This window comes from Pistacia vera, unplaced genomic scaffold (assembly GCF_008641045.1).
Source record: "Pistacia vera cultivar Batoury unplaced genomic scaffold, PisVer_v2 Contig587, whole genome shotgun sequence".
Taxonomy (NCBI): domain Eukaryota; kingdom Viridiplantae; phylum Streptophyta; class Magnoliopsida; order Sapindales; family Anacardiaceae; genus Pistacia; species Pistacia vera.
In genome coordinates, this window is record NW_022196431.1 from 149,501 (window position 1) to 221,589 (window position 72,089).

Genomic DNA, 72,089 nt, shown 5'->3' on the forward strand with positions numbered 1-72,089 from the left:
TCGATCCATCCAACAGTGTAGAGAGGGGAGCCATTGTTGATGACATTTGGTCGAAAAAGTGGTGAATGTTTCCTGCTTTTTCGATCAAACGTCATCGACAACGGCTTCAACATAATAAAAAATCAACCACATCACCTGCCTCTCCCTTAGTCTAAATCATGGCCATGCCCTCACGGATCCGCCTCAACGTCGATGGTTGTTGAGATACTGCAAAAACGAGTTCCAATCTCGCTTTTTTGTGTCTCGTATCAATTGAAAGAGATTAAGATTAGCAACGAAGAAGGAGAGAGGAGTGGATGTGAAGATAAAACTAAATGGTGGTGGTGGGTACTAGTTTTGACGAAAAAAAACTTGAAAGAAATGAGAGGTATTTGGGTAGAATTTGGGAAGAGGAAGAGGAGGGAGAGATGCAATGGAAAATGAGTGATATATATGAAGAAGGGGAGGTAAGATGAAGAAGAATGGTATTGAAATTGAATAGAAAGAAACAAAGGAGACACGAGATGTAGAAAAATTCACGTCCATAAAAAGTTTTGAGAAGAAGGAGAAAGAAGAAGGTTAAAAAGAGAAGAAAAAAATTGGTTTTTGTTTTTCGACTTTCTATAGGGGTTAAATGACATAATTGTCCTTTAATTGTTTTTTAAAATTACCATTATGTTCTTACACCATTAAAAATAACTGAAAAATTGGATAGATGGGTGGAAAAATGTCATTTTGAAACTTTTTGGGTGGCAAAGGACTTCGGCCAAGCCTTGTGTAACTAATACGGGATTGTGTCTGCAGAAAAAAGACTTGAACATGGTGGATGCATAGATATTACGCAAATCCAAAACAAACAATCAAAACATCACACACTCACACACAGACACACTTCACAACACAACAACGCCACCCTACAAATCCCTAGCTCCATTTCCATTTCTCTCTTTTTTTTTTTTTTGGCTAAGTCCCCATTTCCATTTCCATTTCATTCCAAACGAAAAACGAAAAACGAAAAACACAAAAACAAAAACGATTTCATTTTTTTTAACGATTATTTAATTCAACTCTCGCATTCTCAACTTCTCGGAGCTCGGTACGCCAACTTTAAACGAAGTATAAATCTCTCTCGCGTTCTCTCTGTTTTTATTAGTTTTCTGTGTATTTATTTGGCTTTCTGTTTTGTGGCGATTGTTTTTTGGTTGTTTTGATTGATAGTGTGAGGGTTTTTGTGGATTGGCTTTTGGTTTAGGAGGATTGAATGCAGTCTACGGAGTCATCCTACGTNGGTACTCATTTTGAGGGTATAGAATTATTTCATCTTAAGACGTAGATTTATGATTACCATGTGATTAAATTTGATCGGTGATAATATTAATAAATATTAACTGTTGTATTGGTTCCAACAGTCTAAATAAAATAACTATCTATATCTATATATTTATATTAATCCTAAGCCTAGGCTATTTAAATGCCATGTAAGACTCTAGAATTGTTACAAGTTTCTGTATGTTGTTAGTTTAGGTTATTTTAGATTATTAATGTTAATGACATATATTAATATAATAATAAGATTCAATGTTTGTTGGATGTTTTTAATTATGTTGTACATCGCGATTCCAAAGTCTAAATTCCAAAGGTCTAAATAAAGTTAGTCCCTTCATATTCAATATCCTGCAACTGCAATATATATATATATATTTTGCAGTTGCTTTTCAATTTATCCATCGTCTCCTTAATTTCATCTTCTTAAATTTTCCATTTTTTCGTCTACTTGGTTGCAGAACGAAGATAATTCCGCAACTGATTCGAGAATCGAACTTGCTCTTTCAGTTTCTAGAAATTGAATTATCAATTATTTAATTTTATCAGCGGCAAATAGAGCGTTTGGTAATTGCTCTGGATTCTTTTTGTTATTCCCTTTCAAATTTTGATATTGGGGTTTCGTTATTTTTTAGATTAATCTGATTTGACATATTTTTGCTCTGTTTTGTTGTTGATTGAAACTTTGTCACTTTTTATTAAGATAGTGTTATGCCTGAGAATGTAGGGCTGACGCCGAGCCTTGTCAACATGAGTGGTCAAGGCTTGAGAAGGTTCTACAAACACTCATGAGATGCAGCCATGTTGCGTGATGACGTGAGCGGCATGCCCTTGCCAGTGCAATGGGTATGCACTAGGTTGGCAAAAGGCTAGAAAAGGTCCACATGTCCAATCCCTGCACAAATCGAGGAAATTACTCGGGCAGGTGAGCAATGGGACGCAGAGAAGGATTTGCACAGCATCTACCCCACTCACAAATTTAGTAATCATTACCTTGGTTCATCCCATTATAAATAGAGGGTTCCTCTCCCGTTTGTGGAATTGGCTAATTTTTCTCTGAAATAGCATACTCTCTTTCTCTCCCTATTGTATTTTCTAAGCTATAAATCAGCTCGTTGAATGCGACTTGACTTCCTGCATTAATACAAATACCAGTGGACGTAGGATTCGCCTTGTGAGCATCCGAACCACTTTAAACATTGTTCTTTACCTTTTTATTAGCTAAATACTTCCATAATCACATGTGACTTCTAAGCCCACTCAGCATTTCTCACATGCGAATAGTTGGTGTCAAAATCGAGCATCAACATATAGTTTCATAGTTGTTCTGCAGTTCAATTGGCAAAGATCACTAAGTTCCTTCAAGATAGAGGATGATTTTCGTAAGTTGTTGATGATTATTTTTCTATTACAATAATCTTCTAATGGATTGGTTAATAATTTTTGATCGCTTGTGTAACTAATATGGATTGTGTTTGCAGAAAAAAGGCGTGTTGAGGCTAAAAGAGTTAGAGAGAAATATCCAGATAGAATTCCTGTGAGAACTTAGCTTTAGCTTTTATTTTTTATTTTTTGTCTCAATTATATTTTAGTGCAATCCTATGTCAATATGTTAATTGTTGTTGATGCGTGATTTTGACACCAATCAAACGCACGTGTGAAATGCTGAGTTGGTCTAAAAGACACACGTGAATGGGAGAATGAGAGTGAAAGGAATGGAGAATAGTGTTTAAAGTGGTTCGGGTTCTCAAGAGAGCAAGTCCTACGTCCAATAGTATTATATTAATTATAGTGGTCAGGTCGCGCTCTGCGAGCAGATTTTACAAATGATTACAAGTGAGAGAGAGCATGTATGCTATTTTAGAGAGAGATCAGCTAATTCCCCAAATGAGAGAGTAGCTCTCAATTTATAGTGGGATGAGTTAAGATAATGATTACTAAATCTGTGATTTGGTGAGATTATCCATGCAAATCCTTCTTTAGGTCCCATTGCCCACCTTCTAGAGCGATTTACGCGATTTGGAGTAGGGATTAGACATGTGGAATCTCTCTAGCTCCTGGCTAGTTTGGCGCACACCCACTGCACTGATAGAAGCATGCTGCTCATGTCATCACACGACGTGGCTGCGTCTGCATGGCTGCGGGTCTACCTAAGCTCTGACTATTTGTACTGACCAGGCTCTGCGTCAGCCCTATTTTTTCAGGCATAACAGAAGTCCCCTAGTTTTTAAGGTTTGAGAATCGAACCTTAGAAACTACATATTATGCCGTGATTTGATATGCTTTCCGAGATTCTGGCAGGCCCGACCTGGTTACATGGAGGTCGTGGAAATGCTCTCGTGCAAGCGACTTAAAATGGCCTTTCCCTTATGCGTCAGCGACCTAATCTTGACCGTATCAGTGCCATAACGATGATTTTGGCCTTCTTTCGAAGTTCACGACCTTATTGCACTTGGAACTTCTCACCAAAGGCAAGGGATCGTGTTGCTTCGAAGTCGGCATATATTGAAGTCGAAGAGACACATCGCTATGCAACTGACATGACAGAATCGAAGAGTCACGTCGCTTCGCGACTAACGTGGGATGAGATCAAGGAGTCACATTGCTTTGCGACTTGCAAGATGAAGTGTTCTTCATAACGACCTCTTCGTATACTATCCGTTGCACTTTTATAGCAGATACATTTAATGAAGTGTCTTTTCCTCTGACAGATGTGTCTTGTACGCAACAGGTGCCAGCCATGCATATTAAATGCATGACATGCTGAAATGACATTCCCTATCAAAGCATTAAATGCGGACGTGGGGGCATTTAATGTGGAGGAGGGAGAACGTGCCGTTGCTTGGGTTTTCAATAGAAGAGAACAACGATTTGGTTTCTTAAAGCGTGACGGTCACTCTTCTTCGTTGATCTGTGACACATGGTCGCGATCAATGGTGAGATACGTTTTTCTGCCCAAACGTCGTTTGACTTCGGGAAACCAAAGTGTCATTTCTTTCACTATAAAAACCCAGGTTCACTTCAGGCAATATCACAATCTTCATTTTCTCAGAGAGCAAGAGATTCTCATGAGCTTTGATTCTTTGCCTTTCAATACCAGTGCGCACTCGACACTTGAGGCAAGAGGATTCATTCTTCTCATCCCAAAAGGTAAGCATTATTCTTTATGTTTTTATTTCTCATTTCCAGCAGTTGATAAATGATGTCAGTCTACCGATAGTTGATTAGAGATGAAATGTTCTTGCTGGGTTCGAGCCATGAATGGTGGCTCGAAACATATTTTGTTAGGGATTTTCAAGGGTTAAAAGGGGGAAATATTTACTTTTCCCTCCATGTCATCGTACAAAATAATGTACGAAGACTAAATGGTTCCTACATGTCGCTTTTGCAGACCACAGTAGGATGGGACCCCTAGTGACCAGAGCTGAAGAAGGGACCGGTTTGCCTACGTAGGGTGCTCCTACGGGTCCCCCCGAAGAGATCATGTTTGTACGTACTGACGATGAGCTCCAAAGGGTGGTAAACCAATACGCTATTGATAAAAGCTTGAAAACACATATTTTGTTAGTGATTCAATTAGATTATTTGTGGAAAAATGTGTTTAAGCTGTGAAATTTAACTTAATTATTTCATAAATGTCTTTTATGGGATCACGGGGATGTTTCGAGTGTTTTCAGGTTCTTAAAGATGATACTCAGATGAAGGTTATATCGACGATGGAATGTCGGACAACAAGAATCAAATGGTTCGTGATTCGGAGCTGAAACGAAGAAGTTAGGGCGAATTGAAGTTAAAGTGAAAATCCTGGAAAACGCTCCAGTTTTGAACATGCGACAGTAATTCGACAATAACTTGAGCTATAGATCTTGGATTGAGATGATTCTTGAACCGTTGGAAAGCTAATTCAAAGGGGTACAATTCATATGTTTACCACTTGACCAGATTCGAACGTTATCGTGCACAAAAACCACCGTCCTGTCAAGATTTCGAGTTCTGGGACAGAATCAACTATGCCTAGGCACAATGCTGCAGCACAACTGCGATTCTGGACTTTTTTACATTAAATTTATGACGTGTATTTCCTGTTTTAAGGGTTCTAATGTGATTAGGATAGTGTGAATCATAACCCTAAAACCCTAGGAGTATAAATAGATGTCTTTAGCTTATTTTTACGGAGGAGAAAGGGAGAGAAGTTGGGCGGCTCATTGGAGATTGGAAATTCCTGCAATTTTGAGTCATCAATTAGAGAAGTTTTTCTACTCTTTCTTATACTCATGTTTATGAATACAATGACTTTGATTACTGAAAGTATGAACTAATTTTATTTTCTAGGGCTAAGATGTAGCCCAATTTATGAATATGTGTTGACTTGGATTGTTGTTAATTCTTATTGAGCTTTTAATTCTAAGTTTTATTATTGTTTATAATGCTTTCAATTCTTAAGGGCCCGAGAGTTGAATGATATCATGGGTTAGGTTGAGATCGAGAGATGAAACCTGATTTGTCTTAGGTAATAAAACCATAGATTGAGTGAACGCCAGAGATAGGTTACCACGATCTGTGAGGCTCTGGTAAATTCCATAGAGCTTAATGATCTCTTAGCTCCTAAATCCAACTTAGAGATATCTTGGGTTGTTGCTTAAGGGTTAATTTGCTAATTGCTCGAGAGAGACAGTTAGTGGAATAATAGGGGATTTGACTTTTAGAATACGCTTGATTAGGTTAACAATAGATGTCAATGCATAGGATTAAATTGGTGCGAAATCTATGCCTTAGGTTTAGCCATATTGATCTTTATATCAAAGTGTTTATAAATTCTGCATTTATTTAGTTTTTAGTTTGTTAGTTTTTCATTAAAGTCATTCTTAAAATTTTGTTTTATCAAATAGCAATAGAATATACTAGTTTGGTACTTGGTAGGTAGTTCCCTTGGGATTCGACACTCATTTACTTGAGCTTTATTACTTGCATGATTTCGTACACTTGCGAATAGCCTGTTAGCTATCAACGTGGAGGTCGTCCGAGACACGGTACACACAACTCGGAATCCACCACGGGGACTGGCCGTGATCTTCGAGAACATTTTCAAGGATGGGGGGTTGATACCTTTCCACCCCTTTATCAGGTCAGTCCTCGACCATTTTGGGATCGCACCCTTGCAGCTCACACCGAACATGTACATGATAGCCGTGGCCATGTACATCGCATGCTGTAAAAACGAACTGGGCGAGCTAACCGCGCTAGAGCTCGGTTGCTCGTACATCCTAAAAAAGAGCAAGGACAAGGATTCCTACTACCTTTCTAGGCAAACCACCATTGAAGCGGGTATACATAGTTACCCGAGCAATGTGGAGGCGTATAAGACGAAGTTCTTTTTCTTTTGTTATGACAACATTTGCCGTTTTCAGGAGCCAAATATGTTTTCTTTTCCTTTGATTCTACGAGCTTATTTTTGTTCCTCGCTAACAAACCCTATATTCCTTCGTAGTTAACAAACTGAATAGGTTAGAGCTCCTCGAGGATACAGACAGGATCGTAATTTCGGCTTTCTGCCGGAAGAGAGTCGTGACGCAAGACTGCTTGTGACAACCGCAAATTTGCGGAAGTACGGTTTCTTCAATTCTGAAGCAACCCTTGACACCACATCAAGTAAGCTTCTTAACCTTAGCCCTTTTGATTCTTCATGCAGCGAACTATTTTACTAACAACGTGCGTATGCAGCGACCATGCCTCCCAAGGTGTCCAGATCGCCACGACCAAGACAATTCTCCTTTCCCCAGATGCATGCCACCGACCAAGCTAGAGTTGCTCCCAATGGTCCCCTTGTCGAAGGGACACTGATGAGCACTCTAGTCCGACCTGCGGGCATTCCCCCATCTTTGGCTACTTGCCCGAAGCAGAAGACCACGGCCTAGAGTCCTAAAAAGAGGCGACAAATTCGAACCAAGGAATCAGAGTCCGAAATGGAAGGCTTGGGCGTTCAGCCGGGGAGGTCATAGCCTTACCAAGAGTTTCGCTTGGGAGGGCCACCTAGAGGCGTGACCAGTATTTCCATCAATCTGCAGACACGACTAGCGACCACAGTCCTTGGAAGGAGGTCAGGCAAAGAGCCCATGGGGGAGGCTTTGGTACCGGCATAATCGTGCTGGACTCGATGAGCCAACTCCTAGACCATCTGCAGCTGGTGGTCTTAACATTGTTGGAATGTGGGCTCGTGGAGGCGTTCGAGCAGTTTATGGCCTCCAACCCCATGGACTTGCTGTCCACATCATTCCAGCTCTTGAGCCAGGTAAATGAATTGTCCCCAACGAAGACTTTGGTTTGCTTTTTAGAGGGAAGCAAACTAACTCTTGACTCTGTCGTGCAAGCCTTGCTTTGCCTACATATGTCCCAGCAGAAGGTTCAACTAAGGACTGCCGAGGGATTAGTCGAGTTGCGGAAGGAGAATGCAAGGCTTAAGTAGGAACTGGAGGCCTAGCGAGCAGACAGAGACTCATCCGTTGCTCAAGCAATCCAACACTGGTCTGAGAAGGATGTTGCCCGCCGCACGGTGGACTTTTAGAGGAACGAGCTGGACAAACGCAGCGAGGAGGTGAAGGAGCTCTAGCGGACCATGGCCAGACTCTCCAGGGAGGCTGGCGAGAAAGACCAAGCGCTGCAAAATACCTCTGAGTGGGCCATGCGAGTTGAGTGGGAAAGGGTCGATCTGTGGGAGGCTACTGAGAAGCAACGATCAGAGCTTGAGGTTGAGCTCTACTTCACTCAGGGTCGCGTCACTTCGTTGACTGTGAAAATGTAGCAGCAGGAAGCGGAGATCGAGAGAAGGGCTGCGGAGTGGACGATTCAGTCTACTTTGCCCTTTAATCGAAGAACCCTAAGATGGATCTGTCCTATCTTCCTGGCGAGTACCAGGATGAGCTCGCTTCCCTAGCGCGGACTGAGGCTGAGGAAGCAACTCGGGGACCTAACCTGGAAGGAGAGCATCCAGAGTACGTCCTAGAGGAGATCGCAGGTCGGCGACCAACCTGGGGATGAGAATCAGTGATCCGCTTTTGTAGCCTTTTTCCTGCTCGATTATGTACTCCCTTTTATTACAAATAAGTAAAGACATCGCTTTTGTTAATCTTTCAAGAGTAATTGAACTTTCGTACCCTTCATTACATATGAGATCGCATGTTAACTGTTTACAATTACATTGGAATAAGTCTATGCGAACAGAATTATATATGTAAAAATGATTACAAAAAGGACAGAATCACACTTGTTATTTACAAAGATTGCGAAAAGTAAAATCTTTACAAGGAGAAACTGGGTTCAGAATTACTGATAATATGGTTGGAGATGTTCAACATTCCAAGCCCACGGTACTTCGGAACCATTCAGCCTTTTGAGATGATAAGTCCCCAGTCTTATCACTTTGGTGATGCAGTATGGGCCTTCCCAGTTCGGTCCCAAAACTCCCACACTTGGTTCTCTAGTACCGAGAAGAACTTCCTTCAAAACGAGGTCGCCGACCTGGAAGTCTCTTCTTCTGACCTTGGAGTCGAAGAACCTTTTTCGCGTGTTGTTGATAGGCTGCCATTCTTAGTTGAGCCTTGCTGCGATGTTCTCCAACTAGATCAAGACTTGCGCGCATAAGCACCTCATTGTCGGCTTCGTTGAACAGGTCCCTCCGAAGTGAACCGGTCCCTACCTCTATGGGGATCATTGCTTCGCAGCCATATGCTAGTGAAAAAGGGGTTTCTGAGGTGGAGGTTCTCAGAGTTGTCCTGTATACCCATAGGACTTCGGGGAGGTCGTCAGCCCAATTTCCCTTGGCTACGCCAAGTTTGGCCTTTAGAGTGTGCTTGATGGTTTTGTTGATGGCTTCAACTTGACCATTTGCTTATGGCCTTGCGACTAAGGCAAATTTTTTATGAATACCCAGCTCGTCGCAGAACTGCTTGAATTCCTCGTTGTCGAACTGCTTTCCATTATTGGATATGAGGGTATGAGGAATCCCATAGCGGCGCACAATGTTCCTGAAGACGAAGTCTTTGAGATTTTTGGTGGTGATCACGGCTATTGGCTCTGCTTCGACCCATTTGGTGAAGTAGTCTATCGCGACCACCGCATACTTAACTCCCCCTTTACCAACTGGCATGGGACCGATGAGATCGATTCCCCACATGGAGAATGGCCAGGGGCTAGTCATGGTTATCAGCTGGTGGGAAGAAGCTCGCGGTATGTTCGCAAACCGCTAGCACTTGTCACACTTCTTAACAAAGTTGTAAGCGTCCTCTTGAATCAAGGGCCAGTAGTACCTTTGACAAAAAACTTTGTTAGTGAGAGATCGAGCGGCAGTGTAATCCCCCAAATGAGAGAGTAGCTCTCAATTTATAGTGGGATGGGTTAAGATAATAATTACTAAATCTATGATATGGTGAGATTATCCATGCAAATCCTTCTTTATGTCCCATTGCCCACCTTCTAGAGCGATTTACACGATTTGGAGCAGGGATTGGACACGTGGAATCTCTCTAGCTCCTGGCTAGTCTGGCGCACACCCACTGCACTGACAGAAGCATGCCGGTCATGTCATCACGCGACGTGGCTGCGTCTGCAAGGTTGCTGGTCTACCTAAGCTCTAACTATTTGTGCTGACCGGGCTCTGCGTCAGCCCTACTTTTTTAAGCATAACAATTGTCATTGTACTAAATTGCAGTATCAAGCTCAGATCTTCAGAAAAGATTCATAGGATTGGTAGAACATCAAATATTATATGAAAATAACTCTTATGTTTGATTAAGAAGTTTTTGAATGAGGATGTATCCATAGTGTTGTTTGGTTCATTAAGGATTCTGGGTGTTTTCCTTTTTATTTATATTTTTGTTTATTCATCTGTACCGATGGCATGGTAGATGAAGCTTTTTTTTTTTTTTGGGGTAAGAGATATATTTTGGGTTAATTGTTGGTGTTAGAGAACTTGGTTTTAATAGTGTTACTTTTTCTGAGTCTGCAGGGTGAAGCAGAGGTAATAACGCTGCATGCTTTGTTCTGAAATGTGTTATAGTACATTCTTCTTTGCATTTTTTGAGATCAATTGAGAGTTTGCAATATCACTGTTAAATGGGGGGAATTTGATCAAGGAAAAGAGATCAACAGGTAGTTGGGGATGGTGTACAAAAAGGGGTCTCTAGATTGTATTTCAGAAGTTGCAATTACAGATAGTACTCTCTTATGTTCTGTGAATTTTATTTGGTTAATTATGTTTGTGCTTTTATGGGTTAAATTAAATAAATCCCTTTTTCAACAAAGATATATTAATTAGGTATCTAATATGCAAACAAAATGTTTCAACATGACGAATTTTAATAAACTAATTAATTAGGTAATCCTTACCATCACCTACAGAAGATAACGTGACTCATTATTGAACTGGTCCACTCTTTAATTTTTTGGATAAGTTATAATAGGTTTTTTGAAAATAGTAAAATAATATTATTAATTAAGGTATAAAAATTTTTAAAAACAAACTATTCAAGAAAAATTATACTGCCAATTTATTAATATAATATTTGATTAATTTGATCAATATATTTTTCAATAATTGAGATTTAATCTAATATGTATGATTAATACTCCTTTAAAATTACACGAATTATATTTAATCACAATATATTTTAAGGAAGTCATTGACGAAACATGAAATGTAAGGAGGGAGGATTACGAATGTGTGAGAGTGGAAAAACCGGGAAATTACATCTGGGGGCAAAATGTAATGTTCAATGAACGAGGAAACCAAATTAAGTATAAAAAACGGATTTAGGAAATTGCATATAAGGGGGTTAAATGGAAAGTTAAATGAAAAAGAGGGGCCACAGTGTTAAAAATACGAAATTGAAGGGATAACGATATTCGTAAACATTCTAAAAAATTTCTTTGGTTTGGGGTGGCCGTGGGCCATGACCCCATGGGTAAAGAAATTTCTTTAATATTAGGGGGTAAAAAAGTGCAAATATAACGCCATATAAGAGTTATTGGACCATATGGTCAAAGGACTTATCGTCGCTAATCCCGTTGAATCCATCACATTAATACATTGAAATGTTGGGTTGTCTTCTCCAAATTCAGAAGGAGATTAGTCAACTTGATTATTATGGACTAAAGATTTAATCATCCATCACGATCCATGCACTGAAATGTTGGATATATCAATTTGCTTATTATAGTACGATTTGTTAGATTTAGCAAATTTATTGCTGGTGGGACTTTTCGGATTATTTATTTTGAAAATTATCCTAAATACCATATATCCCATCAACTATGAAAAATGAAAACAAAAACTAGAGGTGAAAAAAATGGGTTCTATTTCAGCCCTAACCCGGCTCGACTTAAGGGTGGGCCAAGTTGGTATCCCTAGCTGGGCAAGTTGGGCCTTCATAGGCCAACCCAATAGGTCATATATATTAAAATAAAAAAAACAAAAAAAAAACCTGTCCAACTCACCAGGTTAGCGATTGGAAACTCTTGTTGACCCATGGGTTGGCGACAAAAAAATAATTAAATAAAAAAATTATCTTTTTTTCAAAAAACTCATTTTACCCTTCAACCGTATTATAGCAGTTTTTTTTTTTTTTTTTTTTGGCGGGTGGTGGGGGTAGGTGTGGGGAGGGGAGGGTTGGTTGTTTATTTTCTTTTCCTATTTTTCTCTATAAATAGGACCTAAACTTCTCATATCCAAAATTCTGTCATTTTCTTCAATTGCTTTATTTGCTCTTGCTTTAAAAATCTCTCAAATCTCTTTGTTGTCAATTTGCTCTCATTTTGCTTTTATTTTAATTTTTATTACTTTTTGCAATTTTCAATTCATATTTCCAATTTCCTTCTTTAATTCTTTTATATCCTTTTTTTTTTTTTTTTTTTTTTAACTAGAATAGATAGATATTTCTATCCCACCATCAATTTCGATGATGAAGAAAATTATTCTAGTCCCCCTGAATTTACTAACATAAACGCAATAGATTCAAACAGTTCTGCTTTCCTATTCTCAGAATATGATACACCTCATAATATTTCCCCCCTTCCTCCCCGTGCTACTATAGCTCCCAGTGGTTCTAGAGATCGTTCTCATAATCGTCATCCTCGTCCAACTCCATCTAAAGTAGAAGCGGGTTCATCAACTGTAGCTACTAGAACTAACGACAGGCACACATCAGGTGCATTTTGAAAATTTTTACGAGACTAAATATAGAGTTCAAGTGAAGAAAGCAAAAGATGTAAGTACTGTGGATATATTTATAAAGCTAATGCAAGTAATGGTACTATTACTCCAAGAAAGCATGCTGTTAAACAAATAAATTATCATGGAAATAGAGAAACCAATCAAACTCAAATAACTAGTATGCGTAATACTTGGCATTATAATTTAGATGTATATAAGGAACAATTAGCTTTATATATTACTGCAACTGATCAACCTATTAATATGGCTGAAGATAAATATTTTGAAAGATTTATTAAAAATTCATTTTTACAAGAATTTAAAACTTATTCTAAAACTTCAATTAGGAATTATTTAATAAATTTGTTTAAAAAAATGAAATTAGAATTAAGAAATAAAATACATAGTTGTTATGTTAGTGTGGCTCTAACCACTGATATTTAGAGCGGTAGAGCTAAACAAGATTATATTTGTGTGACTAGTCATTATTTTGATAATGAATGTAAATTAAATAATTTTTTATTAGAATTTAAATTAATGAATTTGGATCATAGTGGTCAACAAATTTATTATAAAATTGTTGAAGTTTTAAAAGAATATGATATTGTTCACAAAATAATAAGTCTAACTTTATATAATACAAGTGCTAACAGTAAAGTTGTAGAATTTTTTTTTAAAAATTTTATTTTTTACGACAATTTAAAGTTTTTTCACTAATGTTGTGCATGTCACATCATTAATTTACTTGTAAAAAGTGGTATGAAAAAAATTAGAAATAATATTGATAGAATCAGAGATTGTTTAACTTGGATTACTAGTGGTAATAGAAGAAATTCTGAATTTTAAGATGCTTGTAAAAAACAAATTTGTCTCCTAGAACTTTTGCATTAGACATGTTAGTTAGGTGAGATATTATTTATTCAATACTTGATTCATGTTTATCTTATGCAAATTTAATTAATTATTTTGTAGCAAATAAGAGGGGTTCTCATTTTTTGGTTGAGACTGATTGGCATATAGCTCAAAATTTTCATTTTTTTTCTTAAAACTTTTTATCTTGCCACTTTAAAACTTTTTGGTGTGTACAATCCTACTAGTCCATTGATAATACATACAATTTTAGAAATTTCAAATTTATTTGCTCGAAAAGAAAACAATGAAATTTTAGTAGGACCAATAGAAGCAATGGAATTTAAATTTAAAAATATTATAAACTCTTTCATTTTCTTTATTGTTTAGCTGTCATATTTGATCTTAGGCTTAAATTAGCGGGTTAAGAAAATGTTTTAGACATGTTAAGTGGAAATTTACAAGAAGAAGAGTATGTCAATCAACTAGGATAAAAGAGTGTCTTGGAGAGGTATATTTACAATATGAAAGCAGGCGAAGAGGCGCAATACCTGAGGAAGAACCAACAAAAGACACAAATGAAGACTTCTACTCCTAGAGTGCAATTAATAGGCAGAAGAAGATTAGAACTCAAAGTACAACCTCCTCTTCAAAAGCATCAATGAAGAATATAATGTCCTTCATGCAGCTACAAAGTAATGAGCTTCACCAATATTTGGAAACCTCTGACTTTCTACCAGCAGATCCATAATAAAGAGCCAACTTTGATGTCTTAGAATTATGGAAAATTAGAAAATGTATTTTTCCGGTACTATCAAGACTTGCCCTAGATGTTTTCTCTGTTCTTGTCTCTACCATCTCATCCGAACAAACATTTAGTGCAAGTGGAAGAATTTTAAATGAAATGAGGACTAAACTTTCACCAAAATTGATTGAAGTTCTCACATGTCTTCAAGATTGGGAACGATCGCGCCATCAAGATCAATACGAGGTTGTCGACGATACTTTAATAGAATCATTTCAATTTTATAATTTAAATGATACAAGTAAGGGAGGTCCTAGTCAACCCTCAAATTAGTTGTTTTGTAAATTATAACTTTGTAATTTTTAAATTAATTGTCAATTATTGCACTCTTTTTTCCTTACCAAATTTTTGTCCCAATTAGGTTTTTCTTGGTAAGGTTTTTAACGAAACAATAATTATTATAATTTCTTATTTCTTATTTTATTTTTTGATAAATGCATACATCTAATTTTTTCTTATATTAAAATATGATTGTAGTAAAATTGAATTAATATTTGAAATGTTAATTAAAAAAATTATTTTAATTTGATTGATATTTGAAAAGTTAACCAAAAAAAATTCACAAAAAAAAAAAAAAAAAAAAACCAAAACAAAAACATTAAAAAATTAAAAATTAATTTTTTGGCTGGCCCGGTCATGACAAAAATCCGCCAAGTTAAGGTTATCGAACCAGGCTAAGCTGACCCGTTTAAACAAGGGTGGGCCGGGTTAGAACCAACCCGCAATTTGCCCTGGCTCGTTGTGGGTCAGGGCACTTTTCCACCTCTAACAAAAACCAAACTGGCATTAGTCTTTGAAAATTATATTAGGATTTGAAAATTTTAGCAAAATTGGGTGGAAAGTTGGGACTAATTTTATTATTATTATTTGTTTTGTTTTTATTTTTATTTTTATTTTTATTTTTTGTCAAAACAAAACAAGAACAAAGGATTAGTCTTTGAAATATCTTTTAATGACTAATTTCATGAATAAACAGATCTAATTTAATTCTTTATTTTCAAATTTTCAGAAAGTGAAATAAATTACTTATAATAGTTAACATTGAATAATAAAAAAATCTAACATAATAAAGAAGCCTTAAATTAGTAAACAAGATTTAATTTAATCATGTAAAATAAATTAATGATCCTTTCCGGTGAGATCATTGGTAATTGCGTACACCATTAATGTTAAATTCTCATATATAAAGCTGAGAGTATATGTTAACTAGCTTAATATAAATACTAAATTAATAAAAAATAAAAAGTGTTAATAACAATTCCTTGAGGTATAATCAAATAACAAACATTGCTTTGTGGTTATAGAAAAAAATCCGCCAGCCATTGATTTTTTTGGCATTAAAACAAACGGTAAAAGACAATTAAGTAAATATTCATTCATCTATCATTTTATAAATTTTAGCAGTATATTAACAATGATTGTCAAATCGTGTATTGTATCATATATCAAAAACTTAATTTTTCAAATGGTATAACGCATATCATATCATATCTGTCTTTTTCAAAAAAATAATAAAATAATAAGTAAAAAAATTAATATCAACCCCAAGATTAATTAACAAATTTTGTGATATTATTGACTTTAAATTATGGTATTACATAATCAAAATTAAGAACTTATATGATTTCCTCTCAATTATTCATATCATTTTCAAGATCAATGTCAATATTTATATCTCTACTTGTATTATTATTGTCATGCAAATTGGGCAACACATCTTCCTCTTCACTTTCTCCATACAAAATAGGTAAATTTAGACAGTTTTTAGTGAATCGGGTTGCTTGACCCAGATCCTACCCAAAAAAATTTTTGGGCCTTCAACCCAAATTAAAAAAGTAGTATCGATATTTTTAAGAATACGAACCAATACGTATTGTAGATAGGATACATATCAACGTATCAAAAAATTTAAGATACATTTTCTGATACATATCGTTAGCGACACGCATCGAATCATATCGTAGAATATGTATCACGTATCGTAGGATACTAATAACCATGATGCTAACGACTAACTAATGACACACAAGTTTTTATTATTTCTAAAATTTTAAGGAATCACTTATATATATATATATCTATATATATATATATAAGTGATAAAGAAAATAATTTTTCTAAACATTGTTTTGGTTAAATGAATAGAAGTATATTCATAATTAAAAATTTAAAGTCAAATTCAAATTTTGTTAATGTTTGATTTTGACACCAACGACTTCACACGTGTAAAGTGCTAAGAAATTACACGTGAAATGGTTATGAGATCAGTTGATTATGGTGCAATGGTGATATATGTTTGAAGAAACATATATAAAAGATTGACAAGAGAGACTTTTAGAGTGGTTTGGATACTGTGAACAAATCCTACGTCCACTGTTATTTTATTATTCTCTGACTATTATTTGATATTGCCTGTAAGGTATACAAGGATGGAGTAATGTTTTGTTTATAGAGAAAAATAATGGTTGAAGCTCGAATGTATGTCTAGCTCTCATATGCCCAACCTCCTCTTTCATGAAGAAAGCAGCTCATTTATACCTTTAGGGGACATTTGGCTGGGGGTTATATAGGATTACTAAGATTATGTCATCTTATATTACATGATTACTACGTTTGGTTGTCAAGTAATATAAAATTCTGGTAATCTTCTAATATCAATAGTGGTTACCATTGGTAATATATGAGGTAATCTGATTACCTCCATTTTCTTAGGACTTTTAAGATTACCAAGGTAATCTTATTTTTGTTACAATTCTGTCCCTTATTAATAATTTTTTAGGATAATAATGCCCTTGTTTTTAAATTTAATTTACATGAATCTTGCTTTTACAATTTTACCCCAATTAATTTATTTTTTGAACAAAATTACCTTTGAATTCAAAACAAATTGCAGCCTACCCCTATCCACCAACCGCCGCCTGTAGCCCATCATCGTCATTGGAACAGCGCATGAACAGTCGAAAATGGCCGTTGTGCGCCGATTTGGCCATTGCCGGCCAAATCGTAATAGATCTGGTCAAAAAAACAAATCTGTTGATCTGGCCATCAACAACTAAATCAATGGCCATTAATGGCCATGTCTGAGGCCGTTAATAGCCATCGATTTGGCTGTTAATGGATCTGGCCAAAAACGACCTAATTAGATCTAATCGTTTTCCAGCCAAATCTGTCATGATCTGGCCACTTTCGATCGTCCATGCATCGTTAAATTGCCAGCTACCGACGGTTGGCAGTGGTTGTTGGGGGCAAGCAACGGCTAGGTTGGTGGGGGTGCATTGTTGATTTTTCAAACTTTTATTATGGGGTTGTTTTAGCTAAGTTTTTCAATATAGGGGGGTTATAACTAAAAATATAATAATTCAGTAATTTAAATAACATACTTACCAATTTATTTCAACCAACCAAACACATTTCCCCAAACATTCACAGTAATCTTCTAGGTAATCTTTTTTTTTCCATTAATATAACATTCCCAGTAATACTACATTTCCTAAACCAAACGCCCTTTTAAGGTCTGTAATGAGGGTTTTTTGCAAGTTGTCTTGACATGTGGGGACCCCTCCTTAATCCTGATCTTAAAATGGGATATGACTGATATAATGCTCTTAATAACAGCATAGGTTGGTTTAGTTTTGATAGCTAATGTTATTTTGTCCTTTAGCTCTTGTTGAATTTCATTGGAGGAGAAATTTGATGAGTTTTGATTGGTGGTACAAATATCAATGTATATTTTTGGCATAACAAATTTAAAAATTTTAATATATTATGTAGGAATTAGGGGTGGGATATTCCGATTAATCAAACTGGACAGGGTAGTTTATAAACCGAACCGGTTTTTCGATTCAAGTAAAAACTTAAACCGAAACTGAACCGTTTATATGATTAAACTGGTTATGAACCGAACTGAATATATGGTTCGGTTCACCGGTTAATCTGTTTTGAACCGATTTTTAAAATCAGAATGACTAAGACAGAATAACTGAGAAAGTTTGGCTGATCACCAAAACTTCTACTCTAAAATTGTAGTTAAATGTAGTATCCATTACTAGAACAAAGAGAAATTTAGGTATTCACCTGCAAGTTTTGATATAAATAATAAATATATATTATTCTTCACTGAAGAAGTCAAATTAAGCCATCCAAATTTCTTACATCTTCACAAATCAAATAAACTTGAATATTGGAGAAAAAGACGAAAGAGAAAGAGAAAAATGGAAGATAAGATAAGATAAGATGGAAAAGAAAGATAAAATCATAAAACTGAAGGAGAAGTGACAGAGAAAAAGATGAAAAAGAAAGAGAAAACCCAAGGAGAAGAGATGGAGAAAAAGACGAAAAAAGTGAAAAGTGAAAAGAAGAAATGGAGGAGAAGAAGATGAAGATGAAGATGAAAGAGAAAGTGGAGGAGAAGATGATGATGAAAAAGGAAGATGAAAGAGAAAAGTGGAGGAGAAGACTGAAAATGATGGAAAAGGTAGATGAAAGAGAAAAGTGGTGGTGGGCTCTAGGAATTTTAATTATAATTAATATGTAAGGTTTTTGTTTATTTATTTTTTGACAGCGATTTTAGAATTCGGTTTCGGTTAACCGGTTTAAAAAAACTTGTAAACCGAAAACCAAACCAATTAATCAGTTTATGAATTTTCAAACTGAATCAGATTTCAGAAAAATCGAATTTTCGATTCCGTTTTCAATCCGATTTTTCGGTTCAATTCGGTTTGGTCTTTTTTTCCCACCCCTAGTAGGAATAGTTGAATCTTGACCAAAGGAACACTTTATTAAGTAGTTACATATTTTTGCATTGAAATGGATTCACCATTACATTAAAAAAAAAATTGGTTTTGTTGTGATGTGGCAATTGACCTATGCCCGCGTGGAAGTCAAAATAGAACTTGGGTAGTCAAAGTTATATTGCTAAAGACTAAGGGGCAATTTGTCATATCCAGTCTATAATAAACCTAAACCAAATTAGGTTTTGCTCATTCTGTTTCTCTCCAGCTTTCTCTCTTGGTTAACAGAGAGAGAAAGTTTGTTATGAACTCTGGATGCGCTGTAAATCTGAAGAGCGTTGATGGAATCAAACGGTGGTGGTAGGTCTTACCTGGATTATTCTTCCTGTTACACTTTCTGTATAAATTTGTCACTAATGTTTGGTTATTGTATGATGTGTATGAGAGGTGAAGAGATCTAGGTATTACAGAGGGGTTTTGTGCACTGTGTTAAGGGTAAGCGTAAATCTCTGTAAGGTTCTCTATTCTCATAGTAAAATCTGCTTATTGCCTTGGAGAGTGGATGTAGGTAATCTGTAAGATTATCGAACCACTATAAATCATTGTGTCCTTTACTTTTCAGCTTATTATCTGTTTATTGTTTGTGATTTATATGTTGTATTCAAAGTTGGGTTGCTTTGGATTTTCGTTTTGGTCTCTTTAATTGCAACAAGTGGTATCAAAGATAGGTTCTCATTCTAGCACCTAGGGTTTATTCTAGGTTGAGAGATCTTTTGCGAATCTGAAGCATTTAGGCTTAGATCTGGTTTTCTGTTTACTGCTACAATTTTAGGGTTTCTGTTTAGTCTCTAGTAAATTGGGGCTTTTATACTCTGGGCATCTATGAAGGGTAGAAACCTAGAAAATGTCTAAGTTTGAGGTGGAGAAATTCACAGGGGATAATGATTACGGATTGTGGAAGATGAAAATGAGGGCTATCTTAGTTAAGGATGGATTGTTTGATACTTTAAAGGGTGAGGATAGTTTACCAAACTCCCTATCTAAGAAGGAGAAGAAAGACCTGTTAGATAAAGCCTACAATACCTTAATCTTAGGATTAGGGGATAAGGTCTTAAGAGAAGTTAAGAAAATGACCACACCAGCTGAAATTTGGGAAAAACTAGACTCTCTATACTTGTCAAAGTCTTCTCCTAATAGGTTAGTTTTAAAATGGATGAAAACAAAATATTAGGAGAAAATATGAATGACTTTATGAAACTTGTTCATGATCTAGAAGGGCTTAGTGTTAAGGTTGAAGATGAAGATCAAGTAGTGATTCTTATTAACTCCCTCCCTAACTCTTTTCTAATTTTGTGGGCACCGTTAAGTATGGCAAACAAATCCTTAAACTAGATGAAGTAGTGGTAGCAATTACTGCTAAGGATGCTGAATTTAAAAAGGAAGGTAAACTAGATGGTGAGGGGCTTTATGTGAGAGGAAGACCTGAAAAGAAAGGCTACAAAAAGGGGAATTTCAGGGGTAGATCAAAATCTAAGTCCAAATTTATTACGAAATGTTTTCACTGTCATAAGGAAGGTCATTTCAAGAGGGATTGTCCTGATAGGAAGAAAAAGTCAAGGGAAAAGGATGTTAGTGGGAGTGTAGATATAGCTTCTAATGGTTATGAGAGTTCTGATGTGTTAGTAGTTTCTAAAAATGAAACTGATACTGAATAGGTACTTGATTCTGGTTGTTCTTTCCACATGATTCCAAATAGGAGTTTTCTATCAAACTTTAAGAAAATAGAGTCTGGAAAGGTGTTGATGGGAAATAATGCAGTTTGTAGAGTCTTGTGAATAGGAGACGTAAGGCTAAATTTGCATGATGGAAGTTCAAAATGGCTCACTGATTTAGATACATACCAGAGCTAAGAAGAAATTTAGTTTCTTTAGGAAGTCTAGACTCAATTGGCTATAGTTATAAAAGCTCAAGGTGGAGTCTTTAAAGTAACTAAAGGGTCCTTAGTTGTAATGAAGGGTGAGATGAGGAATGGGCTGTATATTCTAAATGGTTCAACCATCACTGGAACAGCAACAATATCCTTATCTCAGAAGTCTAATAGGAAAACTTTATGGCATAGGAGGTTAGGGCATATTAGTGAAAAAGGATTAGTTGAGCTAAGCAAGCAAAAGGTTCTAGGAGGAGATAAAGTAGAGAAGCTGGTTTTCTGTGATCACTGCATTTATGGGAAGATGAAAAGAATCAGGTTTAGTATGGGAAATCACTATTCTAATTAGACTATATCTATTCAGATGTGTGGGGACCAACTAAATATCCATCTTTGGGAGGTTGTAGATATTTCATTAGCATCATAGATGATTATTCTAGGAGGGTCTGGATTTTTTTCTTGAAAACTAAGGGAGAGACCTTTAGGAAATTCAGAGATTGGAAGGTCATGATAGAAAACCAATCTGGGAAGAAAATTAGGAAACTTATAATGGGTTAGAATTCATAAATGAAGAGTTTGATAATCTGTGTAGGGAAAATGGAATTATGAGGCATAGAATAGTAAAACACACATCCCAGTAGAATGGTTTAGCAAAAAGGATGAATAGGATCATTCTAAAAAAGGTTAGAACCCTAATCCTATTCTAAGTTACCCACCAGGTTTTGGGCAGAGGTTGCCCACACAACTGTTTATTTAATAAACAGAATGCCTTCCTCAGCTATTAGTTTAAAAACACCCATGGAAAAATGGTATGGGTATTCTGCAAACTATAGTAACCTTAGGGTTTTTGGCTGCACTGTTTTTGTTCATGAGAAAACAGATAAGTTACAACCAAGGGCTATTAGGTGCATTTTCTTAGGATATCCTGATGGCATTAAGGGTTACAAATGTTGGGATATTGGAGGGAAAAAGTGTATTATTAGCAGAGATGTGAGGTTTAATGAGGATGAGTTGGGTGGTTTGAGTCAGGAAGTGAGTGATAATACAGATAGGACAGAGGTGTTTAATCTGGATCTAGGTGGAGATATTCCAAATCTGAACAATCCTGTTTCAGACTCTGTTTTAGATTCCCATACCCAAGAGGATGAACCGAGCTTAGATGATAATGATGATGGAAATGACTTACAAAATTATCAACTAGCTAGAGATAGCGAAAGAAGGGAAATTAGACTACCTAGGAGGTACTCATATGCTGACATGGTAGCATTTGCTCTTCAAGTTGCTGAAGAGATTGATGATGAACCCAGAACTGTTAAGGAAGCCATGTTTAGTAAAGATTCTAGGGAATGGAAACTTGCCATGTAGGAAGAGTATAATTCTCTAATAAAAAATCAGAATTGGATTCTTGTTAACAAACCTGAGGGCAGTAGGGTGGTTAAGTGTAAATGGGTTTTCAAAAGGAAAGAGGGTATACCAGGGGTAAAAGTACCTAGGTTTAAATCTAGGTTGGTAGCTAAAGGTTTCACATAGGTTGAAGGAGTTGATTACAATGAAATTTTCTCACCAGTTGTGAGACATACCACTATCAGAATTCTCTTAGCCTTAGTTGCTCAGTTTGATTTAGAATTAGAGCAATTAGACATCAAAACTGCCTTCTTGAATGGTGATTTAGAAGAAAGAATTATGATGGAACAGCCTGAGTTGTTTGAAAAGGGATCTAAAAACCAAGTTTGTTTTTTGAAAAAATCTTTGTATGGATTAAAGTAGTCACCTAGGCAGTTGTATAGAAAATTTGATTGTTTTATGGTGAATGCTGGGTTTATTCGAAGTAGCTTTGATGGTTGCTTTTACTTTAAGTGTTTGTATGGTGAGTACTACCTTTATTTGACTTTTTATGTGGATGATATGCTTTTAGCTTGTAAAGATCTTTCTGAAATTGCTAGATTTAAGGAACAGATGAGTAGACAATTTGAAATGAAAGACTTAGGGCAAGCTAAGAAGATCCTAGGAATGAATATTGAAAGGTATAGAAAAAATGGAAAACTAACCTTGTCACAGAAAGAATATGTTGGAAAAGTCATAAGGAAGTTTAACATGAGTAATTCCAAACCTATCAAAACACCCTTAGGATAGCACTTTAAATTCAGTTCAGTACAATGCCCAGAAACAGAAGAAGAAAGGAAGGAAATGGCTTGCATCCCTTATGCAAATGCAATAGGGAGCTTGATGTATTTGATGGTTTGTACCAGACCAGATTTAGCCTTTGCAGTTAGTTCTATAAGTAGGTTTATGAGTAATCCTGGGAAGAATCATTGGGAAGCTGTAAAATGGGTGCTTAGGTATGTGAGGGGTACACTAACTACTGGTATTGTTTACAGCAAGGGGCAAAATCAGGGGAATATCATTGTAGGATATGTGGATGCTGATTATGCAGGAAATGTAGACAATAGGAAATTCATGACTAGTTTCTGTTTCTCTTTTTGGAATAATCTGGTTTCTTGGAAGGCTAATTTGTAGGTAATAGTTACTTTGTCAACTACAGAAGCAGAATACATTCCCATTACAGAGGCCGTCAAAGAAGAAATGTGGCTCAAGGGAATGCTTGAGGAAATGGGTTTGAACCAGTAGCAGGTTCCAATCAAAAGTGATAGCCAAAGTGCAATTTTTCTGTGCAAAAATCAAGTTTTTCATGATAGATCAAAACACATTGATGTCAGGTTGCATTTTATAAGGAATCTGATTGAAGATAAAGCCATTAAAGTGGAGAAGGTTCTGGGGAGAGAAAACCCAGCAAACATGTTCACTAGGTCTGTTGTTTTGGACAAGTTAAGGCTCGTTAAGAGCCTTCTACACATTGAAGAAAATTAGAAGAAGTTCGAGGGCAGTAAGGAAGGGCAATGATCAAGTGCCAAGGTGGAGATTTGTTGTGATGTGTCAATTGACCTATGCCCGCGTGGAAGTCAAAATAGAACTTGGGTAGTCAAAGTTATATTGCTAAAGACTAAGGGGCAATTCTGTCATATCTAGTCTTCAATAAACCTAATCCAAATTAGGTTTTGCTCATTTTGTTTCTCTCGAGCTTTCTTTCTTCGTTAACAGAGAGAGAAAGTTTGTTACGAACTCTGGATGCGCTGGAAATCTGAAGAGCGTTGATGGAATCAAACGGTGGTGGTAGGTCTTAGTTGGATTATTCTTTCTGTTACACTTTCTATATAAATCTGTCACTAATATTTGGTTATTGTATGATGTGTATGAGAGGTGAGGATTGAGGAGATCTGGGTATTATAGAGGGGTTTTGTGCACTGTGTTAAGGGTAAGCATAAATCTCTGTAAGGTTCTCTATTCTCATAGTAAAATCAGCTTATTGCCCTGGAGAGTGGATGTAGGTAATCTGTAAGATTACCGAACCACTATAAATCATTGTGTCCTTTACTTTTCAGCTTATTATCTGTTTATTGTTTGTGATTTATCTACTGTATTCAAAGTTGGGTTGCTTTGGATTTTCGTTTTGGTCTCTTTAATTGTAACAGGTTTATTATAAAAGGACAATGAATACAAAATAATTAAACATATCTTAACGTAGCCAACTTGATTTTAATATTAGATTTGCTTGATTATATGATTAAGATAATAAATTTAAACATACAATATTCCTGTGGCTTGGAAAATTAAAGTTAGTCCCTGTGTTTTCGAAATCATCCAATTACCTCACCTGCCGGCTGTCGCTAGTTTTTATTTTTGATCGATTTTGACCAAAATGACACTATTATCCTTAAAAATAAGTTTTTATTTTTAAATTTAAAAGAAAATCCTAAAAATTTCAAGAAAAGATTCTTTAAAATTCTTTAAATAACTTAAAGAAGCCAAAATCATTAAAAAAAAAATAGAAAAAAAAACCAATTTAAAATATTTCTTATGGGTTTTTTAATTGTTTTAAATTTCTTATATTTTAAGTAATTTCTTATGAAATTTTTATGTTAAATTAAATTTTTTTTTTTATCTGTAGATATTTTTCTTAATTCCGTAGTAACTTATTTTCAGGGGTGATTTGGTCATTCCACAAGTCAAAAATGGCTTAAAATAATTTTTACGGAAAAAACTAACGACAGGGGAGGTTGTGGATAATTTGGATAATGTAGGGACTATGTTGAATTTTACTAACCATAGGCGTACTGCATGGTCTTAGTCCCAATAAAATATTTTATGCAATGTCTGAATTCATGGATGGTTGATTTCAAGATTTTTGTCTACAAAGAACTGTAGCTTCTGAGTTCTGAAGTCATCCGCATGTAGTTACATATTTCTTAAATTCTGCATTTATACTGAAAGATAAGTAATTAAAAAAGATAAAAATTATAATAACATACTAATATTATAACAAAGTGATATCATTTATGATTTCTCAAAAATACATAAAAATTATAATAAAATACTAATATTATATCATATCAATTTGTAAATAAAAGCTTGTGCACATGAATCAAATATTTAATCTAAAATGGTTTCTCCATTTTAATATTCAAACAATTTTTTGAAAAATTTAGTCCTTAAAAAGATTCGACAAAATGTATCAAGTTCTAAAACGTGATACTTTGAATTTAAAACTTTTAGAACAGTGAATTTACTTCCTTATAGTTAAAATTTCCAATAAAATTTACTTTATAGTGTCAAAAAGACCCAAATATCTTTTTTCCTATTATCATGACAATAAATGATAGAAATATTCTTATAAATAATCATCTTTAATATTCTAAAAATTCTTAAAACTTTAAGGTTTTGTTTGAATGATAGATTTAATCATAAAATCGTATAACTTAACTCAATTACCCTTAATGAAAATAAAAATGACAAAAGTAACCAAAATACAAGACTACCAAGTTTAACATGATCTAACATGTTTTAATTAGATTGTTAAATTATATAATTAAATAATAGACACAGTTTTAGACTATCAATTATAACATAGTTTAATAGTATATATTAAAAGTATACCATTTGTTGTTTCATTAAGAGTATAGTTAATAATTTACTAAATTTTCCGGTTAGATTTGTCCTTTAAATAAATTTTATATATTTCGAGGAAGTATGATTATTAAGTTAAACTATATATATCCAAACCCCTAAATGATAATCCGTATTATTAATAAATCATGATAAAAGCGAAAGTATATTATGCATATAAATACATATGGAATTATTACATTGAATGATTTTATCAAATATGTATGACATGATTTCAATTTTTACTGAACAATCTCATAAAGTAACTGGTGTAAGTAAACTATCTCATATAAATTTATATTAATTGTCATCTTGTTTAAGTTTCGTAATTTTTTTGCGTGAATTAAGGCGTGAAGCCACTAAGACTTTTTGAGAAAATAAATAAATACAAATCAACTAAACTCCTCTTCTCAAAAACCTCCCTTGAAATCAACCGTCTCCGTCTCTCACTAAGAGCTTCAAGTCTTCAACAAAATGTCCCAGAAACCAAGAACTACACCAGATCTCCCATGGAAGATCCGCCTATTTTACTCCACCCTCACCTTCGCCGTTGACATCACTCGCCGCTCCAACATCACTGTCAGCCGCCGTCTCTTCAACCTCGTTGACTTCAAATCCCCACCTTCAAAAAAACCCATCAATGGCGTCACCACCACAGACATCACAGTAGACCTCTCTCGCAACCTTTGGTTCCGCCTCTACACGCCCACAATCACCGACAGCGACAGCACAAAGCTCCCCGTCATAGTCTACTTTCACGGTGGAGGCTTCGTCTTCCTTGCAGCCAACTCAAAACCGTACGACGATTATTGCAAAACTCTCGCCAAAGAACTCCCAGCGGTTATCGTTTCTGTCAACTACCGTCTCGCTCCGGAGCATCGCTATCCCTCTCAATATGAAGATGGCTTCGATGTGCTCAAGTTTATCGAAACAAATTCCATTGAAAGCTTCCCTTCCTACGCTGATCTTAATCAGTGTTTTATTGCCGGAGACAGTGCAGGAGGCAACTTAGCTCATCACGTAGTTCTCAAAGCTGTTAAGAGCAATTTAAACAAAGTAAGAATCATTGGAGTTTTAGCGGTTCAGCCATATTTTGGCGGAGAAGAGAGGACTGAATCGGAAATAAGGCTTGAGGGAGCTCCACTGGTGTCAATGGAGATGACTGATTGGATGTGGAAGGCGTTTTTGCCAGAAGAGTCGGATCGGGACCATCCGGCGGCCAATGTTTTCGGGCCGAATGGGGAAGATATTTCCAGCGTGAATTTTCCGGCGACTATTGTTTTTGTTGGAGGGTTCGATCCATTGCAAGATTGGCAAAAGAGGTACTATGAAGGGCTGAAGAAAAGTGGAAAAGAAGCTTATTTGGTTGAGTTTCCTAATGCTTGTCACTCTTTTTATGCTTTTCCCGAGCTGCCTGAGTTTGGTTTGTTCGTTAAAGAGATTAAGGATTTCATCAAAAAAAAAGACAAATTGCCAAGTAAATAATTGAATTTATTTGTCAATTTAGTTGATAATTATCATAATTATGATGATAATAAGAATAAATTTTGATGTAAATTAAGAAAATATTTTGGTTTTTGAGTGTCGGTTCTTATGACTTCACGTGTTTGTCAGATTGAAAACTTTCTATGAAGTGTATTATTTGCGCTTCTATTATTGATTTCTTTTTGAGGATTGATGAATGAGAACGTGATGTAACATAATAATTTAGAATAAAGGTAAAGTGATAAATATTTCTCATAACTTTGTCTCATAAACATTGATGTGGTAATTTATAATTTATTAATTCACATTTGGTTGGATAGATTCATCCTTGGATAAACATGACCCATTACAAATTCACTAATTGTAAATTGGCACGTCACATTTGTAAAAGAAAATTAATTAGTATATTATTACTGGATAATTTAATGGGATTTGGGATGATCCTCTTATAATATGATTTTCTTTTTATTAAAATATAAAACTTTTATTATTATTATTATTATTATTATTATTATTTATGAAGGTTGATGAATGAGAATGTGCTGTAAGATGATGGTCCTAGGCTGATTTATTCCATCTAATATTTTCTAAAGTGTGAATTATTAATTTTTATTTGTCTTATTCTTTGGTTTTATCTTGTCATGAAGTTGGTAATTGCTCGTTTAAATAATAATTAAAACTCATCTTACTATATGCAGTAAACATTTTTATAAATTATTGTCATAAACAGACAAATGATTTGTGTATTCAAGAGCTTGTTCCCTTTGCCTTCTTATTTTATATATATAAACATTAAAAAAATCAGAATTGACCGAAACATTCTAAACAATTGACACAACACTTGATCACTTAACGGAAAAGTAAAGCACTGACTAATCGACACATTCCTTGATCCCTGCAACGAAATTACATCAACCTACCAAGGTCGAAGAAAAGACAATAATCTCTAAACCCTTTTAGAAATTAATAATACAGTGAATACACTACCAAGATGAAATAATAGTATATGTTAAAATAAGAGAAAACGATTTTTTTTTTTTTTCAAGTAAACTTTTATTAGAAAAGAGAAAAATAACATACAAAAGGCTTATAAAAAGGGTCAGTCTACCTTAGGACAATCTCTTGAGTTAAAACCCAAAAAATAGCTTATACAAAACTAGGGCTGTTCAACGAGACGAGCCGCTCGTGAGCCGACTCAGCTCGTTAACAGCTCGCCTCGTCTGGAATCGAGTTGGCTCGACTCGATTCGTGAGAGAGCACGAGCCGAGTTCGAGCCAGACTTAAATTATTAGGGGCGTTTTAGCAGTTTTATTAAGTATAGGGGATATAAAATTTTTAAAACAAAAAGTTTGTAAAAATGACAAAAAAAACCCCGATGTTAAAATCCCTAAAAACACGACTAAAATCCTTTCCCTTAAAACCAAACCAAACCAAACTATTTTAGGCAAGTTTTCGGCATCAAATTTGGTGGAGAGTGCAGGGAAACAAAGAGAGAGAAGGAAAGAAATCAAAGTTGGTGGAGAGTGTAGGGGAAACAAGGAGAAAGAAAGAAAGAAAGAAGAAAGGAAAATAGGAGAAACATGCGTCATTAGATTGAGAGAAAAGAAGAGAAGCAAAGAGTAATAAGTACCAAACAAGAAGAGGAAGAGAATAACTTTAGAATTGGTGGAGACTGGAAAACGGGGGAAAGAAAGAAAGAAAAAAAAAAAACGTGAGCAGTGAGTTGAAGAAGAGAAGAAAGAGAAAGCAAATCAAATAATAAATTAGAGGGGGAAAGAAGTGAAAGAGAAAGAGTATAAATGAGAGAGAGAAATTTGCACTTAATTTAAAAAAAAAAAAAATTTGAATGTTTTTGTTGGCTCGTGAGCCAGCTCTAGCTCGACTCGTTAAGCTGGCTCGCGAGCCAAGTACGAAATCTTTTTCTCTCTTACAAGTCGAGCCGAGTCAGGAAATTAGAGGCTCGGACTCAGCTCGAATTCTTCTTCCTTTTCACGAGTTGAGATCGTTAAGCCAAAAACTCAGCTCGGCTCAACTCGTTATCAACCCTATACAAAAAACTATGTTTTAACACAAAAACCTCTTCCTATCTCGGAAAATATCCTGGATTAGAAATAAAACCAAAAAAGCCAGAAGAAAATGCCCAAATAGGCATCAAAGACCAAATAGGCAAAGACTCCACCTACAACACTAATAGCCCAAGGCATCGATTATATATATATATATTAAAAAAATTAGAAATGATTGAAAAAGCGACCAAAGAACTAGAAACGGCCACCTAAAAAGCCCCTGTTGGGGATGCGTGTAGCATGGCAAGCTCAGCACTGTGTGCATAGTTTGAGTAAACAACTTTTCCCACCCAAGATTAGCCTTAATGACACTTTTTTCACCCAAATAGTTTCAAAAACGACTTCCTCATGCAAAATTTATATTTACTTAATACCCAAAATACACTTCACTTTCTCAGCTGGCATTTGGCCAGTTACTAAGAGCAAGGATAAGAGAGTTTCCGTAGAGTGGAGGCTAGTGGATCGAATAGTGATGATCAATTGAATATTCTCCGTCAGAATCAGTCATAATTTAGCTAAGAATAAGAAACTCTAGCTTTACAATTGTTAGCAATCGGCAGAAAATCAGGTGTCGGAGTAAGAGAGGTTTTCTGTGAAAAGACTGTAGATTTAAATGGTGGTGACGAAGAGGATTTTCCCCATCGGAAACGACTTTGGATACTAACGAAATATTAACTTTGGGTGAGAAAATGGTATTTTGAAACTTTTTCGGTGGGAAAGTGTCACTAAGGCAAACGTTTGGTGGAAAAAGTCATTTACTCGTTAAAATAACTAATAGAAAAGTAACTTGAGCATTTATTCCTTTTTCATTTTTTTTAATATAAACATCCGAAATGATTGTTCCTTTATACAATAGGGCAAAATGAACTGATATAATATTGCCAATACCACACACCCCCCAGTCCTGAAGTTGGAGGGTGATAGAGATCAAGGACTCCCAACTTGGTCAATAACTTGGAATGCAGTTTATGGCCAAGTGCTTTAGTTAACAAATTAGTCGACTGTTCTGAAGAAGGTACATATGCAGTCTTGATAATACTAATTTTGAGCCGCCCTCGTACAATATGACAATCAATATCAATGTGCTTGGTCCTCTCATGAAACATTAGATTAGGGCAATATGATTTGCGGCTTGATTATCACTATGGAGGGGAACATGAAGAAGAAGCCTTAGGAAACCAAGTTCTTAAATAGTTGAACCAGTCAAATTATCTCACAAACAGTGGATGCCATAGCTCGAATTCTGCCTCAGATGAGGACTTAGATATTTTTGCTGATGCGCTGGATTTCCAAGAGAGAGAGAGGTTCCTAGGAAAATGCAATAACCTGTGACTGATTTCCTTGTCATGAGACAGATCCCTAATGGAATCACAATAAGCAGCGTCAATTTCATAGGATTATCAGCTGGGAAGAACAATCCCAAACCTGGAGTTGATTTAATATATTTGATCACCTTAAAGGCAACAACCAAATGTGTCTGCTTTGGTTATGCATAAGCTGACTTGAAAATTATAGAGTAGCTTAAATCTAGTCTGGTCATGCATAGATACAATAACTTTCCAACCAATTTTTAGATAAATAGTGGATCAGGAGAAAGATAATCAATACTAGGATAAAACAATTCATCATATGCAGAAGAGGTGACTTTAAATTTGCATCCATTGGAATTATAAAAGGTTAGAACCTGACAACCAACTCCAAAATGAGCTCAAGGGCATATTTTCTTTGGCATAAACTAATCTTTTTAGAAGACCTAACAACTTCAACACCCAAAATACCTTAACAACCCAAATCCTTCAACTTGAAATTGGAATGCAAAGTTGTTTAGTTTGATGAATCAAATCAACATTATCTCCGGTTATACAATATCATCCACATACACCAAAATCATCACAATATGAGAATTCTCGTTTCTAACAAACAAAGAGTAATCAGATTTGGATTGACTAAAACCTCCAGCAAGAAACCCTAGTAACTTATAATTCCAAGCTCTGAAGCTTGCTTCAAACCATAAAGGAATTTGTGAAGCCTACAACCAGATTCTGCCTCCTCCTTGTAAAACCTTGAGGTAAAGTCATATAAATCTCCTCTTGTAAATCACCTGGAGAAAAGCGTTATCCACATCCATGTGGTAAAGAGGCCAAGAATGCATAGAGGTTAAAGTCAAGATTGATCTAACAGTAACCATCTTGATAACAAGAGAAAGTCTTGTCAAAATCAACACTAGCTTACTGAGTATACCCTTTGCCACTAGGTGAGCCTTTATCTTTCCAAAGAACCATTAGATTATATTTCTTATACACCCACCTAAAACCAATTGGAGATTTACCAAAAGGTAAAGGACCAAAGACCATGTATTATTTGTTCTAGGGCGTGATTCCTTCTGCATAGTAGCCACCCAGTTAGGGTCCTTAGAGGCTTGAGAAAAGCCTTAGGTTCAAATAAAGTAGGTGGGATAAGTAAGCCTTATAAGGAGAAGAAGTTGGTCGTATGAAGCAAAATTAGAATAGGTTAAAGGGTAGAGCAAGCTAAAGAGGATTGGAAGAAAAGGACAACAAAATCTGAGTCCAAATATGAGGTTTAGAATGCGGTGGATTTTCTAATAAGAGGTGTAGAAAAAGGCTGATTTGATGAAGAGGATAATATAGGTATTGAAGATGTTGATTTGGTGAAGGGAAATAATAGGATCTGTAGTCTAGATAGAAGATAATTCATCCCAAAAGAAAAGAACTGGACAAAAATAACCAAGGAATAATTGTCAGGAAGAAAGGGGGCTAAGAAGATGTGGACTAGGTAAAAGGGAAAATGTTTTCATGGAAAATGACACCTTGGTTACAGTAATACAATGAGAGAGATTATAAAGAAATGACCCTTTTGAGTTAAAGAATAACCCAAGAAAACACAAGGGGCAGACCTAAGGACAATTTCCTTAGAAGTAAGAATGGTGGAATATGCCCAGGAACCAAATATCCTCAAGTGACCAAAGGAGGAGGTTTACCAATTTTTTTCTCAAAAGAGATAGATTTAAGGATAGAAGTAGAAATCTATTGATAAGGTAGACAACCGTTTATACAGTATCCAAAGATGAGTAGTATATTAGATTGAAATTTTAAGGCTCTAGCTACTTTAAGAATGTGTATGCTTCCTCTCAACAATACCATTTTGTTGAGGGAGTAGCATAGAACTTTGATGAATAATAACTAGCTATGAAACAAAGAGATAATTTGAAGAATTGAGAGAGAAAGGAAGTGATTCTGTTAATAGAATCGATTGAAGATATAAGAAAGAGATCCCTTGCTTTATATATTAGCAAAGGTAAAGTAGTCAGGCTACTTAGCTCAAGAGATAAAATAACTCGTTGATTTTCATTTACAAAGTCAAAACGTATAGCATTAACTCTAATTAAAACGACATCATTTTGAGTTTATTTAGCCATTGAATGAAGTCAACAAGCTTTGAATCTTGACACTTTGATCCACATTCCCCCTTAAACTGAACTAGCTTCATTTCTTGACACTTTGATCCACATTCCCCCTAAATTGAACCAAGCTCATTTCTTTACACTCTGATCCATATTCCCCCTTGAACAAGACTGGAGAATGTGAACCTTTCCTTGAATTCCATAGGCAGATCATAGACTTTTGGAAATGAGACACAGTCAACAAATGATCAAGAGCCACTATAAACTAGATCAGAGCATTAGGGAATCAAGTAGAGGAACCAAAAGATATTCAGGTTGATTTCAAGTGAATTGACAAACATAATATTACTAGAGAGTACTGAGTGAGCAACATTAAGCTTGGTTGTAAGTTCTGAAACATAAATTATTGCTAAAGAGAATTGAGTGCAACAACATTGAGCTTGGGTTTTAAGTTCTAATCTGAGTGATAGGGAGAGCCTTGGTGAGAATGTTAGCAATTTGGAGCTGTGAAGGGATATATTGAACAACCAGCTTTTTGCAACAACTTGATCTCTAACATAGTGAGTATCCAACTCAATATGCTTAGTTCTAGCATGAAAACTAGGGTTTGATGCCAATGCCCCTACACTAATATTGTCACACCAAATGACAAGAGAGTAGCAGTTCAACCCCAATTTGGAGAACATGCTTTGAAGCCAAGCCACTACAGTTGTTGTGTAATATTGTCACGCACCAAATGACAAGAGAGTTATGCAGTTTCAACCCCAATTTAGAGAACATGCTTTGAAACCAAGCCACTTCAGTTGTTATGTGTGCCAAGGCTCAGTATTCTACTTTGTGGAAGAGAGAACAACAACAGTTTGTTTTTTAGAGCTTTATTATGAGATTTGGTCCCAAATATACACAATAACCAGTTGTGAGCATCTATCATCCAAATTGCTACCCAGTTAGCATCGGAATAACATTCAACACCATAGAGGATGCTGGTTAAAAAGGATACCATGATCAAGTGTCCTTTGAGATATCTAAGTACCCTTTTACAAGCTTGCCACTGAAGCTCAGTTGGGGCTTGAAGAAACTGACTAAGCTTATTGACAGTGAAGCTTATGTTATCTTGTTAAAGTCAAGTATTACAAGGTCCCTATGGTGCTTCGATAAAGAGTAAGATCTTAAAAAATAGCACTATTAGTGGAAAAGAGCTTCGTCCCAACTATCATAAGTGTGGGATAGGAGTGAGCCTCTGACATTTTAGTCTTGGCAAGTAAATCTGAAATGTATTTAGTTTGCTTAGATGAAGACCTTGAGTTGTTTGAGTAGCCTCAATATGGAGGGAATACCTGACTATTCCAAAACCCTTCAAAGAGAACTACTTATTCATTCTTCAATCAATTGATGGATAAATGATAGTGTGACTACCTAATCAATATATCATCAACATAGATGAGAAAATAGATCATTTCACCATATGGAGCAGTGTAAACAAGCTAGTATCAGAGATAGAATTCTGAAATCCTTTACTTAAAGTGCTTGTTCAATTGATCAACCAGGCCCTTGGTGCTGTTTGAGGCCATAAAGAGCTTTATTGAGCTTGCAAAAAAATTAAGAGTATGAGGATTGACAAAACCTTCTGGTTACTTCATAAAACAGTCTCACTAAGAGTGCCATTGAGGAACGCATTGTTGATGTCAATTTGTTGAATATCTCAGCCAATGGAGACAGCAAGAGTAATGACAATCCGACGGTAGTCTGTCTTGACTACAAGACTAAAGGTTTCAAAGCAGTCAAGTCCAGGGGTTTGTGAAACCCTTTGCCACAAGTCGGGCTTTATACTTTTGAAGTGAACTATTAGCATTAAACTTAGTTCAAAAAGCCCACTTATTACCAACAGTTCATATTACAGTAGCTAGAACTAATGTCCAGGTATGGTTCTTCTCAAGAGCAACATATTTAGCTTGCATAGCCTCTCTCCACTCATCATAGGCTAAGGCTTCTCGGACTAAAAAAGGCATAGAGTGTACAAGTGTTTGATTGGAAGCAAGGTAGTTTTGGTTGCAGTGGTTTTTGAAGTGTTTTAGCTCAGGTCATCATTGGAAGAGTGTTTGGGAAGGTTGAGAAGGTTTGGTATAAGGAAACTGTGATGGATAAGTCAACGTCAAGATGGCAGGTTGGTAGAGAAGTGTTGGTAATAGGAGAGGAGAAGTAGAAATTTGTGGTGTTGTTAAGTCTTTTCAAGAGAGTAACTTTCGGGTAATTTGAAAGGTTTGGAATAGAAGAAGGATAAGCAATAGGATTAGGTGAGGAATAGGATATTGATGGTATGGATGGGAAGAGGGTGTAAAGAGGAAGAGGAAGGAGTAACGATGCAGTGGAGAAAGTATGCTACCAATAGTTGGAGTGGGACTAATTACTGAACAGGATATTGCAGGAAGCTTTGCCAAGATTTGATTCTAACGAGTGAGCATTAGGTGTAGGTGGTTGCATTTGAGGAAAAGAAATAAAAGGAATTTGACTGGTGGCTACACTAGGTTCCAAAAGATGAATCGGGTGGGAAGAAGAGACTTGAGAACTAAAACCATTGGCATAAGGAAACTCAGTTTGATTGAACCTCACATTTGGGGGTAAACCTTCCCATTAGAAGACAAACACTTATAGCCCTTATGGATCAAACTATAACCATGAATACACACTTAGAGGACTGAAAACTAAACTTATGATGATTAAAGTCCTTAAGTAGGGAAAAAAAGCACATCCAAACATTTTTAATGAAGAATAAAGAGGAGATCTAGCAAATAATACTCGTAAACGAGAGAGAAAATTTAGCATAGAGGATGGCATCCTATAATTAAGAAAACTATTGTGTCAAAAGCACACACACCAAGATGCATAGACATTGAAGCATGAGCTAATAAAGTCCTCCTATTCCAACAACATGTCTATGCTTCTCTCATCCTACCATTTTGTTGATGAACATAAGCACAAGAGCGTCGAAATTGTATTCACATTGGTTAGATGGAATGCAAGCCTTTATACTCCCTCCTTAGTAAGATTGTAAACATTTAAGTTTATAATTAAACTGTCTTCAACCAAGTGATGAAATTTAATAAAAATAGAAGAAACTTTAGCTTTGGTTCTTTAAGGGGAAAGCCAAGTAAATCGACTAAAGTCATCTATGAATTGGACATAGTATCTAAAGCCTTCCAAAGACACTATAGGTGTGGGCCCCAAACATCAATGTGAATGAGTTCAAGGGGATTTCTAGCACAAGAATGTGAAAGGGAAAGTGATTTTTGTGAAGTTTACCAAATTGACAAGCATCACAAAAGGTTAAAGGTGATTTGGATTTAGATAGTGGGAAATTAGGGATTGAACTAAAATTTTGTGACAAACTTCAACATGGGATGCCTAGTTGTTTGTGCCAAGTCATAAGAACATGTCATATTATGACTAGCTTGAGACACTAGAGCGAAGAGGGTGTTATAGAAGTAGGATGTGCTAGGGCAGACTTGAAATAGCTGAAACTGATGAACCTGAGGTGTTGTATCAGAAATTGGTTTAATACTATTGTCCATATGAAAATATCAAGTTTGATGCATTATGAATTATTATGCAGGGAGGAAAAGCATCATGAGAAACAAACAAAACGAATGGTGATTACAATCACTAGAGTCAACCTTAGTATTAACACTGCTAGAATTGTTATAAGCATCAAAACAACTAGAGTTTGCATCAATACAATCTGAATTATCAGCAACTGGCTTATTTAAAGTAGTATAGACTAGTTGTGAACTAGACTGTGGACATTTGGACTCAGCCGTATGAACTTAATTTGCGTCAATACAATTTGAATTATCAGCAACTGACTTATTTAAAGTAGTATGTACTAATTGTGAATTAGATTGTGGACATTTGGACTCAGCTATATGAACATAAGACTTGGGAATAAAGGAAAGAAGCAACAGAGGAGAGACAAACGATGAATGAACTGGTGAGGACTGAGATGGCAGAATAGAGAAAAGGTTCAATGGGTACAATCTAGCTTTAAACTCTCCCTGCAATAACACAGTATTTGTAACTCTGTCCTTAACCAAGCAATAGTCAAAAGAAAACTCAACCACAAAATTATTATCCTTAGTAAACTTGGAAATACTAAGCAAATTTTTTGTATTTCTAGGGACACACAAAACATTATTTAAGTAAAGGCATTTAGACTTAAGTGAACTAGTCAAAAATGTAAGAAAAACATGAGAAATGTGGAGGAACTCATCACTGCCTACTTGAAGTTACTCAACTCCATCATAGTTGTGACTAATATTGAGTTGATTTAGGTCAGCAGTAACATGGTCAGTAGCTCCTGAATCCATGTACCAAGCAGAGTCTTGCAATATGGCTAGTGTAACAATTATGGAGGCTGTGGAACTAAATTACCACCTGATGTTATAGTAGCAGAATGTTGTTGTTGGTGGTGACCACTCTTAAGGTCGTGTGGTTGATTAACACCATAAAAAGAACTGTAGTGATGAGGAGCTGAATATTGAACTTGTTGAGGATGAGGCCCTGACTGAGTGAACACAACAAAGAGAGCAAAATGAGCATTGGTTTGCTGAAAATGATTAGCAAAGCTGTGTTGCTAGCACAGTTTAGCAAAACTGTTTGGCTAGACATTTGGACTTACTGAAGAAGGAGGAATGCCATTGTATGTTGAGTTGTAACAATGGTAACACTGTACTGCAGTGTGTCCAACCTTGTTACACACTTGACATATTGGTTTTCCTTTATTATTGTTTCCTTTACCTCTATCTCTTTCGAAAGAGTTAAATCTAGGTAAATAATTTGGTGAAAAAGGAGCTCTATATTGATCAATATGAGCTGAGTAATGATATTGATTAGTAGGTATAGGAAGATGAGTAACTCCTGGATGAGGTACTGGATTTTGTGAGAGATAGTTTTGCTGTAAGAGTGGACTATTTAAAAAGGTGGTTCCAGAGGGATAAGTGTGTGGTATATTGAGTGGAGATGGTAAATTAGGTGAAGGTATTGAATTATAGGAGGCATTCGAGAAATTCAACTGTTGTGCTAGATTACTGACAGAAGTAATGTGAACTCAATTGTTTTGAAAATCCACCGAATTAAATTTTTCAATCCTCATCTCATATTTTTGAAGTAGGTATTGAGCTTCTTGTAAAGTTACTGAATCGAATTTGGACTCAGTCCTAGATGTCAAATTAACAACTACAGCATCAAACTTTGGACCGAGACCATCAAGAATCAGTTGAAGCAAATCCTTATCAGAGATTAATTGACCACTTGTTGACAAATTTTCAGCTATTCCCTTCATCTTCTTAATATATTCACCAACACTCAAATTTCCTTTTTGAGTGTTTTGCAATAGACTTTTCAAATGAAGAGCTCTTACCTTCGAATCATTCAAAAACTCAAGTTCAAGAGTTAACCAAATAGCAGTTGAAGACTAACATTTCGACACATTTCCAAGCATGCATTCAGAAATAGAAGCTAACAGCCAAATAATTAGGAACTTATCTGTTCATTTCCATGCAACATAATCTGGATTCACTATTTCTTTAATTGAACTATCCTTTGAACTAACTTCTCCAGATTTAGTAACTACATTATTTTCAGAGCTAATTAAAGGAACAGGGCAAGGAGTTAGACCTACTAGATGGTCTTGTAACTCATGAGCTCCAACAGCTGAAAGTACTTGAGATTTCCAAAAACGGTAGTTATCTCTGTAATTGTTTCGAGTCAATTTGGGAGTAATGACTTGCAGACTTGACAGGAAAGCTAAAGCGAAATTGTTGCAAGGGCTACGGAGCATCTTCTCCATATTATTGTCGGACTGATTTAATCTAGAAGATTTAGCCATTAGACATGAGTTTAGGGCTCTGATACCATGTGACAAAACAAAAAGATAATTTGAAGAATTTGAGAGAGAAAGGAAGTGATTCTGTTATTAGAATTTGATTGAAGATACAAGAAAGAGAATCCTTTGCTTTATATAGTAACAAAGATAAAGTAGTTCAAGCTACTCAGCTCAAGCAAATAACATAACTACTTTTGATTTTCATTTACAAATTCAAAATGGCAACACTTAACTTCTTAATCAAAACGACATCATTTGAGTTTATTTAGCTCAATTTTAATGAAGTCAAAAAGCTTTGAATCTTGACAATCTGGTCCACATAGGCTACTAAACAAGTCATGACAATTTTTGTTGAAAAATTCAAGTCCATTAGTAGTCCTAATGCACTTTGGAAAGATGATATTGGGTGTGAACCATTTTGAGAAATTGTTGTATGGTGGTAAAAGAATCAGATTTAAATTGCATGAGGAATAACCATGTAATCCGAGAACAATCATCTACTATGGTAAGAAAATACCTAGCATTGCCATGAGTAGGTGTTTTATAGGGACCTCAAACATCCATGTGGAGAAGATAAAAAATGTTTTGGGAATAAGAACTACTATGAGGAAAAGGTATCCTAGTCTGTTTGGCTAATGGACAAACATGACAATGTGGAGGATTAGACACAGTCAAATCATGAAGCATAAGTTGCAAAATTGGGTAAGGAACATGGCCTAATCTTTGATGCCACAACTCAGAATTAAGAGACAAATTTTTAGACATAAAAGTAACAGTAGAAATAGGACTTTTATCGAATTGTAAAACAGGAGAACAAGGAGTAGTACAAACAACTTTATTGAGCATTTCTACAATAGACAAATGCCATAAAATTTTTGATTTTGGATCAAGATAATACAGGCCTTGGCAATGCCTACCAATCCCCTTCAATTTGCCATTGCAAAGATCCTAAAGTAAGCAAAAATCAGGATAAAAAACAATAGAACAATTGTTAGAGATAGTGAGTTTGGAAATAGAAAGCAAATTATGCTGAAAATCTAGGACATGTAAGACCTTAGATAGATGAATACCATTGTCCAGATCAACAGAACCTATATGTTTAATGTAAGTTTGTGTGCCATTCGGTAATCCTACAAGGGAATGTGAAGATGTTTCTATGGTAGTAAGAGATTTTAGAATTGTGTAATTAGAAGTCATGTAGTTAGTGGCTCTTGTATCTATGATCCAGCTATTGTTATTCAAGCAAGAAAATAAAGCAAAATTACTTGCTGGATTAGCAGCTGTTGGAGTCACGTTTTTCTTTCCCAACAACTAGAGAATCTGGTTGTATTACTCGGTGGTCAATACTGGACCAATTGTTGTGCCCGAATTTCCAGCATCCATCAGAACTTCAAAAGTTGAGCTTTGAACTCGCACTTGATTAGCAGATACTCTGTTCTTAGAATTTGCCTTGCCCTTTGTGAATTGATAATCTGGTGGATATCCATTCAACTTGTAGCAAGTTTCAATTTTATGGCTAGGTACATGACAAAAATCACACTTAATGTATGGCTTATTCCCTTGGTATTTCTATACTTGATTCTGATTTTTACCATTGTTGTGAGCATAAAGAGCAGTAGTCACTTCAGAGTTGGTATTCATCCCCATCAGTATCCTTTTGACTCTCATTTTGATTAACCACTGAATATGCTTGCTTAACAGTTGGTAGAGGACTCGTTATCAATATTTGGCTTCGCATCATTGAATATGAGTCATTCAATCCAATTAGAAACTGCAACAACTTTTGTTAATTAAGATGCTCCAAGTAAGCTTTTGCTGATGTGCTATCTGGAACAAGCAAGCTGACTAAAGAATCCAACTCATCCCACAGTGACTTGAGCTTGTTATAATGGTTTGCCATCGTATTTGTTCCTTGTGCGAGATTGACGATTTCTCGGTGGATTCCAAACACTCGAGTTCCATTTACCTTGTGATATTGTTCCTTAATATTTTGCCGTACTTGTGAAGCACTGTAGAGTAAACAATACCATTGAAAATCTCTTTCAAAACAGAGTTGATAATCCATGCAAAAACTAACGAATTGCACCTCTCCCATTGTGGAACCAAACGAGAATGAACCGATGACTTTGTGCATGTTCCTTCCACAAAACCTAATTTGTTTTTCACACAGAGAGAAACCGTCATTGCTTGACTCCAAATTCCATAATTCTCGGTCCCTATCAGCTGCTCAGACACTAAAACTGAACCTTGTGTGTTTGAAGGATGAACGTAAAGTGGTGAGTTAGAATCAATGGAAGGAGCAACGAATTCTTCTGTTTAGGTTGTCGTAACAATCAATTTGGGTTTTCAAAGAAAAAAAATTGAGCTGAGAAAATCTAAAATTGAAGCTGAAATTGAAGAAATCAGCAAGATTTGAGCTTCGTTGAGCTTAACAAGAAGAAAAGTAAGGGTTTAATTGATCTGATATCAGATCAAATTTGTGAATTTCCCGTGCTTTGATACCATGTTGAAGACGATGAAGCAGGGAGAGTGGCAGTAGATTTGGGAAAAATGAGTTCAGTGCTCTTTCATTAATGAGCAAGTATTTTATATTACAATAACTCAACTAATCAACTAAACTAACTAACTAACCAGCTCATTAATCTGTATAAAATGAACTGATATAATATTGCCAATACTTTTGTATAATCCATAATTTTATGTTTCATTTCAGTTTGATCCCTAATTGTATTATTTAATTTTAATACATGTTAAATTTTTAGTGGCTTGTGGTACCAATTTAGCATTTTGAGCTTATACTACCATTGTTCAACTTATGAACATAAGAAACAATTTTTACACTGTTTTAACTTGAAGTGTTAAGCTTTTTTGTTTTTTAAAGTATGAGAAACTATTTTTTAATACAAGATAAACTATTGTGAAGACCAATATTATAAGAGTAATGCTACATTTACACCACTGTTTTTACACTATTTTCATTATATCATGATGTGGTATATGTTATCATCATATAAATTTTTAATTATTTTAAATTTTTAATATTATAATAGAATTTATGTGGTTGTGGCATATACCACGTCATAGTGTAATGAAAATGGTATAAAAAAATGAATAATAAGATATTATTTCTCATTTCATATTAAATGCACTTCTAATCCAAGCCTACCGACTGGCGCAACGATAAAGATGTTGTGTCTCACTGCACATCTCTTTAATATAATACAATATTTTTTATTTTTATAATTCCATAAAAACTAAATGTATTATTAGTTTTAAATAATACTTCATTAATTTTTAGTGGAGCTCAATTAAATTATGTGTTGTACACGTCCATTTAAGACTTCTTCAATATTTATGTATATACGAGTATGCCAAGAGTAAAGAAATCAATATCTCTTACTGCAACAACAACATGTTGCAAAACCCTACAATAACTTATCCAGACCTCCCATGGAGGACGAGGCTCTTGATGGCCTTCCTCGCCTCCTTGGGACATGGTTGACGCCTCTCGCCGCCCCAAACATACCATCAACCGCCATCTCTTTAACCTCTTTGACACAAAATCTTGCCCTTCAAATAAGCCCATCAATGGCGTTACAACCTTAGATATCATGATTGACCCCTCTCGCAACCTTTGGCTCCACCTCTATACACCCGAAAAAGGTGGTGGCGGAAATAATAGTATGATGGTGATTTTCTACTTCTATGGTGGAGGATTTTGCTACTTAGCCACCATTTGGAAGGAAATAATACACTAACAAAATATTAAATGAATTTGTAAGGAGTAAAACCTTGAGTAAATATGTCTGAAACAACAATCAATCCATAAGAGACAAATAATTTTACGTAAAAAAACCTCTTCGATGTGAAGAAATTAAAAAACCACTGGATCGAATGATCCACTCAAATCCACTATAATAAAAGGTATTTACAATAACCACAAATCACCAATAATATTTCACATGAAGCTTAGAGATTTATCACAACTCTAATAAAGTTAAATACACAAAAGAGTTACGAAAAAATAAAGAAAAATCACTAGCAAAATACCTGAAATGCAGGTTATATAACTTCAAACTCAGCCGTTAAAATAAAAAACCAATCATGCAAGATTCACCGTTGGATCATTGCTGAAATAACTTGGTGTGGTTGCTCCTCTCTCCCACTTCTGTAGATTTTTGTTGCTGTGAACAGTACCTCGTTTTTATTGTTCACCCTCTCAAAAGTCAAATAAAAAAACTCCACCTTTTTTCTTCATGTTTTCTTTTAACTTTTGGGCTTTAGGATTTTGGGTCATCTTCCACGAGAGGAAACCCAAGCCCAACACCACCAATTCATTTTTCTTTGATAGGCTTTGCAAAAGGCTGGCCGAAGAACTTCATGCTGTTGTAGTTTCTGTCAACTACCGTCTGGCGTCTGAGCATGATATCCGTGTCAACTTGAAGATGGTGTTGATTTACACCTGTGTTGATGTTACGCTTGAGTATTCTCTAAAAAAAAAATAAATAAATAAATAATTGGCCGGTGTTACAGCTGTGTAGCTCAATCTATTTACAGTCATTTCAAATAAAGAAATAGACATAACTAAATGTCAGCTAATGGACCACTCGCACTTGCCGCTCAACGGCCAGAATGGAAATAAATGATGGACCGACAAAATGACAGGTTGAGTTCTGAGACAATTTGCTCGACAAACTTTTAATGCCTCCAACAATGCTACGAACATGGGAATTATACACCGAATTCTTTTATCAAACTACGTGTTTTATGACTTAGGCCAATCATATATAGATTTATTAAATATTTTATGAGTAATCAGTGGTTCATTAACTATAGATGATCGATCACTTACGATAGATTCTCATCCATATTATATGAATGGGAGTCATTCATTAGTAAATAAAAAAAATATATTAACAAAAATAATAGACGGTCGTTCATATGTTATGGACTGCCGTCCCTAAATAATGGACGGGCGTCCACATACAATAGATGCTTATCCATACTTAAAATAAAATACCAAAATACAGGGACACTGGTTCATCAGTTATGGACGACTATCCCTTCCTAGCAGTATATTATTTCAAGTATGGAGCAAAGATTGAGCTTCGTTGAGCTTAACAAGAAGAAAAGTAAGGGTTTAATTGATCTGATATCAGATCAAATTTGTGAATTTCCCGTGCTTTGATACCAGTTGAAGACGATGAAGCAGGGAGAGTGGCAGTAGATTTGGGAAAAATGAGTTCAGTGCTTTTCATTAATGAGCAAGTATTTTATATTATGTTCCTTAAGATTTTGCCACACTTGTGAAGCACTGGTAGAGTAAACAATACCATTGAAAATCTCTTTCGAAACACAGTTGAAAATCCATGCAAAAACTAATGAATTGCACCTCTCCCACTATGGAGCCAAATGAGAATGAACCGATGACTTTGTGCATGTTCTATCTACAAAACCTAATTTGTTTTTTGCACAGAGAGAAACTACCATTGCTCGACTCCAAATTCCATAATTCTCGGTCCCTATCTATTGCTTAGACACTAAAACAGAACCTCGTGTGTCTGAAGGATGAACGTAAAATGGTGAGTTAGAATCAATGGAAGAAGCAACAGATTCTTCTGTTGAGGTTGTCATAACAATCAATTTAGGTTTTCAAAGAAAAAAAATTGAGCTGAGAAAGATCTAAAATTAAAGCTGAAATTGAAGAAATCAACAAGATTTGAGCTTCGTTTTGGGCCTTCAAAATTTGTGGATTACCAAAGGCAGTTGGCGAAACTTACTCAAATAGGTTTTGTAGTCACTTATCAAACAGAATTTGAGGAACTCTCTAATCAAGTTTCTGGCCTTCTAGGTACGTTCCTTCTAAGTTGCTTTGTATCAGGGCTCAAACTAGAAATTCGAAGGGAGGTGTAGTCCTTCCGGCCTCACACCCTCAACCATGCCATGAGTCTTCCTGCTTGCTAGGGGACAAGCTGCAGGATCTACACCTATACTTGCAATCTATCGGCCCCCCAATCTTGCAATCCTAATAAATTAACTCCTAATGTTCCTTTAGCGCAGCAAGCCCTTTTGTTGACTCCAAACCAATCAAATTCCTTGTCTATTAAGTGACTCACAATAGTGCAGATGCAATAACGGCGCAACAAAGGTTTGTGCTATAATTGCGATGAGCACTTTCAACTTGGGCATCGCTACAGGGCCAAGTTCTTTCTCTTGCCAATGGAGGATGATGATGATGAGCATGAGGATGTGTTAGAGTAGATGCCCTAGAGCCAATCAATTATTGTAGAATTGACTTTTTATAATAATGTTCATTAATCAATAAAAGGCGATTTATTCTATATCGCGTAAATCATTATTATTGCAATATGTATTGTTATATGTCCTTAGAAGGGTAGAACCGTGACGAGGGTATCAAGTGTTTCAAATATTGNGATTTTTTTTTTTTTTTTCCCAACAAGTAACATATTGTATCTTGAGTGTTTTGCAGATGTAGATTGATACGTGCTTGAAAATACACTTATACTTAGTGGCTAATCATGATTATTTGTGGGAAATTAGGCTTAATTTGTGTGATTTGACTTAATTATTTCATAAATGTATTTTATAGGATAATGGGTATGTTTTGTTTGTTTTCATGTCATAAATGCTTAAAAATACTATTTAAGTGAAGATGTTGGTGACAAAATTTGAGATGACTGGGAACAAACGGTTCAGGAATCGGAGTTGAAATGAGGAAGTTATGCCATGTTGAGTACGAATTGCAAATCTTTGAACATGCTTGAGTCTAGAACATGCTTCAGTATTGTGATGATAACTTGAGATATAGACCTTAGATTCGGATGATTCTTGGCCAATTGGAAATCTTACTCGAAGGGCTACAACTCATATGCTTACTACTTTGCCAAATTCAGACTTTATCATTCTCAAATTTAGACATCTTCATCATGGCATTCAAATTCTTTAGCCATGACCTTGGAGTCTCGGGTCAAACTAGAAGTAATGCAATTTTGAGCACGCCATGGCATAATAAATTCTCTACCACAACACAATTCCTAAAGTCCAAATTCTAGATGAACTTTTTTAAGTTTTTAGCCTAATTTTCTTATCCTAGTTTGAATAGGATTATTTTAATTATGCTCCTAAAACCCTAGCACTATAAGATGTTGTAAAACCTAAATATGGATAACATTCCTAAGGGGGGTGAACATGAATTAATAAAAATTATCGTGAAACAAAAACTATCACCACAAGCATGACTAATGATGAGTTTAACAAATCAATGTTCAATAAATAAACTCAACAACCAAAGAACATAGACACTCTCAAAGATTTACACTATGAGTGTAAGTGACAGTATTTGATTTGGATTTTGAGCTCTAGGGATTATATGAGAATGTTCTCTAATTTTTTTTATAAGCCTCTTCTCTCTCTTTTACATAAAGAATTTGAGCTTTTATATCCCTTCAAATTTAAGTCGTTGCTTCATTTAATGTAATTCTGAAAAGTCTATAGAACTTAAAGGAATGGTCGTTCCATAATTGCAAACGGTCGTTCTTGACACAATAGATACTTTTTCTCAGATCTAGGGTTCATGGAATGATCATTCTATCACACCGTATGATCGTGCAAAAGCATCGCATGATCATTCTACCACGTGGAACGATCTGACCAAAGGCTTTTCCAAATCCATTAAATTTCTAGAGGCATGCATGGCTTCCTAGAATGTTGTCGTGCGATTAGACAAAAATATGTAGATAGGAATGGTTGTTCCACTTTTGATATTTGAGTTTTGACTTGATCTGCAAGATTGACTTTTGAAGAATAGTTAAGAGCGCAAAGGATTCTGAATTTGAAATATCTTGACTTTTGACTTGAGTGGAAAGGTCGTACCAGAGTGAGCAATGTAACTCATTTTGGCAGAGCATTGAACGACTACATGGAATGATGTCATGCAAAATGTTATGTTCATTTGGGCAGTTTTTATGATACTGAATGGTCGTGTCTTGATCGTGCATAGTCATACTACTTGAAAAATTTGCTCACGCACGGTCATGCCGCCTGACAAGTCTGGTTTGGTTATGACTTGTGTCATACCTTAGCATGTTTTGGTTAGTGATCAATCAACTTTTTGGTTAGTTTTGGCACATCAAAACACATGAGAGGCCAACAAATTTCTTTTGGTAGTTTTAATGGTGGGAGAGAGGAGAGAAAAGAGAGAAAATGAGCCATAATTTGGAAGATCAAAGCAACTATTGTTGTAGCTTTGGTTCATCAACTAGAGAAGTTTTCTTTATTTCTTTTCTTGAACCGATGTCTGTTATTTTTACAATGGTTGTTTCTTTTAATACAATTATGAACTAATTAAATTTTTTAGAGCTAAGGTGTAGCCTGATTTATGAATATGTGCTGATGGATATATGTTAGATTTTGTTACGCATATTTTTTCTAAGTTTTATTATTGTTCTTAATGTGTTCAATTCTTCTGGTACTAGTTAGTCTAAGTAATAAAAACATAGATTGAGCGAAAACTAGAGATAGGTAAACATGACTTATGTGACTCTAGTAAATTCCAAATGGCTTAATGATCCCTTAAGACCTAAATTCAATTTAGAGATATCTTGGGTTAGTAATAAATGGTTAATCCGATATTTGTTTAAGAGAAATTTATTGGAATTTCAGGGAATTTGGTCTTTAGAAAATATTTAACAATGTTAGTATAATTTGTTGAGACATAGGAGTAAATTGGTGTGAAATCTATGCCCTAGGTATAGTCATATTGTTTTACAACTAGTGTTTTATTTGATTTGCGATCTTATTTCTTTAGTTCTTAGTTTGTTTTCAATTTGATAGTTTAGTTATTTCATCCCATAAAGTTTTGTTAATCAAATAGTAATAGGATTAATTTATTTTGGTAATTGGTAGTAGTAATTCTCTAGGGTTCGATATCCGTTTACTCATACTACATTATTTGCATGATTTCTTACGCTTGCGAAACTCCTATCATAGATTGCGATAGTAGACTTCATGACTAAAGATCTAAAAGTGGGTATTGTTTATCCCCTGGCTCAAATTTGATACAATGATGTTCTAAGAAGCCAAAAATGGTTGTTTTATCTTCCACATAGCCTGAGTATAGAGCTTTAACACAAACTTACACTGAAATAGCTAGGTAGAAGTTTTTTTTTTTTTTTCTTTTTGAATTGGGATTGCATTTTGTTGTTGCTCGCATAATATAATGTGATAACCTCAGTGCTAGTTCCCTTGCTTCTAACCTAGTTTTTCCTGCCCGCACCAAACATATTGAAATTGATGCACACTATATCAAAGATCAAGTTACTGTCAAACAACTTGTTATTCAATATGTTCCATCTAAGTTTAAAATTGCTAATGTTCTTACAAAAGCCTTAGTAGCTAAGAAGTTTGAAGTTTTAAGGAGCAAGTTGAAAGTTGTTTCTCTTAGTGCTTTTGTGAAAGAGAATGGCAAGGTTTCAAATTGAGAGCTCGAAGGATTATAATTGCCTTAGTAAGGGTTAGAGTAAAGGTTAAGTGTGGAATTAGGCAAAGATTAAAACGATGTCGTTTACTCTTATTACTCATGTATTAAAATACACATCAAGTCAGTTAGAAAATAAATCAATTTGACTTTTGCTTCTTCTCCATTCTTTCTGTATCGTTCGATTGTTCTTGCCTCCATTGGAGCAACTCTTCAATATTTTCATGGTATCAGAGCCATTGACACATGTCTTTGGCAAGAATTTAACAACTAGAAATTGTGTTCTTTAGCTCAACTTCTTAAAGATTTTTCCTATTATGATAATCTTTTAATTCATCAAATCGGTTCTACTAAAAATGGAGAACAACTCAAATAACTCGGTGCAATCAACAAGTTTAGCTTCACCACCAGCTCTACCTTATATTTCTGTTAAATTGAGTGACAAAAATTACAATTACTAGAAGTCTCATATTCTTCCAGCTCTTAATGCTCATGGACTTGAAGGTCATCTCACCGGAGAGAAAATGTGTCCTCCAATGTTTAAATTTGATAAATCAGATGAATCTGAGCAACCAAGGAAAAGAGGAAATCCTAACTATTTCAGTTGGAAACGAACTGATCAGTTCTTGGTGAGTTGGTTAATTATTCTCTACTATTTCTAAATCCATGTTTCGACATGTTGCAAAGTATACTACTGCCTATGATATCTGGAACACACAAGAATTTCATTTTCATTCAGCTTCCAAGGCTAGAACTCAACATCTGAGAAGTCTTTTACAAAGTACTAAGAAGGATGCCCTTACTATTAATGAATATGTTCTGAAAATGAAAGAGCTGAGTGATGAATTAGTAGCTAGTAGAGTTTTAATTAGTGATGAAGAGTTGTTGTTATACATCTTAGATGGTTAGGGCCTAAATATGATGTTGTTGTAGCAAATTCAACATCAACAAGCAGTCAAGTGATTCAAGAAGCTTAGTTCCTTCTTCATAAACATGAAATTAGGCTTGAAAGACAACATAATACCTACTCCAATTTTCATGATCATTTAGCTTCGACTTTACTTGCTTCAAAATAAAATGAAATCCCTTTTCTGGTCAATTCTGTCAACAAGAATGGCAATACATCAGTGTATGTACTAGTAAGTGCACCATCACAGTTTGAGACTCAAAATGCTCAATTAGTCTACTCTTTTTCTCAGTACATGATGCCACAAAATTCATCCTTTGGTAGTAGTAATGTGTTTCAACATGGATATCAAACTGAATATAGACCCGATTTTCGTCCTTAGTTTCCTCATTATTCATCTGATCTTGCACATCAACTCATGACTCCTAGTATGATGATGTTTGGTTCCAATATGCAAAAAGGTAGAGGTAAAGGTCAAGGATATTTTAGGCCAAAACTTATCTATCAAGTTTGTGGAAAGTCTGGTCACTCTGCTCTTCAGTGTTATCATTGATTTAATCATGAATATCAAGGCTTTATTGACTCACGTCCTATTCACTCAACTAGCAGCAAGAGTCATGTTGTTTCAATCTTTTCTGTATCTACCCTATTCGAATACTGCCTTGATCCAACCATCCTATAATTCAGTTAGTTCTTTATCTCAATATCATGCTTCAACTCAGCCACAACAATGTAAAATGCCTTGATCATCTTCCTTGCAAGCTCCAGTTAATATTGAAGGCCATTCTTCCAAGTCCATAGTTTCCTGTCCATCTGAACAACAAAGGTCTTTAGCAACTGCTACTCCTTATACTCTGAATGATCAGACTTGGTTCACTCAACCTATCAAGGAGGCACATAGGTTCAGGTTGGGAATGGACATACAATTCCTATCACACACACATGTATTAGCTTTATACCTCCTAATTTCTCTTATAAAGTGTTGAGTTTGAAGAATATGTTGTGTGTTCCTAGTATAGCCAAAACCTCTTAAGTATCTCACAAATAACAAGGGATAATGATGTTGTTGTTGAATTTCATGCTGAAACTTGTTTTATAAAGAACAAAACAACTAGAGAAACACTATTGCATGTGAGTCTAAAAGATGGATTATATCAGATGCAAGTCTCCTTGCCATCTTTTGGACCTCTTAATGCAGCTGTGTTCTCTTCAGTTCCTTCATATGAAGTTCCAGATTTTTGTCCTCAACTTAATGTAGCAGCAAATAAAAGCTCAGTTTCACAACTTATGTCTTGTAGTCATAATTCTGTCTTAGCAACAAATGATTGTACTTCTACAAATTCTATATTAGACACCAAGCTTAGCACTATATTGTTGTGGCATATTAGGTTAGGCCATCCTTAACAGAAAACATTGAGAACTATAATGAATAAAATGCATGTATCTGGTTATTTTGACAATAAAACTCCTTTTTGTGAAGCATGTCAATATGGAAAAATGCAGCAAGCCTAATTTCCTAAGTCTACTTTTCACTCACAAGCTCCCCTTAAATTGGTATACTCTGATTTATGGGGGCTTGCTCCAATTCAGTCTTCTGAAGGTTTTCCATATTACATTATATTTGTGGATGATTACAGTCGTTTTATGTGGATTTATCCTTTGAAGGAAAATTCTGAAGCTTTTCCAATCTTTATTAAGTTTCACTATTTAGTTGAAAGGCAACTGAACCATAAACTCAAGTGTCTGCAAACAGACGGGCGGGGGGGAGTTTAGGTCATTTTCCAAGTATCTAAACCACCATGCATCCAATTTCAATACCCCTGTCCCTACTTACATCAGCAAAATGGCAGGGTAGAGAGAAAGCATAGAGCCATTATTGAGTTTGGACTAGTCTTAATTACCCATGTTGTTATGCCACTTTGTTTTTGGTGGCAATCTTTTAGCATTGCAGCTTTTCTGCTAAATAGATTGCCCTCAGCTTCTATTGAGTCCTCTACTCCTTTCACCATGCTCTTTGGACATGAAACAAATTATAGTGATCTAAAGGTCTTTGGATGCTGTTGTTACCCTTTCATTAGACCATATCAGAAACATGAGTTCTCTTATTACACTAAAAAGTGTGTGTTTTTGGGTTATAGCCTGGTCCATAAAGGCTATAAGTGCATGTCCTCAACCGACAAACCATATATAGTCAAACAAGCCAGGTTTAATGAATGTGACTTTTCTTTCAAAACTGATTTCAACTTTAAGAATGTCTTATGTGAAGATACTAAGGTTGTTGGTTTGGTTGATGCCCATATCTTTCAAAGTTCCGGGCAACTTCCAACTTGTTCTATTAGTGCATCAGAGTCTTCAACTTCAACTTCATCTGGTTTACATACTTCAATAGGTCTTGAAAACCAAGGTTTTGGGGACCAATTGGCCACTGATCATACTTAGTATACTGCTTCTCAAGATCCTGCATCAAGAGTAAGTATTCCTTCTAAAATGTTGCCTTCCTATTCAGAGTTCACCACTTCTCCATCATATAATGATCAGCCAACTAACATACTCAATTCTAGTTCTTTAGAAAATTTGTAGTCTAAAGCATCAAATTTTCCAAGAATTCAATTGGAAGTAGCTCTTCCATTCTTAAAGCCACATACATAGAATGCTCACCCTATGGTGACCAGGTCCAAAAGTATATCACAATCATCCAATATTTGTGCCTATTTGTATACTCAAACCATTCTATCGGAACCAAAAACCATTGTTGAGGCTTTAAGTAAACCCGAGTGGAGAGATGCCATGGTAGCAGAATATAATGCTCTCTTGACAAATCAAACTTGGGAGTTAGTTCCTTACAAGCCATCAATGAATACAGTGGGCAGTAAATGAGTGTTTAAAACCAAGCTGAACTCTGATAGATCCTTGCAATGGTATAAAGCCAAGCTTGTTATAAAGGGATTTCAACAAACACCAAGCTTGGATTACTTTGAGACTTTTTCTCCTATCATCAAAGCTGCCACCATACAATTTATGTTATCTTTAGCAGTTCATAAAAAATTGGACATTGCAAATTAACATAAAAAATGCCTTCCTCAATGGATAATTAACCGAGACTGTTTACATGGGTCAACCAGAAGGGTTTGCTGACTCAACCTTTCCAAGATATGTATGTAAGTTGCATAAAGCCTTGTATTGCTGGAAATAAGCTCCCAGAGCTTGGTTTGACAAACTGAAAGTTGCTTTGTTGTCTTGGGGGTTTGTGAATTCCACTTCTGATGTCAATTTGTTTTATTTTAAAAAAGGCTCTCAGGTTGTCTACCTTCTAGTATATGTGGATGATATCCTTCTTATAGGGAACGATAATCATGTCATTGACAAGGTTGTGGTAGACTTGAATAAGAAGTTTGCTCTTAAAACTTTAGGATCTCTCCACTACTTCCTTGGTTTTTAAGTGACTAAAAATAGTTCATCCTTACTCTTGACTCAAACTAGGTATGCTTAGGAGCTGCTTAGCAAAGCTGGCATGGCAGATTCCAAGCCTTGTACCACTCCAATGGCTCTTGGTACTAAACTCAGCAAGGAGGATGGTGAACCATTTGATCAACCTTCTCTTTACAAGAAAGTTGTTGGTAGCTTGCAGTATCTTACCTTGTCCAGGCCAAACTTAGCATTTGTTGTCAATAAGCTTAGTCAATTCTTGCAATCTCCTACGGTAGCTCACTGGACTATGTGCAAGAGAGTACTTAGGTACATTCAAGGTACCATTCATCATGGTTTAGTGTTCACCCGAGAAAACAGGTTTGGTTTGGAAGGTTATGCAGATGCTGATTGGGCAAGTGACACTAATGATAGAAAATCCACCAGTGGTTATGGTATTTTTCTTGGAGAGATATCTCATTCAGTGGAGCTCAAGGAAGCAAAAAGTTGTGTCATTATCTTCCACTGAAGCAGAGTACAGGTCCTTAGGTCAAGCTGCCACTGAACTAGTCTTGATTCAAAACTTGTTTACAGAACTTGAAATTGAGATAACAACCACACCAGTTCTTTGGTGTGACAACATGAGTGCAGGGGCCTTATAATCTAACCTTGTTTTTCATACAAGAACAAAGCACATCGAAATAGATGTGCATTATGTTCGAGAGCTAGTTGCTGATAAAAGAGTGTGTGTGCAATATGCGGGTACTGAATATCAACTTGCAGACATATTAACAAAACCTTTGTCGGGTCACAAGTTTCGGTGGCTAAGGAAGAAGTTGAAGGTGGCAGAGTCACTAGAAGTACAACAAGAAGTTTCTAGTAACTAAAGCATAGAAGTTGGGTTGTGTATATTGAATAGATCAGTCACAGTCTTGATATGCTATTCTGATTAATGTGTTGATGATTTGATTGATACTGTTGTAAGATGCAAGTTGTGTTGCTGAATCAGTTAGTAGTATGCTGCTTGTTGTAGCTCTGGTATGCTGATTTGATGAGTATAGCTATGAAGGTGTTGTATGCTGTTACAAATATGGTGATGAATTAGTAAGGTGCTGAATGCATCTGTATGTTATGGTAGTATTGTGCTGAATTGTAAGCTACTAAATGGGTTTAGTGTTGGTATGATGTTGTAGTTTGGTGCAGAGTAAGTTTTTCTATTCAGTATGTTATGGTATTATGGTGCTAAATTGTAAGTTGCTAAATGTGTTTAGTGTTGGTATGATGTTGTAGTCTGGTGTAAAGTAAGTTTCTGTTCAGTATGTTATGGTGGTATGGTGCTGAATCGTAAGTTGCTAAATTTGTTTAGTATTGGTATGATGTCGTAGTCTGGTGCAGAGTTAGTTTCTATTGGGTCAACAATATGATTTCCTGAGTTTTTTTTTTTTTTTTAGTATGCTAGTATGCTGCTAAAGCTGAATTATGCTGCTGCTGAATTGGTCATGTTCAACAAGACAACTGATGTTGAAGGATGGTGCTGATTGTTGAAGTCATTGCTGAAAGTCAAATTTTTCTTTTTGTTTACAGATTAGAAATAGAGGAAGTTATGTTCAAGGGGAAATATTAAGATAGAATCAGTATTGGAACCTAGAGAGTGTTTTGTTTATGGGGGAATGTTAAGAGTAGAATTTAAATGTCGAATTAGGCAAGGAGGAAAAACGATGTCGTTTACTCTTATTACTCTTGTATTAAAATACACGTCAATTGTATTTTGTCAAGTCAGTTAGAAAAGAAATCAATTTGACATTTGCTTCTTCTCCATTCTCTCTGTATTGTTCTCGATTGTTCTTGCCTCCATTGGAGTAGCTCTTTAATAATTTCAATAAGAAAAAGCTCAGAAAGATAGTTAGAGTAGAGATGATTTTGAAGACAAGCAAAGAAATCATAAAGATGAATTGATGATCAAAGTATAGATGATGATGCTGATGATGATGATGAAGTAAGCCAAGTTTTACTTTACTAAAAGTTGAGTTCATAGAAGTTAGAGTGAGCTCACTTATTAAGTCAGAACAAGTCAATGTACTAAGTTTGTTAAGATCGTTAATTTTATTAACGTTTGTTAAAGTTGCCATTAGTTCAAAATTAGCTAAGTTTCTAAAGCAAGCTTAAGTCAGATTATCAAGCTTAAGCTTTCTCTTGTTCTTATGTATAAGACTTTGTAATCTCACTCTTCATCCAATCCATGAAAGTATAGATTTTTCATTCTTCTTTACATTTGTTGACTATAATTAGTAAACCAAACCAAACCAATTGAATCGAATTGGTGGTAAATTTTGAAAGAGTTTATGGACTCTTTTTAACGCACAGCGGAATGGGTTTCAAGTGGCTGTATAATGTCTTTGCTTAAAGATTACCAAACAACAAATCAACCAACCAACCATGAGCGTAAAAGTAAAGCACAAAGAGATTTACATGGTTCGACTAAAATCCTTTTAGCTTACATCCATGGGACCTCATCCAGTTGAAGCCAATCCACTGTAACAAACACAATTACAGGCAATCCAAAGTCAAAGTTAAGTACAACAAAGTAAAAACTCCCTGTTCTACAAGACTCTAACTCCACCCTTTGATCCCTTAAGTGTTCTGCTACATCAAGCTTCCACCTAAGACACCGCTTGGTCAGCTTGAGCTCCTCTCAAGCTTCAATGGTTGAAGCTTCCCTTTAACTCCACGGCTTGACTGACTTCAAGTGTTCAATCAAGGAACCACGTTCCATAACTCAAACAAAGATAAAATGATCATTAATATAATCAACAATCAATAAGAACCTGTGCAAAGATACTTTGAAAAATTCAAAGCAAAACCAGATTAATTCGCAAGGAAGAAGATGACCCATTTTATATCCTAACCAATCTCCAGTGTACACATGTGAGAGCCTTTTTACCAACTTTGTTGGACCACTCTAAGAATAGAGTGACACTTGTAAAGAGACTTATTGCACAAGTCGCATAAAAGAAAATAAGATATAAAATATCTTAGGAAAGACACGTGTGCACAGAGAGAAAGGTTAATAAAATGTTTACAAATATATTGGAAATGTCCTCACATGCATAAACAATTAAAGAGAATCATATGGTTGGTTTATTATTTCATATCATATTCCTAATCATATTATCAAAATAATTGTTTGTTTTATTATTTAAGAAATATTATTATATTATATTTAATTACTTTTAGACCCCTTAAATTTATTAATTTAATTAAACACTCCAAAAAAAGTTTAAAAATTAACAAAAACACCCCCATCCATCCATAGTTGTCAGATACCGATAACCACCGTCTGTGGTAGCCGAAATCTGTCACAACGATATACAAACGATAGAAACTGGCCGATAATTCATCGGTTTGGCTGTCAACGACAGCCAAAAAAATAGTCGTCGTTGACTGACAATGACGACCAGATCAGACCTTTTGCGACCATTGACGGCCAGATTTGGTAGTAGATCTGGCCTTTTTCAACTAGATCTGTGATGGATTAGGCCGGAAAAGGTCAGATCGACGCATGACCAGCCAGATCCAACTGGTCTGCGTCGTAACGCCAGATTTTGACCAGATTTCGGCGGTGGTGGCCGGAATCTGGCACTATGGGTGGGTGGGGGTGTTTTTGTTATTTTACAAAAAAATTTATATATTTGGGTGTTTAGTTAAATTAGCAAACCTAGGGGGGTTTTTTTGTTGTTAATTTTTAAATTTTACCTCGTAATAATCACCCTACTCAACTACCCAATACTATTTTCAAAATCCTATCTAAAATAACAAACCAAACGGACCCATAATTGTGCTTTAACAGTGGAAACTGCAAACATCACAAATAATGTTCACACCTATTTCATTAGTTCAGAATAAAGAGCTTACAAAATTGGTTCAAATTGGTTTGGTGCATTAGCATATAAAGCCATGCTCCTTGTTATTATACCTAACGTTACATAAATATTTTAGGAACTAAAAAAGTAAGAAAAAATTGAATATGAAAAAAAATATCATTATACAATATTTCATATATTGTATATGTCCTACTGTTGCCAATTTTGTTTTAAAGAAATTAGTCTAATGAACATAAAATAATACTTCAATAAAACTCATATGCATACAACGAGAGCCCTATTAGTAAGGGTTAATAACACCGACTTTCCTTAAGGTTTCAACGTTTCACAAGCGCGTAGAGAAGATAATTCGGTCTGTTAGTTGTCATTAGGGCATATTTAACTAAAAATAAATTGTTTGTAAATTTAATAATATAGTTAATTTAAAATTTTAGTGATAAAAGAAGATAACTTCCATATATTTCAAAACAATAATACTGCTCTTCCCAAAATGTATCCCAAGTTTTATATTCCAAATGATGTGTCAACATATGTAGTATTGATATGTAAATAAAATAATGATGCATTGAATACATGGCAATGTCCATATAATGACATATTATTTGGGATGTGAAATTTGGGATAAATTGTATTACTCATTTTAAAATTGAAATTACTAAAATAACATTTATTTTTTAAGTATCATCTAATGGAAACTAATGGAATGAGACAGATGTTAACCTAATCATCTTCTCTCCATGCTTGTCTAACGGTTGAAACCTTAGGGGAGTTCAATGTTATTAACCATATTTGCAACTCTAAATTTCTATATAATTTAACCCTACTATTCGAAAGAAAAAATAAAATTACTTGTAATAAAACCGTTTTGGTCTGTTTCAGATTTTTCTGCTTAGAGACGTTGCATACCCTTACAAATAATTTCCTAATTTTGAGATTATTCCTTACTAAAATAGAATACTATTCACACAAGTTGACAACATTCTTCTATAAATACTATGACATTATTAAAATCCCTAGAGAAAAGTTTGTTGAGCATGACCAGTGATGTTACCGATGAAGGTACTCGATCAATGTTTTAATAACAGACCCGAGATGAAACTCGGCAAAGTGGGTGGGTCCCAGGTGCTAGTCGAGACCGGTGAAGTCAGCATGTCCAAAGGTTTGAAATCCAGCAAACACAGCTCTGTGATCTAGTCAAATGCAAATCGGTGGTCGACTGGTTAGCGACAATGACACCAAATGCTAATTCCATTCATCCTTTGACCTATTCCGTAGCAAATTTTCCCAAGATTTGGCCGCAATCGAATAATTTTCTGCAAAAAACACCACTGTGTGCAATTGCCAACCCCTCTGTTCGCCCTACTAATAATCGACAATAGGCCGTTGTTGTGTCCGCTTGACTTTTTCCTTTTCCGGTCGTTTCACTGACCGAAAATCACCTCCGTCGCCACCTTTCAACTCATCGACACTTCCTCTCCAAAACCCCCAACAACCCCGCCACTGTCTACTCGCCGATCATTGCCCTCCTCTCTAGGGTTTACTTCTTCATAAATTTAGGGCTTTAAATAGTGGATAGGGGTGACCCAGCCTAGAGAAGGCCTTGGGTCCCTGTTCAATTGGTCTAACCGATCGGGCTGGGTTGGGTTTTAAAACAGTGTACTCGATGACCTTATTACCGAGTTAGTCTATTACTAAATTGTGTATGATTGGTGAAGTTACTGATTTATGCACTTTGCAACCTTGTTACCAAGTTCCAGAATTACTAAATTGTGTATGATCGGTGATGTTACCGATTTATGCACTTGGCGACCTTGTTACCAAGTTCCAGACTTGAATTGAGTTTGACCGGTAGTGTTGCCGATATTGGTACTCAACAACCTTATTACCAAGCTTTAAAGTACAAACTTCTTTACCAAATTTTACAGAGACAAAAACTCATGTTTTCATTTTTTTAACGAAAAATCACCATCAACAATAAAAATAAAATTACCAAGTTCAACTTTGTTCGACATATTAAAATTATCTTACCAAGTTCAGATGCATGGATGATCCATCCTAACGTCACTGATTATGGACGCAGAGAATTTGGTTCGATCTTCAAATCTAAGGTCAGATGCAATTTTCCTGGCAAATTCATAAAGGTCAACAATGCCAGTTCAAACTTTTGAGGTGGACTTTCCTTCTATGCCAACATTCTGTATCCAGCCTGCAACTGGTGAGAATATATTCCATAATCAGCAGCTAAATGATGCACTCAAATAGCGAAAAGGAAATTACAGCAAAATCAAATCTAATGGATACGGCAATAATAAATGATAGAGAAATCAAATATTATTTTACATGGGGGATTCTAGTACATCATCTTTGTTTTCCCTTTGGCTATAAATAGAGACTTTAGAGCATCATATTGGCATCCCATTCGAGAAATAAATACATATTTTAGAGGGAGAGAGATCTAGCATGACGATAAGAGTCAGTTTTTTAGCCAAGGATGACTTCCTGCTCCTTTCAAGAAGCTCTAAAACCCTAGGGCTGGTTATGATTTTTGCAAAATGTTTCCAAAAACTATTCTCTCAAAATGAAAAAAAACAAAAATCATTTTTCACTTCTTTGTAAACAAAATGGAACAATTTTGGTATTTTTATACATTAAAATATTAATGCTGTATCATAGTGATTATGTTAAATATTATTTTGAAAAGAAATTTTCGCATGCAAAAATATTTTCACTGTTTTCATTTTTAAAAGTTGTTCTTTCAAAAACATTATTTATGACTGAAATTTAGAGGGTTGATGGGTTTCAGGGAGTCACCTTGGCTAATTTGACTGGCTCTTTTCGATCATGCTAGGCCTACTCTTCTTCAATGATCGAACAGCTTAAACAACCAATGTATGGTGCAAAGGATCTGGGCATGCATAAATTAATTTGAGGAAGAGTGGTCTAACATTAAGATAAAGAGTGTTGTTTATTAGCCAAGGATGACTTGCCTGCTTCTTATTAAATTAACAAGTTTAAGAGCCCTTAATTGTTGGGTTAATTCAGCAGGCAGTCATCTTTGGCTACCTTGACACACTCTTTTCTCTTATGTTAGACTTTCTCTTCTTCGCCATTTTCCAACAAACCTATCATAAAAAGTTTGTTTTTATTTTTTTATTCAATTAATTTATGTACCAATCGGTGGAATACATTTTTTTCCATGTTTAAATTATTTAAATGGCTTCTTTCGATGGTTTTGATAATGGAAAGAACGAAGACGGATGATATGAAACATGATAGTATTGATAATGGAAAGAATATAAACGGGTGATATGCAACATGAAAGTATTTGATAATTAAAAGAACGTAGACTAATGATATGAAACATAAGGTTAAACGGTCGTCTCAAACTTAACTATGAAACATAGGGTTGAGCAGTCGGCTTGAAGATAACTAAACAATTAAAAGTTGAATTAAGATCTCAATTTAATAACATTAATTTAACAAAATATTAGACAATTTTCTTTCATATATCTAATGAATTTAGTTTTTATTATTGTAGAGCAAATTTGACATTGATGTCTATAAGCTATATGTTAGGAATATTTAGAAAATCAATGTCAGCATGATTCAAGGAGTTTTGTCATTTTCTTTAAAAAAAAAAAAAAAATTAAGATACGCCCAACCATTGAAGAGGCAATAAAAATTGACATGAGAAATAGTCAATGAGATAGAGAGCTCTTGTGTGCTTGGTTTAGTAGGATTCCTTTAAGGTAAGTAAACTCTTGACAAATTAATTGACTGCAAAAAATTATCTAATATATTTATTTAAAATTTAAATGTCGAAACAATCCAAAAACAAAATTCAAAAATCGTCAAAAGATGAATGTTGTGCATTGTCATTTTTCAAAGAGTCATGTTCAACATGCCATGGAAAAATGATATTAAACTAGCATATACATAACAACAAATTTTTTGCTAGTTTGCATATAAGGGTGTGTTTGATTGAAGAAATATTGTATTACTAGGAATGTTATATTAATAGAAAGATAGATTACCTTGAAAATTACTGAGAATGTTTAGAGAAATGTGTTTGATTGGTTTGAATAACTTGGTAGGCACGTTATATTAATATGTTTAGTTAGGAGGATAAATTGGTGGGTATGTTATAAACTTCATTTTTAATATTAATATAGTATTTTTTTTATTATTTTTTGAATTATTTGTTTAACTTCCTACATTTGAAGTTTTGCTAAAACACCTCGGTCATATAAAACTTTAATTTATAACAAAATCACCCCTACCCACCTCAACCCATCGCTAGCCGCCAGCCACCACCATGCATGACCAGCGAGATCTGGTCGACTGTGTGTCGATATGGATGTTTCTGGCCATGTCAAATACCGAAAATAGCTACATGGCCATGGATCTAGCCGGAAACAACGAGATATGTGGTCATTGTGTGCTATGGATCTGGCCATTAATGGCCAGATCTATTCCAGCATCTATGGCCATGGATCTGGCCGTTAATGATCAGATCTATTTCGATCGAGATAGATCTGGCTCAGATTTGGTCATTAACGATCATAGATATGGCTAGAATAGATCTGGCCATTTCCAGCCAGATCTACAGCCATCAATATGGTCGAAAACGACCATATTGACTCACGACGACCATTTCCGACGACTCCCTGTCATGGTTGGCTAGTTGCCGACGATGGTGGTTGACGGGCGATGATGGCCTTGGATAGCTTGTAATTTGTTTAAAATATAAAGGCATTATTGTCCAAAAACTTAATTAAATAGGGGTAAAATTGTACTAATAGATTTATGTAAATTAATTTCAAAATAAGGGTATTATTGTCCAAAAATTTATTAATAAGGGATAAAATTGTAACAAAAATAAGATTACCAAATAATCTTAAAATATCTAAGAAAATAGAGGTAATCAGGTTACTTCTTATATTACCAACAATAATTGTTATTGGTTTTAGAAGATTACCGGAATTTTATATTACTTGACAATCAAATGTGGTAATCAAGTAATTAAATTTTTTTTTACTCTTATCTTGAAAGGTGAGAGAGAGAGAGAGAGAGAGAGAGAGTTAAGAGAAGTATGTTGCCCTATGTATTGGACTGAAGCAAAAGACTGGATTAGCTTGGTGAGCAAAGCTACGTATGTAAGTTTTTTTTATTATTATTTATTTAAGAGAAACTTTAATTTCAAATATATTTACATTTGAAATATTTCGTTAATTATGAAATTATTTTTTTACATTTTAAATTATGTAGCACAAAATGAAAGAATTAAAAGAACAAACTAAGATGGAAGGAGTTGAACCTGTCTAATGCACAAATTTGTGAAAACGTTTTGGGAAAGAATTCTTCTTTTATTAAGAATTTGGTACGTCGTTCTTAGTCACCTACCACTCAAGAATCAGTACAACAAGAGGAATTACTGGATGGATTTGATTGCTATGAAGAAACTACTAAAGACCAACAAAAAATCATTGAAGAATTAAAAAAATAAAAAACTAAAAAGCTATGCACAATTGATTGAGGAAAGGCACAATACTCCAACACCTATGATTGAATCTTCTCAGTTACTCCCTCTCTGTTTCTTTTTTAATAAATGACGTTTTGAGGGTTTAATTTTTTTTTCAAATAAGTGTCATTGTCTTGTCTATGACATCTCCTCTCCCCTCATCTCATCTCTCTCTCTCTTTCAAACACACTTAACACAACTTTCTCATCATTGCATTTTCTATCGTACTTTCAAGGAGGAGCGAATAAGAGATGGAGTAGGACAGAGAAAAAAATTTTACATTAAAAAATTAGTTTATTAAAAAGTGTGCAATTACTTAAAACGACTTTTATTTCGGAACGGAGGGAGTATTGTTTTTAAATAATCTTTTAATTACTATTTGTTGGATGGTGATCTATTAAATAAAGTTAGTTTTTGATTAAACATACATTTTTAATATTTATTTAATATTTTATGCAACTACACATCTTCTCTCAAGCATATTTAAAAAGTTATTAATAAATACATAACACTTATCATTAGAAATTATGACCAAAAAAAAAAAAAATAGTTGTTAAATGTAGCATATTGCAATTAATAACTTTTGTTTGTAATGTTACATTTTCGCTACAAACAAAATAAGCCTTTATAAATCATATGTCAATATTTATCTTTTACAAAATAATTTCTTTCATAAGTGTCCTTTATAAATCACATGATTGCTGCAAATTATATTTATATATAATGTAGTATTTTTGTGTAAGACATTCTTTAACTTTGCAAATCAAATCCTTATTTTGCATAAGCCATAAGCCTAAGATCTTTGAACAAGATAACTTTCACAATTCCATAATTTAGGAGAAAACATACCTTGATCCATGAAGATTCGCTTGAGAGAAATTGAACGTAGATGAGAAAGGTTTCTTCGTCTTTTCCCCTGGAGAGGAAATTGTCAATATGTGTGTAGAGAGAGGACATGTTCTTTTATTATCAATATAAATAGATGATCATTATGACGTTTTATAATCATTTTGATACGATAGAATATTATTGAACACGTGACATTATGTAACATAGTGGAATATTACTAGACTTGGCAAAATACTATCTATATCTATGGGTAAACGGATACCCACACCCAACAGACGGGTACGGATAGACCATTATTTGACCCATATAAAATTGATCCATACCCAATTCACCCATGAAAATAACGGATGGACCGAATACCTGCGGATACCCTCATTTTACTTAAAAAAAAAATTCAAAAACTGAAAAACATTTCTACAATCACCATCATTACTCATTAAACTCCACCAGTCCACCCTTCTTTTTCTCTCTCTTTCATTAAAAAAAATTCTAAAACCGAAAAACATTTCTCATGTTGCTCGGCCATCACCCATCATTACTCATTAAGCTCCACCCTTCTTTTTCTCTCTCTTTCTTCCTCAATGCTTTTGTGAGTTCTGTCATCTTCCATTAAACTCCACCTCTCTTTTTCTATCTCTTTCTTCATCAATCCTCCTTCTTTCTTACAGCTCCTAGCCCGCGCACAATTTTTCAGCCATCTCTGATCTCTGTCACGCAGACATGCAGCCATCTCTCCAGTCGACAGTCGCCCATTTTGCCATTTCTCCTTCAGGCAGCCATCCTGCACGTCGACGCCCAGCCATTTCTCTCAATCACAAAATTTTGAGTTCTCTTGCTGCCATCTCTGGTCTCTCTCACGCAGCCACCTTACCCAAAACCAGAACCCTCACGCACAACCTAAAACCTGCAAAACCCAATACAAGGCCGGCTCAAGGGGTAGACAGGTAAGGCACCTGCCTAGGGCCCCAAAAAAATAGAGCCAAAAATGGCCAAATTTTTTATAATTTTTTTTAAATATATTACAAAAATAAAAATAGTATATAATTTCTTATCTAGGCCAATCCAAGGGGCACAAAAAAAATCAAAAGACCCAAATTTATTATAAACTTTTTACACATATTATCACTCAAAGCTTGACGAAATAGCAAGTTTGTATCTCTAGTTTCATATATTCTAATTTACACCCCTAAATTAACAAATTGAATTTCTTTTAACAATGAAAGGTTAAAATTGTCATTTACATGTCTCAAATTACTCACCCCCAATTCAATCCCAAAATTCGACATTCACATAAATTATTTCCACCCCTCTTCCGCCGCCAGTCGTTTGAAGCTGATTCCGATCGATTTTCTCACCAAAATCGACCGGAACCATCACTTTATCATTTCCAAGTGTTTTTCCAACATTGATAGCCCTTGATTTGACCGATTTTTTACGAATCTCGCAACCTAGCTTCATCGCATGCGACAACCATTTCCGATCTTTTTGGCATGGACCTGACATCGTTGGCCTTCCCTAACAGCACCATCTTCCTTCTTTCAACCTTCTCACCAAAACCCCTATTATACCTCCTCCATTTACTCCGCCATAGCCGGCCACCGATACCTTTTGGGCTGTGACTTTTCAAGTCTTTTTGGGTCAATCTTGGCATTGGAAATCACCCATTTCACCACCCATCACTTCTTCAGCATCTATTTTCCAAAACCCCCCACAAACCTGACCCGGTTAGCTCGCCGGTCGTCATCCACCTCTCCTAGTGATTTTGTATCTCAAAAGCAAGAAAAATAAATTTGAAATAATTTTTTTAATATATGCTTATATTATTAGAAGGCCTCCAAAGTAACTTTTACCTAAAGTCACAAATGTTTTTGAAACGGCACTGACCCAATATTTGACACCAAACCAAAATTTACGGCTATGAGTTCTAGGGTTTTTTTTTTTTTTTTTTTTTTTTTTTNTGCTGTAAAGTACCACACTTCACGCCTATACACCCCCAACTAGACCTGGCAAACTCCACCTCTCTTTTTCTCTCTCTTTCTTCGTCAAAATAACTTCTTTCTTACAGCTCCTAGCCCACACACAATTTTTCAGCCATCTCTGATCTCTGTCACGCAGACTCGCAGCCATCTATCCAGTCGGCAGTCGCCCATTTCGCCATTTCTCCTTCACGCAGCCATCCTGCACGCCGACGCCCAGCCATTTCTCTCAATCACAAAATTTTGAGTTCTCTTGCTGCCATCTCTGATCTCTCTCACGCAGCTACCTCTTCAGGTAGGAACCCCAAAACCAGAACCCTCACCCCAATCTAAAACCTGCAAAACCCAAAATTTACGGCAGTGAGTTCGAGGGTTTTGTTTCGTTTAGTTCAATTTTGTTTACTGAAATGTGGGAGACCATTCAGAATTGGATGAGTTTTACTATTATCGCTTGTGGGATGCTTTTATTATTTGTTGATTTGAAGTTTTTTCTTATCGTTTACTCCTTCTGTTTTTATATAAAAGTCGTTTTGAGGGTGTTTTATTTTTTTAAATTAAAAGTCACTCCTTGTCTTGTCTTTTCTCCACTTTTCGTTATGGCTCACATCTCTTCTATCTTTCTTTATTTTATCTTATCTCTTCCCCTCTTCTCCTCTCTTTCATATTTTCTATTGCCTACTTCTTCTTTCTCTACTCTGCGTCTCTGCTTCCATCTTCTCTCTCTTTTTTGGAACAAAGTGTAAAGACAGGATCTTCGACTCGGACTTTACCGGAGGTCAATTCTTCGACTTTAAGGAGCCACGTTTCGCCGGGTTGCTGTGTGGAGTCGAGGGGTTCGAAGGCGTAAATAAGACAAATGTAAATTATTTAAATATGTAGCGGGAAAGTTTCCCACCTGCAAAATCTTTTCCCACCTGCAAAATCAGGGAAAAAAGTTGGGTGGGAGAGACACAGTTTTTTTTATTAAAAATCGTGTTCAAGCTTAAAACGACTTTTATATAAAAACAGAGGGAGTATTATTTGTTGATTTGAAGTTTTTTCTTATCGTGTATGTATATCTATTGCCATTTAGTAACAATTTATTAAATTATTGTATATTTTAGTTGGTCTTGTTTAATTAATGTTTATGCTGCTAAATTTGATAATGGAGAAAAAAAAAAAAAATCATTTTATACGGGTTGACTCGTACCCGTATGGGCGGGTGCAGGTCATGCATATGACTGTCTGTACAAAAAAAATTATCCATGGACCTGTACCCGTTTCACTCGTGACCTGTTGCTACTCGTGACCTGTTGTTACCCAATCCATACCTGTCTGACTTGCCCGTTTGTCAAGTCTAAATATTACTAGGTATATGACATCATGTAATTAGGACATTCAAAGGTCTTGACATAGTGAAATATTATTAGACATATGATATCATGTAATTGAGACATCTAAATATCTGATCAAAGCTTTGATTAATCTATATATCTACACGCGATATCATGTAATTGAGGTTTTAAAGGATTAGACATGTGACATCATGTAATTGAAGCATTCAAAAGTCTAATCAAAACTTGATTAATCTATACATTGACATGGAGCATCCAAAGGTCTAATCAAAACTTTTCTATCATTTCTTTATTTCGACTTGGTTAAATATTATTAGACAAGTGACATCTTATAATTGGAAATAAAAAATCTAATTAAAACTTAGATTAATTTTCACATGAACACGGACGTTTCACGTTCACGTCCGCATTCAAATGCTTCAAATTGACGGTATGTGTTATTAGTCGAGAGAGACTGAGCAAAATAGAAAAAAGATTTAAATAAAAGGTGAATACACAAGGTCGTGAATACACAAATCTCAGTGACCCACAAGCGTCGTGAATACACACATTTCAGTTCAGATGTGAGTGTAGACTGAAAATGGCAGGAAGAGAAGATCGTGAATACACAAATCCCCGTGACCCAAAAGGTCGAACAAGCTTTTTAATCTAATTCAATTCATTGATTTTATCAATTAATTGATTAATCATATTATGGTTTTGAATTGATTTGGTTGCAGATAAGAAGTGGGGTAAAGGCAGGGATAAGATTGACGATGAAGACATCACCTTTCAACGAATGGTTGCCAATGTTAGAGCGTCCACTTCTCCCTCTCTTTCTGCATCTGGGTCTGTGTCCTTTTTGGATTTTATTTTCTTTTTTGGAAGAAAGTTTAAAACTTTAAGTGGTTGTGGAGAGATTTTTCATAATGTTTGAGAACTTTATGTGTGTAGAGAGGCTTGTGATGATATTAGTTATGTTTTGTGAAAGAAGTTGAAAACTTAATGTGGTTGTGGATAGTTTTCTGATAACATTAGTTCTGTTTTTGTAAAAGAATGTTGAAAACTTGAGTTCTCTTTCTCTGTGATAATCAATTTCGATTCACCCAATTTTTTTTTTTTTTTTTCCTTTTTAGGGTCCTTCGACTACCATGTCCGTTCCTTATTTTATCGCCGCACCTCAACCTCGCCGCAGAAAACAAGCCAAGAAATCTTCCGGCTTTCGGAAGCGTTGTTTGCAAATGGTAAAGCAACAGAAAACCCGTTTCTACATCCTTGGCCGCTGCGTTTTTTATGTTGGCACGAATACCATCATGATGTCTATGAATCAGTACGATTGATTTTGGTTGGTTAATCTTAATCATGTTTTTTTATTTATTTTTTTTATGGTTATATGGTTTCAAGCTCAACTGCGCGAATGCATGGGAAATAAGAGACGTAGTTGGAGGACATAAATTTTTTTTTTTTTGGTAGTTTTAATTGGGGGTAGTGTAATTAAAGAAGAATGATTATCGATTTTTATTACTGTAAATCTCTGTTGTTACATAAAATAAATATTAGAGGGAAAAAAGGAAGAGGAAATTAGAAGCTAATGGTTATTTCTGTGAAGTTTGATGGAATGAATTAATTATTTTCTTATATGCTTCAACGGAAAGTTTAGTATAGCAGCAGATTTCAAACAATTCACAGTACGAACAAATTATTTCTATAATACAATCGATTCTATGAGAGATGTTAATTCACCTGATGCTTCGCCTTCAATTTTTTTAAATTTTAGTAACCAAACTAAACGATTAATATCTATTGTTATTACTGGTAGGCGGTATGTAAATCAATAACATTGCTGGAGAACGTGGTGGCTATATTCATGGGCGAGGCGGTCACTTGGCCATTGCTATTGTTAGAAATTTTGAAACGAATGCTTAGTTTTTATACGCCAACTCTGTGTTATATGTTATGGATTGAAGTCCAAGTTTCTATGGTGCTATTAGAAATAGGTTATGTTGAAATTTTTGAAAAGTAGACTAAGGTAATTTATCTGAATGGTCGTACTTTGTTTTTATGTATGAAAGTACCTATTTAGCAAATCACCATTCATTCTTGCTGTTCTAAAATCAGTTATTAATTTGGAAAGTTATGCTTCTATTTTTCATAATATAATGTCTTTGTCTCATTTTCAATCTAATAGTCTGATGGGTCAATTTGGATTGGTGGGTAATTATAGGTATACGTTACAGTATGCCAAATATGCCATAACTTTGTGGGGGCTAGGCTGGCTACAGTTAAAGCCTGTGTTGTGTGGATGATATGAATCATTCCTGCCATTATGTGAGTCTTTAAAGTTTTTTAAATTTATTTGTAGTTTACTACATGAATTTATCATTATTGAAACAGGTATTGGATGCGACAGATAATGAACCTTGGGGTCCTCATGGCACTGCATTGGCTGAAATAGCACAGGCCACTAAGAAATTGTTAGTTTGTGTAAACTTTTTGCAACTATTGATGTATTTTTAAAGAATGATATCTTTATTTTGCAATTAACTGATTAGTTACTATGTCTGATAGCTCTGAATGTCAGTTAGTAATGAATGTTCTGTGGACAAGATTGGGTGAAACTGGCAAGGACTGGCGTTATGTTTACAAGGTAGCATATTCCTTCATTATTGCAGTATCAACCTAAAGATTTGTATATAAAAAATCTTTTAATATTAAGAGCTGCTGACTGGACAAAGCTTGAGTTTGTGCAGGTATTTATGGTTTTCTGGTATTGAATTCCTTGAATGTAGCGTTACACGATACTTAATTGTGTTATTTTTTGAGGTTTTGCAGCTTCGTGGAGACGGTTCTCAAGCAGCATTTCCAGAATTAGTGCAAGAAAACCGAATAATTTATGTTCTTCATGCAAATGAAAATGTGGACCTTCTAAATTTATGATAAAAGAGTGTTCTTTGGTGTTTTCTATTTTATCTCTGGATCTGATTCAGATCTGTGAAATTTCCTATTGGATCTTTAAAATTTTGGCTGCTATTTTAATTTTTTTTTTTTTTTAAATTGTTTTTGGTTATATATGTGTTTTACCTGGGCGTCAGTAATGTACGGGATCTTTCTATACATCAATTGCTCCGCTGTTCACTGGAGTCTCGGTGTACACATCAGCTTCGTTAGGTAATATTTATGTTCTTCATGCAAATGAAAATTGGGGCCTTCTAAATCAGATTTATGATAAAAGAGTGTTCTTTGGTGTTTTCTATTTTATCTCTGGATCTGATTCAGATCTGTGAAATTTGCTATTGGATCTTCAAAATTTTGGCTGTTATTTTATTTTTTTTTTAAATTGTTTTTGGTTGTAGATGTGTTTTACCTGGGCGTCAGTAATGTACTGGATCTTTCTATGCATCGATTGCTCCACTGTTCACCGGAGTCTCGGTATACACATCAACTTTGTTAGGTAATATAGCTGTTATTATTCCGATCTCTATTTTTTTTTTTTTTTTTTTTTTGTCTTCTTCCAAATGCCCCTTTGTTGCTGTTCTCCTTTAGAAATATGTTTATTAGTTTTGCATTCATGATCTTTTTTTTTTTTTCACATTATGTTTGTTCATTGTTTCATCAGGATTGAGTACTGGTGGCCTATTTCAGCTCAAAATTTTCAACTTCCACAGTAGGCGAATCCAAGGTAATGTTAAACACCTTTTTTCATCGTTGACAATTGTTTTAAACATCACTAATCACGTTAAGATTGTGTATTTGCAGGCGTAAAGGGAGGGAACTTAGAAATTTTCTTTTAATGATGAGAAGCGTGAAAAGAATGTACCTTTGGTTAAGATGTGTGGGATTATCAGCTAAAGATGCTGCTATAGCAGCAGAAGCTGGTGCTAATTTATTGGAATGATTATTTGGCCAAACTCCAAGTGGTCAGTTTCACCTGCAGTTGCTAAAGAGATTTCAAAAGTTTCAAGAGAATATGGGGCAGAGCCTGTTGGGGTGTTTGGATGATGATGCAGAGACGATATTGAGAGCTGCTAACTAGGCAAAGCTTGAGTTTGTGCAGGTATATATGGTTTTCTGGTATTGAATTCCTTGAAACTTTTGATGGGAATCGACCAGATAACCATCCTTTACCCAAGAATACTTTTTTCTATGCTAAGCTGCTACTGAATTGAATTGCTGCTGAATGAATTGCTATGGTTATTGTTGTTTTTCTATGCTAAACTGCTGCTGAATTGAATTGTTGAGGTTAATTGATTGTCTATGCTGAGCTGTTGTTGATTTGAATGATTGAGGTTTATGTTGAGATTCTCTACTGAGTGTTTATGGACAGAGTGTTTATGCTGCTGAGGAAGAGGGTGTTTGTGTATGATGATGCAGAGACGATATTAAGAGCTGATGAGTGGGGAAAGCTTGAGTTTGTGCAGGTATGTATGTTTTTTTGCTATTGAATTCCTTGAAACTTTTGATGGGAATCGACCAGATAACCATCCTTTACCCAAGAATACTTTTTTCTATGCTAAGCTGCTGCTGAATTGAATTGCTGAGGTTATTATTGTTTTTCTATGTTAAACTGCTACTCAGTTGAAATGCTGAGGTTAATGTTGATTGTAATGACTGAGGTTACTGTTGAGATGGTGTTTATGGGCAGAGTGTTTATGCTGCTGAGGAAGAGTTGTTGCCAGTTGCCAGATTTTTCTGCTGTAAGTGTTGTTGCCAGTTGACAGATTTTTCTGCTGAAGAGTTGTTGCCAGGTGTGATAAGAACGGCGATGGGTTGCTATCAGAGGAGGTATAGGAGGTGAGGACTCATTATATATGCGTAACCAATGAATTGTCCTTAATTTATTTCTTCAATTATTCGGTGCTATTACAATTTAAAATTTCTCATAATTTTTATGGATAAAGGTCATAGTCTTGAGTGCCTCTGCAAATAAGCTCTCAAATTCTTAAAGATAACGTTGCAGCATATGCAGCTTTCATCATGGAAAAGGTAGATCCTGACCTTAAGGGATATATAGAGGTTAGCATTTTGAAATGAATAAGTTCACAACTATTATATATATACATACATATTCTTTTCTAACTTACTATATTTTTACAATTTGTTTTACTTTTAATTGAACAGATGTGACAACTAGAAATTCTACTACGAGGAATTGTCTCGGATGATGGCAACAAGGTGCGCCATAGCAACTAAGGCAATTGCCTTAGGCGTCCCCTTAAGTTAAGGCATTTAAAATATATATTTAGTCATTTTTTAAATTTAACTCAATCTTCTTCTTGAATTAAGGCTAATATATCTATATTCTATCTTTAAAATTAGACAAAATTAATATTACTCTTTAAATATCAGTGATCTTGATAGGCTATTTAGGTTAAAATTCTATATTTACACGCTCCATTTTATAATAAATAGTATAATTTAATATAATTGTCTAATTAATTTTTTTTAAAACTTTTCCTTTTATAAAAATTTAACATTTTAGGCTTTCTTATGGAAAATAAAGGAGATACCTTTCAAAGTTTTTTTCTTCATAATATCATTCAAAATTATACATAGTATTAATATAATCATTTTCTAATGTGAATGTTATAAATCTCAAGACATTGCTACTTAATATATATATATAAAATCTAAAAATATTTTAAATATAACAAAGTAAAATATATATATTTTTCCTGACATTTTAATCATTTTTTTTTTCCATATATAGTATTCTCTTAATAATAAAAATTCTTAGTTATAAAATTAAATATATGAAGGTCTAAATTCAAAAGTTTTGCTCAAGTCCCACAATAGTCACGGTCATCTTGAATTTCATAAAATATCTCAAGGATGCAATGTAATATAATCTAAATTAAATGTTTTTGTGTGTATAAAGAGAGGAACGTGATTTAATTTGTAAGGGTAGTAGATTGTAACATTAGGTGTGTATGTTGGCATCGTTTTGATATGAGTCTTTGCAACTTTTTATTTAAAGGTGAATGAACAAATCATCATTTTGAGAGTTTCTCTTGAAAGTTATCTAGATTTCTAATGTGTGGATTAAAAAGGTTATATCTGATTCAAAATTTTTAAGT

The 72,089-nt window shown here is 35.1% G+C and overlaps 1 protein-coding gene and 1 long non-coding RNA gene across 2 annotated transcripts; both read left to right on the forward strand.

Annotated features, from left to right (window-relative positions):
- The first annotated feature begins 26,251 nt into the window (after positions 1-26,251).
- Positions 26,252-27,319, forward strand: LOC116109681 (probable carboxylesterase 18). The gene has a single exon (XM_031395906.1). It carries the CDS (start codon positions 26,292-26,294, stop codon positions 27,300-27,302), a length of 1,011 nt encoding a protein of 336 aa, XP_031251766.1. The 5' UTR covers positions 26,252-26,291; the 3' UTR covers positions 27,303-27,319.
- A 41,642-nt stretch (positions 27,320-68,961) lies between these two features.
- On the forward strand, positions 68,962-69,696 carry LOC116109654. Its single transcript, XR_004124791.1, has 3 exons — positions 68,962-69,183; positions 69,369-69,466; positions 69,632-69,696. It is a non-coding gene; the product is annotated as an uncharacterized LOC116109654 (long non-coding RNA).
- The last annotated feature ends 2,393 nt before the right edge of the window (positions 69,697-72,089 follow it).

Excerpts from the sequence above, each read along its gene's own strand:
- LOC116109681 (XM_031395906.1), top strand. The coding sequence starts at position 26,292 with ATGTCCCAGAAACCAAGAACTACACCAGATCTCCCATGGAAGATCCGC.